The sequence below is a fragment of the Phyllostomus hastatus genome, unplaced genomic scaffold, assembly GCF_019186645.2.
Source record: "Phyllostomus hastatus isolate PE091 unplaced genomic scaffold, TTU_PhHast_1.1 phas_contig_86, whole genome shotgun sequence".
NCBI lineage: Eukaryota > Metazoa > Chordata > Mammalia > Chiroptera > Phyllostomidae > Phyllostomus > Phyllostomus hastatus.
This window is the reverse complement of record NW_025333977.1, coordinates 35,542,059-35,613,956: the sequence shown is the minus strand read 5'-3', so window position 1 is coordinate 35,613,956 and position 71,898 is coordinate 35,542,059. Positions and strand designations below refer to the sequence as shown.

Here is a 71,898-nt window from a genome sequence, read left to right as displayed (position 1 = left end):
CACTTAAACTGTGGCAGGCACTGCCCTTCATATTTTCTGTGCATTATCCCTTGTATAGTGAAATTGCCAGCATTGCCAATACCGAGGTGTATGTTGTCAGACAACTGATCATTCTCTCCATGCCTTTTCTTCATCTCGCACATGATGAGGCAGTTCCAGAGCTGCATAGCAAGTGTGGAAGAGGCACCCCCATTCGACTGCCTGTTAGAGTGCATACTAACATTTTTAAAGGAATGATGCAATTCCTAGTAAGACTTAGAATATGCATATTCTTTGATTTAACAACCTACCATCTAGGAATCCATCCCATGTGGATAATAGCAAAAGTACCCAGGGACTCGTGTCCAAGGGTGTCTGCAGCAGCATCATTTGTAAAGCACATGAGTTAAATCATCATACATGGCTATCAACAGAGAAATAGTTGAAACTTAAGTTATAGTTAGTCTATGGTCTAGAATGCATATAAATTATGAAGTTGGAAGTTTTTTCATAATATATTTTTAAATAAAAACAGACGAATATGTAAGGCATAATTTTTTCTATAAATATGTGTGTGAGTGTACATGTATATCCATATAGAGAGGGATATATTTGATTTAACTTAGGAAGATATCTTGACTGATAAATGCTAACAGACTAAATGAGGATTTAACTTTATTATGTAATTTAAAAAATCTTCATAAGGACAATTTTTACTTTTTTGTGCTTTTAGAACTTTTCAAATACAAGCAAGCTCACGTCTTCCTTCTAGAAAGGAGGATCTGGGTAAACAGGAGGCCCTCTTGTTCTCTGATTGCCTGCTGTGAGCAAGAGAAGACCTAACAGCGAACTTACCATGCCTGAAGCAATCTGGAGGGATGGATGAAGACTTAGCATGGGAAGAAAGACACAGAAAAACCACTGAGAAGGCAGGAGGTTGGGGCCACCACAGGAGCTAAAGAAGTCAGTGAAAATATTCTAATAGGTCTCTTAAGAGAAGACTAACATACTTGGTTTGAAATTATTTGAGTTGCTCTCATGTGCCCTTCCTGTGTGTGCAACCTGGCCCTCTTCAACAAAGTCTACTTCATACCCATGCCCTCACACACAAAATAATAAAATAATGACAAAGATGACTTCCATCATCTTTAAGCTCCCTTCTGACTAAAATGCTGGTATCCTGCCCTTACCTGGACCCACTTCCACCCCACCCTCATCTCTGCCAGGCTGCCAGTGCCCACCATTCATCCTCCAGATGAACCACTGCATTCCCACACCTTCCGGCTTTTCTTTGTGCTTCTCTTGGTCTGAGATGCCTCCACTTCCTCTGCCTCGTGGACCCTATACCACCATTAAGACTCTGTTCAAAAGTGTCCTTCTTAAAAACCTTGCCTGTCCTCAAAGCAGAATCAGTCACTTTCCCCTTGGAACTCCCAACACTGTGCACACCTTCTGTTACAATGGGAAGCAATGTCGCCATCCCTCTCTTCCTAAGGCCCCCAAATGTGATTGCTTATCTTTGTAGCCTCAGCCTCTCGAACAGTGCCCCACACATTGTAGATGCTCAAAACTTGTTGGTAAATAGTGAACTGGTCTTAATAAATCCAACTTCTGTCTAGCTCTGACTTCAAGGTTCTTCTTGGCACTGAAATCTTTCTCCCTATAAAGTGCACCCAGCGGTCCAAGATCTAAGGAACTTTCTGCTCTAGATGCCTTTTGCTCCACCTACAAATATGTCCCAGGATCATTCCATCAAATTGGATGTACCAGGCTTTGCTGGCCCCTGGAGGGTCCTTGACGCCTGTTCAGATTCCCAGGGGTCAGTTTCACCAGGTGGATGGGTGTCATCTAATTGGGTCTGAGACTGGGCCTACCATTAAGGTGGTGGCTTGGCTAGGGGAGGAGGTGACACTGGCAGAGGAAGAGGGATTTTGTCAGGGTAAAAGGCTGACTTTGCCCTGCGGCTGATGGCCCTCTAATAGCATAATGATCATGTGAAAGTCCTTGGCCTGGCCTTGCTGGGCACCGAGAACCGGCAGCGCCAGGCCTGGCACAGGAGAACCCCACCCAGGTTAATTGATCTGTTTCTGTCCTCCGACAGTCCCTGGAAGGGAGTCAACACATTTCCCTCTGTGCACAGATCTTCCCTGTGCCAGGCTCCCAAGAGAAAGTTCCCTGAGCTGAGCAGGTCAGGCAGGCTTTACATTGTCCAGGTCTTGTTTGTGCACCCACACCCCTTCGTGGCTTTCCTGCTTCTCTTTCCTCTCTCCAGACTTTTCTCTCATTCTCACCTCATTTCTGATTCTCTTTCTGGATGTCTGTGCCTTTCTCTTTTTCTCATTTTAACTTACCTGCCTTTCTTCTTTCCTTTTCTCCTTTCTCCTCTCCTCCTCCTTCCCTCCCTCCCTTCCTTGCTTCCTATGCTTATTTGTTCTCAGTCTTTCTTAACTTGTCTCTCATTCCTACGCCCTCTCTTCAGTCTCTTCCTTTTTGTCCTGTCCACAAGGACTTCCTCTCACTCCCCATCCCTGTGCCACCTCATTGTCACTGGCATTGGAGGAGCCTCCCCTTTGCTTTCCTGCCTGTACTGTTGGCAGTCAGATGACTCTCTGTATTATCTCCCCCTCCTTCTCCTCCAAGCCTCTGAGCAAAGAGGCCCCATAGTCTCCCACTCTATCCAAAATTGTTTCAGGTACCACCCCTGGCGCCTGATCTTTACCAGGATCCTCTCCCAAGGGCCAGGTTGACCAATGCTAATGGACAGAGAACAAGCATAGGCCCTTGGCCAACACAGAGGAGGGGTTGGCTGTGGGAGGCCCTCATGCTGAGAATGGCAACCCAAAGTTCAGGAGTTGGCTTCTTGCTCTTTTCCTCCCTTTTCTAAGCCTGGGCAGGGTCCGTCTGGGTGCTCTGGCCGCCTATGAGTGCTCATGGATGAGTGATATGAGTTTACAGCCATAAAGACATAAGGACAGAGATCTGCTCATTCTCTGGCTTTTCCTGATTTCTCATAAAAGTTGAAATGGAGGTCACTGCTACATTTATCATCACTCTGAGAGGCTTCAAGGGAACAATGTGGATACAGACGAAGTGTCTCTTTCTTCCATTCATTATTCAATTAACATAACTGAGCAGCATTTCTGGGCTTGGAAACTGGGACACAAAGATGCTTCCAGTTTTGAAGGAGACTATGACTTAATAGAAGACGTGGATCTGTACACTGGGAAATTAGAAAAGCTTGGGGTAATTGCTAAGGAAAGTATGGGTGAGATGTTAGAATATAAACAGACTAGCATATGGGACATACACAAAAGAAGACATGTGGGTCTTAAAACTTTTGTTAAAAAAAATTATATACAGAAGTCTCTCCCCTGACCTGCAGGAGATACACTCCAAAACACCCACCAAATGCCTGAAACCACAGATAGTGCTGAACCAATATATACTATGTATTTCCCTATGTATACATACCTACAATAAAGTTTAATTTATAAATTAAAGTAGGCAATTTCACAGATGGATTTTTTCTTACCATAGATCTTGGACCTCAGCACACTCTTTTTCTTTATTAAGTTGAGAACGCTCACCTTTTCACTGAAAGAAAGCACCTGACAGCTTCTCTTTGGCGTATCCAACTGACCAGCATCACTACTCTTGCACTTTGAGGCCATTAAGTAAAATAAGGGTTACTTGAACACAAGCTCTGCAATATCACAACAGTGGATCTGATAACCAAGAAGGCTACTAAGTGACAGACTTGTGGGCAGTGTGTGCACAGTGGGTACCTGGGCACCTTGAACAAAGGGATGATTCACTGTCCAAACAGGACTGGAGAAGACAGGGACTAATTTTATCATGCTACTCAGAATGGCGCATGATTTAAAACATGTGAATTGTTTATCTGAAATTTTCCATTTAATATTAATTGAAAATATTAATTTTCAAACTGAAGGTGACCACAAGTACTGAAACTATGGAAAGCAAAACTGTGAATAAGGGGGACTGCTGTATATGCAAGGTGCTCAAGAGGGCTGGTATTAATGACAGGGGGGAAGCAAAAAACTTGGGGGTGGGAGAAAGTATGAAAAAAATGAATGAAACCTTAACATAAACTAATGGTCAAAGATTTAATTTGCTTCCCACCTCCACAGAATTCTACTGATATTTTATTTATTTATTTTTAAGGTTTTATTTACTTACTTTTAGAGAGGAGGGGAAGGAGAAAGAGAAGGAAAGAAACACTGATAGGTTGCCTCTCACACATGCTCAGACCTGGGACTGAACTCACAACCCCGGCCTGTGTCTGACTGGGAAGTGAACTGGTGACCTTTCGTTTTGTGGGACAACACCCAATCAACTAAGCCACACTGATCAGGGCCACTGATATTTTTATTTAAAAATGACATATGTTCATCAATCCCTAGGCCCCATTTCCAGGTTAGACATACTAAAGGCAAAGGAAGAAAGACATGGTAAAAAGAGGATTTAGAACCAAGAAGCTGAGCCACAGCTGTCTTTAACATGCCACTTGGAGCAAATCCTTTCTTCTTTAGCCTTTAGTTACTGCAAGGTCCTGCCGACTTTAAATGCAATGCTGTTTCCAAGACTGGTGGCCACCTGGTGGGTTCCACCATAACCCTACCAACAGATACTTCTGTGTCCTCCATGTCAGTCCCATATTCCTAAAACCACAATCTTCTGGGAAAGAAAGTGTGGGGTATATGTTCACAGATTTTATAAATGAGGAATAGAAAGATATTTGAGTCCTATGCCCTACTCCACCCCCAGCCTGCCATTCACCACATCTTTCCAGGCAAGTACATGGAAAAAGACAAGTAAAAGACTTGAGTTACAGCTGAATGAATAAAAAAAATACTATATGGAATGAAGCAAGAAGATAACCTAGTTCAGCTCCCAATTTTAAGGTAGGGGAAAATGAGGCCCAGAAAGAGCAAGTGGCTTGGCCAAGTTCACGGATCAAGTTAGTGATGCGGCTAGAATTGAGAGTCCTGCCGAGCCAGCTGCCAGTGCTCTGTGTTGCACCAAACGTTTCCACATCTCCACCTCAGTTTCTCAGGTGCTTCATGGCCTGTTTCTCTCCCCATGTGGACACCTGCTGCCAGCAATAAGGTTCCATCCTTGACCAAGATGTACCATGTTCCACAGAGCACATCAAGGGCCACTTTAAAGTGAGTACTGGTGAGTTCATGAGAACTGCCACCCTTCTTCCAGGAGAGTCATTGAGACTTTCTCCAACAGGCAGGTGTCCCATTGACAAAGACCAACACTCCTTCATGGAAGTGGGCTTCTGGGGACAGGTCTGCTGACAATCTTGAGGCATAGCAAATCCTTTTCTTGCCCATGCAAAAGATGGGGTGAGGTACAATGTAGAGCTAGGACAGAAGAGATGGAGCCCCACTTGTTTGTTTGCTAAGGACACACACCTCCCAGTTTCAACAAGGACAACATGTCCAGAACCATGGTTCTCCCTCCTAATCCTTGGGAAAGAAAACTGATCCTTTAGCCATTGAATAACATGAGTGATAGCAGGAAGGGTGAGTGGAAGTCATCATTGTGGACGTTTATATAAATAATAATTTTCCAGTGGGAACTGTGAACTATCCTTGTCTCTGCTGTTTTTAAATGCTAATTGCTTCTGATTTTATTCACGTAGGTGGGGCTAATAAGAACGTTTGCTTGTAACCATTGAACTTAATGTATCTGTTTTTGGACACTTGTGATTTATTTTTGCACACATGCTCCGAACTGATGCTAATTACTTTCAAGGATCAGGGTTTCTATTCCAAGAGGGATGACGATAGAATGTCAATTTGCAGTCTCTGAGCATAATGTCCCAATTATCAATGCATTCCAGACCAGAATGGACTTGGCACCTTCTGGAAGGGATTTGGCTGCACTTTTATCAGCCAGTCCCTGGATGCAGCCTTATTAAAACTTGCTTTCTAGTAACTTGTGGGTATGCCTATACTTTCCTCTGTCTCAAAGGCCCTTTAGTGCCATATCAGAATTCCAAATACCTGCCTTTCTGGGTCCAAGTCCAATATTTCTCTCTCAGAGCCTTCTTTGATTGCTTTGGCTGGAGATAAATTTTACTTCCTATGAAAGTCCCAGAGCATTTTGCTGATTTCTTCCTCAAAGGACTTAGCACTTCCAGCATTGTGTTGGAATTATTTATTCACCTCTTATCTCCTTTCTTCATTATAAGCCTCTTAGTGACAGTACTTTATCTGAGTTATCTTTGTCCCCACTGTATGCTGAAAGTTCTCCAATGCCCTGTGTGCATGAAGTGCTTTGTACATTGATTTAACTGAGGGCTTTTATCCCTACTATTCTACTGGTTCCAAAAAGATTTTAAGTTTAAATAAATATGTGTGAAACAAAGAATTAAATACACCTATACACACAAAAAATGACTAAAGTTTATAATGAATTATAGGAAATGCATCAGGATAAGCCAACATTTAACTGCCAAACCTAGAAAAAAACAAAAGTCTGTGCTGGGGTGGGGGAGATGGTTGGGGAGTAGTGACAAAGGATTTAAAATTTGACCACTGCCAACAAAGAAACCAAAGCTGGTAGGAAATTTGCTCAACATGTTGTTAAGATGAGCACAGCGGATGAAAACTATCCCACCAGGGGAAGAAGGTCACTTACTCTGTAGATGCACGTAGTGCTGAAACCCAGTTACAGTTCAGTGTCACAGAGCCAAGGGACTTGATCTAGCGAGGGCAGGAGTTTCAAATAATTAAGTGCTTCTACAGAGGGATATGTAACCAGAGGGATATGACCACAGAGGAAAAAGAGTAAACAAGTCTATCCTAATTTGTTCACTTATTCATCCAACAAACTTCTATCGAGAAGCCTGTATGTCAAGCACTGTGTCCACACTGTGTATACAAAGGTTAAAAAGAACATACTAGTTTAACTGTTTAGACCAGGGTTCAGCAAACTACACCCAGTGGGCCAAATTGGCTCACCATCTGTTTTTGTGAATGAAGTTTTATTAGAACACAGCCATGCCCATTCATTTGTGTATTGTCTATGATTGTTTTCACTCTACAGCTTCAGAGGAGTTGAGTATTTCTGACAGACACTCGATGTACTGCACAGACAATGTCCTACAGAGTGTCGGGGAATAAGGAAAGAGAGAGGAGTTAAAGATGATGGTAAGATTTCTTTTGAGTAACTGGGTGGAATGTAGGTCTCTCTGCTGAGATGGGGAGCACATGAAGAATAACAGGTCAAGAGAAAGGAAAAACATTGGCTCAATTTTGGGCATGCTGGATATATATGAGATACTGTACGAGGAAGTTAAATAAATCAATTTGAATCCTGGGTGGGTAATCCAGTCTACAAATCCAATATTGGGAGTCATTAGAATCCAGAGAACAATTTACGCTTTTAGAGTAAATAAAATTTCTGGGGGAGAGTATGCAGAATGAGGAAAGGAAAGGGACAAAGAAAAGAATGTAAAAGCCTGATGAATGCCAACATTTCATAGAAGAACAGAGTTCAACTACTCCTTAAAAGAGACTGAGAAAGAATATCGGGAAGACAGGAAGAAACCCAGTTATAGTTCAGTGTCACAGAGCCAAGGGACTTGATCTAGCAAGGGCAGGAGTTTCAAATAATTAAGAAATGTCTACTGCAATAAAGATGGAAGCAGAGATATAGTCAGGGCAAATTTACGGTCGCTCTCATGACAGCAGCTCCAGTCGAATGATGAGAGCAGAAGCAAGACTGCAGTGAGCTGAATCATGAATGGGAGGTGAGGAAGTGGAGACCGTGCAGACCTGTGGGAAGGAATTTGGGTAGGTAGGACAGCTGCTGAGAGTCAGCGGGGGATGGCATGTTCTCTTCTTCTTTGTTTTTGTCTTTTTCTTAAATGAGGAGAGATTTGATCACACTTCAGTATTAGCTGGGAGGAAACAATAGTCTCCTTTTAATAAATCACTAAGAAAACTTGGCTTCAGCAGATGACTTCACGAGGGCTGTCTGTCCCCTTAGAAAAAGAGAATTCAGTAACCCTGTGTGTTCTCTTTTTGTAGTTAGTTTCCAAGAAGCTTAGAATCAAATTCAGTTCCCTTTAGATGTCTGGTAGTATTTACAGCCACTTCCTTCATCTGCTTTCTGTTCTGTTTTATATCTCAATATCTTATTTTTGAAGAATAATTATCATGAGCAGTTTACAAGGCACTTTCACACATGATATCTCACAACACCCATCATCCTCTGTTTGGCACAAATTTAAGGAGTGCCTGCTGTGGCCATTCACATTGCACCGTGCAGTACACACAACGATGCATGAAACAGCACAGTTGCCCCTTCTACAATCTAGTTCAGGAGACTGATATTAACTGAATTATTATAATGATAATTACAACTGTGGTAAGTGGAGCAAAAGAAAATACTGGGAGTCCTAAGAGTCTGAGGGGTCAGGAAAAGTGTCCTTGAGACTGAAGGATAAAAGAGACTCAGAGATGGCTAGGGTAACATCCAGTCGGAATGAAGTCTGCCCTGTGGAATCTCTGTAAGTAATCACTCAGCTCCTGCCTGCACACTTGCTGGGATTGGAACCAGTGTGCATTTTGGAATAGCGCTAAAAGTCAAAATAGAGCAGGATTTGGCTCATGTATCTTCTGCGCAGAGATCTATCCCTTGAGCCCACACAAATAAGCTTAATTCTCTCTAGCATGGCTTGTCACAGCTGGAAGATGGCAACACTAAGCTCCCCATTCACATACTTATAGATAGATCTGTTCTCTCACAGTTAAAAACAGGTTTTCCATTTGTTTTTGTTTCCTGATGATGTCATGTTTAAAGAGACTGCTGCTTGTTTGCAAATACCCACTCTTAGCTTCTACAGAAACACAATTCCTTGCTTTTATGTACAGAATTGTTAGCTAGATACCTGGCTATCCAGAGAGAGGGGGGAGAAAAAAACCTAACATTTCAGCTTCTCTTGTCACGATATGCAGCAGATTACAATGTTTAACAATAAGCTCTCAAAAAAGGGGAGGGGGAAAGCCCTGATTTGTAAAATGTGCTGATTTGAGTGGTGTGAATTCTCTTATGGCTAATTTCAAGCTACCAACATGATTCCCTGAACCTGCAGTTGGGAAGAAATGCACACAGTGGGATGTCACATGCCGCAGGAATGGGCTCCAGCACACCACTGGCAAGGTGGGGCCATGCAATTACATTCCCAGTGGGATGTGAGTGGAAGCAATGTGCACAACTGCTCAGTTGTGCCTTGTGTGGGCAGGAGGGCCCTTCACTTTCCCTTCTCCTTCTTCCATGTTCTGGAATACAGACACAGGGGAGAATCCACTTCATACGATGTAGATAAGACATTTTTCTAGGGGTAGAGGAGCAACAAGATAGGAGGAGACTGGTTCCCAAATATTTTAGCCTTAGTTTCTTTGTGGGTGTTGTTGTTTTTTTTAATGTAGAGAAGAAAGGAATTTCTAACTTGTTTCAGCCAACTCTAATTTGAGTCTCTGTTAGAACAACTGAAATTATATCCCAACTGATAGAATCATCCGTCACAAAATGTCAACCAGAACACAGCTCTATCACCATGCAAAATGCTGCGATTTACAAGGCACAGTATAAACAGGTGACCTACACATGCTTCCTGCTCTAGGAATCTCAGCCCAGACCAAACCTGGCATGTAATAAAATTGCTATCAGGCAAGGTAGAGGTCATGGATGCTCTAAAGCTGTGCAGATGGTCACCACACAGAGTTAAAGGAGGTGATGATGATGATGATGATGATGGTGATAATGATGATGATGGTGGTGATGGTAATAATGATGTAGAAGAAGACTGAGGCAATATTTGAACTCAACCTTCAAAAATAGCTAGAATTTTGACAAGTAGAAATGAGCAACAGAGCTTTTCCAGCAGAGGGATTATACTTTTCACTCAGATTTGAAATTCCAATCATTCTGAAAATGTGATCCTTCAGAAAATCTCTAGACTGTTATTTTCCCTTCTTTAGCAGAACCAATTAATATTGTAAAACTATGACAAAAATGTTTCAAACTTTTAACAGAATCAATTGTTTTCTGAGTTTCTGATCCACCCCCCCAATTTACAAAGAAGCCCTTGATTTGTTTATTTCAAAGCATTTTAGTGGATTAATTAAAGCATTCCTCTAAGTGCTTTCCTAAGCAGTGCTTTCTGGGCTTATTTCAAATTACTAAAGGTACATAAAGATACTAAAACTTCATTCCTTTAAAAAAATCTATACTGCAAACTTTTCATTAATACTAAGAGAACTCTTTCCCATTAGTCTTACTTAAGGAAATAAATGAAGTCTTTTTTATTTTTTAATTGCTTCACAGTACCCAGTAGAGCAGTGAGCACAAGAGAAGCTCTCAGTATATACCTATTAGTCTGAACAGGAGACACAGAATTTGAGACACTGAAGAAGGAATGTGAGGTGAGAAAGGGACTGCGTACATGGCCTGGAGATGTGAAGCACATGCCTGCATGTTCACGGTAAAGACTTAGGAATGAGCCAACAGATCCTGGCACCAAAACCCCATTCTTCTCTCCCCTTCAGTTTACAGGTCAGAAATTAGACGCCCTCAAGAAAAGTGGCCCTGACTCCTAGAACTTAGTCTAGCTTTCTAGTGTCTTTCCAAGCTAATTGATCCTTATTACCAAAAAAAAATTTAAGTTGTTACAGAAAAAAAAGATAAAAAGAATCTTATGCATTTTTGACATTCAAATTCACCCTGTGTTTCTTCCTCAGAAAATTAATGCGCAAAACTCCGTAAAGTAATAGGAGCAAAGTCATATATTGAAGTTCCAAGGCTTGAAAATGTCACTCCTTTTTGTAAAGGAAGCAAAACTTTGACGTTTGGAGGTTCTCCTAACCCATCAGACTATCCAGGTGTTATCTTTTTCGCTTACCCCTCTCTGCAGAGTTAGAAGATATAAGCCAGGCAGGCAGACTTCTATAGCTAAAGCAAAACAAAAGAACTAGAATTCCATCAAGGCTGTGAGGCTAGAGTGTCAGGCAGAGTGGGGAGATCAAGGAAACAGGATGGTGCTGTCAGGACAGTGTAGATGGAAGCCAGTCCTTGTTAGGCACTGACAGAAGACTGGGTGCGGTTCTTCATAGGAGCAGCCACGAAAGACACACTTGAACCCCTCTAACATATCATTAACAAAGTGTATTTATAAGGAAAACTTTTTATGGAGTGGGCAGCATGCTGGACTGAGAATCAGGTTCTGGTCCAAACTTAGTAACGTTTGTATAATTTGGACAGCTTATCTCCCCTCTGAGTCTCAGTTTCTACATCAAAAAAATAGGATCTCTACCATGTCTAACAACCTGTGCCTCTTTCATATGTTAAAAGAACAATATTCATGTTTCTGAGAAAATTTCAACTTTTCTGATTGAACTATATACTCTACCATTAACTACTATAGAGATTTGAGAATTATTTTCTTTTGCTTCTGTAGCTTAAGAATTGGCTAAATTATTCAGCTCACAAACCATTTAATGATTCAAGTCATATACATACCTTTCTAGAAAGGCAGAAATAATCACCTAACTTTGATACAGTTTCTGTTTTCCTGAACTCTCCCATAATTCCAGACTTTAAAGATAAGTTATCCTTAAATTTGGCACAGTTTTCTTTATTTGGAGCAAACAGTACAGACAATTGTGGCTCAAGCCACAATCACCTTAGGGTTAAACTTTTGAAATAGCCTATTAACCCTTCTCCCTTCTCCTTACCACACACACCTCCCTTCTTTGCCCACCTACCAAGTCTATTTCCACTTAGCAGCCAAAGTGATCCATTCAAAACCTCAGTCAGATCATGTGACACCTCTGTTCAAAAAAAGTTCCAGGAACTTTTAGGCTCAATCTGAGTCAGAGCCATAGTCCCATCTAGTCCTTGCAATGCCCAACAGACTCCCCTCCTTCCTCACAGACCTCAGGAACTCTGCCCCAGCCACATGGGCCTCCTGACTCTTCCCAGGATGCCCAAGCATCCTCCCACAACAAGATCTGTTCAAATGATATTCCTTCATCTGGAACACTCTTCCCCCAAATGGCAGCATCAAGCCCTCCTTCCTTCAGACCTTGGCTCAAATCTCACCCATACTGAATAGCAGCCCTCTGCCCCCATCACTCTTTAACTTCCTTCCTCTAATGTAGTCTTTTGTATGGGGTTTTGCACTGTTATATATTTTTTTATCTATGTCTTTCTTGTCTCTTTCTTCCCACTACACTATAAGCTCTCTGGATTCAGAGATTTTGTTTGTTATATTTATTCATTCTTGTAACTGTAATGTTTAGAAGTGTAGGTGGCATATAGTAGGCATTCAGTAAATATTTATTAAGTGAATATTCATAATGAACTACTTTTTTCATATGTTGATGATTTTGTTTTATTGGGCAATGTGTAATATCCCTAAAAGAACAATTCAAATTAAGAAAAATTTATTTTTTCTAAGATATAAAAGCAGTAACCACAAAAAATATCGAAAGTACCTCTGAGATCATTCCAAGAATGGGAGAGTTCAGGGTACCATGGAAAGGCAGAGTGGGCAAGCAGGCAACTGAAGAAAGTTCAGGAGATTTGAAGGCCCAGAATTCCATCCTGTCACCCATTATGGGGCCATTTCTGCCAAGTTGTGTAGCACATAACATAACCAATGTTTTTCTTATCTCCTGGGAAACTCAATTTTACAGGAGATATGTAACTATGTCCTTAATGACAATGACTATACTAACGTGAAGATCTTCCTTTAGATTGTAAGGCCATCATGTCTTAATTCTATGAGTGTTACCTTATCAGATGGCTTGGGCTCGGGCAGGCATTATTCCTGTTTAGCTGGCTGAGCCATCAGGAAATGTCAGAGGTACACACAGAGAAGGAGTACCTGGAACAGGGCCCAACACCTTTGTGGAAGATTTCAAATCTGGGCTCAACCACTCCACACTGGGTGGATTAATAAAAACCAGTTAACATCCCCAAACCACAGTCTTTTCTTCTGTAAAATATGAGTCATAAATAAGTCATGTTTCACCATCTCATGGAGTGAAATAACCATTGAGAATTTCTCAAAGTATATAGGATTGTATGTAAACTGCTCGATAAATGACTAAATAAGTGACTGGGTCCTTTGGCTGATTCCTGGAAAGAAGGTTGGGTATGTCTAGTTAAACAATCTCACCTGAGCCCTGCCTATCACCAAGATACTGAAAATTAGGAAAGGGAGAAATACACTTTTACAGTATCTAGGTTTTGGTGCTATTCTGGGGATTTGTTTCTTCATCCAACAATGCATCTACTGAGCACCTATTCTGTGTAAGGTATTGAATCTTGGATTTTGTGGGAGAAAAAACTTGCACTTAATCCAGCTCTTGTCCTTAAGGAGCTCACACAGAATAGTGAGGAAAACCACATACACCCTGAAAAACTTCTAATCTACATAGAAAGGAATTTGTCAAAAGAAAGACCTCTGGAGTAAAATCAATTCATGTGTTCTTGGGCAGTCACCTCAGTTCTCTAGGCTTCAGTGTCCTCTTCTTCAAAGTGTAATAATCACAGGGTGATTGTCAGAATTGAGATAGGATATTACTTTGTTTAGGTGCTTTGTTAACTTCTATTGCCATCCAAGAGTCATTTCTTCTTCCCCGTCTCTTTTCTTCATTTTCTCCCTCTTCCTCCTCTTTCTTTTTCTTCTTCTCTCCCCCTCCTCTTGTCTCTATCTTGATTCTTCTCCTTTTCTCTATTCTCTTTGCTTTGATAGGTGCTCCATTCTCCATTACCAAGACACTCTCAAGTAGCTGGGTCTAGTTTGATCATTAAAATAACAGCTTGGTTGGAAATCTTTTGATCCAACCTGTTTCCTTATTGTAGCACATGATTGGATAAGAGTTTTAGTGGATTTAACCCTTATCTGATTTAAAACTTCTATTTTCAATTTGTTGATACACAAAAGATGAAGAATGGGATCCAAGTGAATTATGACCTTTATTTTCTAAGAGTTTAAATATAATGAGAAGGGAGTGGAATTGTTGAGATATAAAATATAAAGTGCTCAGTATTTCAAATCAATTAGCATTCAGGAACTAAATAGACACACCCACAATTTCTCGGTTCAACTCTTTCATGTTATCTTTCTCCAGCCAAACCTTGATTCCCTGGAATTTATAATAGAATATCAAGGCTTAAAGGAACCTTAGACATCAGATTATTTGATGCCTGTCTTTTTTTCAGATGGTAAACTGAAGCCCTGAAAAGAAAGGAATCTGACCAAGGTTATACTATTGAATTAGCAACAAAAGAATCTAGTACTTAGATTTCCTTGTTCTCATTCAATTTTTTTTCCCTACCCCTTGGGCCATCCTCCAGGTCCAATGGGCTGGGTAGCTACAGGCTTTTATTTTTATACAAGCTCTTTACCTTGGTTTAAACACCCTCACTCTTCCTCCTCACCAACCCCATACAAACCTTTCTGAGTCACAACTCTGACAACCAGGTCTTCAGGACCATCAAAGCCAAACTTGGACTCATGAATAACCAGGCATCATATTCCCTGTGCTCCATCCTTAAGTACCCACAGTAAGCACCGTCTCATTTAATCTTCACAAAAATCAGTGAGGTGTCATTTTTTTTCAGTCTTACAGACTAACCAAGCCTCAACACACTGTCTTACTTACCACCAGCTTACACCTAGAAAGTAGTAGGGTCAGGATTTCCATCTGATTTAGTGCCAGACCAACTTATTGCTTCATTGCCCCTTCAGCACAGCCCTGACCTTAGAAAAGGGAACCCAGTGGTTTAACTGAATACCCAGAAGGTAATTGACTCCTACCTCTTCTACTAGGGGAGAAGGCACCGTAATCCTGGACTGTTGAACAATTCTGAATCCCTTAACCAAATACTATGCAGTGAGAACTAGGGCAAGTAACCTTACTCCCACTCAGGTAGAATAAGTAACAATGCCTCCCTAAGAAGAGTTGCGAAAATTAAGGACTAGAATAGGTAATGTTTAAGAAAACACCAGCTATAGTCTGTAAAAAACTTATATGATGATTTGGTTTCAATACAGTAAATTACTCATGCTTTTCTTAGTCCAAATGTTAATGATGATATTGTTTACATTATTTTTTTAAAGATATCTTCTTTTTTTAAAAGATTTTATTTATTTATTTTTAGAGAGGGAAGGGAGGGAGTTAGAGAGAGAGAGAGAGAAACATCAATGTGCAGTTGCTGGGGATCATGGCCTGCAACCCAGGCATGTACCCTGACTGGGAATCGAACCTGAGACACTTTGGTTCGCAGCCCTTGCTCAATCCACTGAGTTATGCCAGCCAGGGCTTGTTTACATTATTTTATTACAAACATCCTCAAATATTTTAATTAAATGGGTAATATACAGATAAATAATTAAAATATTTTTTTGGATTTTAAAATCTGGCATCTTACCAAAAAAGGGGAAATTGGCTTATAGTTTATAAACGCATATGTGTTATTGTGCCAATCCTTTCACCTAGAGGAAAAAAAACACTGCTGTCTTCTTAACAAACATTACAAAACACATGCTATGTGCCAGAGCCTGTTCAAAATGTACTCCATTCTCCAACATCTCATTTAATTGTCAGGAAGTAGGTAACTTAGTTATCTCCATTTTATAGATGAGGAAATTAAAACTCAAAGCATCTAAGTAACTGGACAGAGGTCACACAACTGCTAAGTAAAAAAGGCAAGTTTTTAGACATGTAGGTGGTATATTTGATATTACTTCACACCATTGTCAAAACAAAACTTTTAAAAACTCCCGAGTGGCCTGTAATCAAGGTATTCAGTACAATAACACATAGGTATCATGTTAAAAGCTAACTAGTGAATATGTGTGTGAGAAGGGATGGGACACAGGCAGAAATGCATAGTAAAACTTAAGCTAAAGAAATCTAGTGTAATTGACCATATATTGTAGCTCTGTACTTCCTCACATAGAAAGACGTGTAGGCTTACCAACTAATTCATTAACCAACAAATAACTGAGCACTGACTGTGTGCAAGGACAAGTGTTCAAGTCTAGAGAATATAGAACACATAGTCATGGACCTCACAAACTCCTGGATAAATTGTCACATATATGCACTTAAATTTATCGTGTGTGTGTGTGTACCACTTAAGTAAGTTACCTCTGGGGTGTGCTCAAAAACTGGTTCTTATTCTAATTGCCTTTATATGTAACTATTTAAGGAAAGGAATAAAAAAGACTAGTTTCAAAAAATATGAGAATACAATTTGGAGAACAGGTGAGTTACTTAAATTGGTCAAGACATTAGGACATAAGATACTTTTATATTTAGTAGAACTTTGAGCTCTTTGCAAAAAAAATTTTTTTTAAATCCAATGTTCTGAAAGCTAAATAAAGCAAACTGGGCTTCTGACTCCCCAAGGTCCATATTAAGAGCCCAGCTCTTTCATGGAGGACAGGTGGAAAATGAGACTGGATTTCCATTATAAATAACCCCAGAGTTCCATCAATAATAATTTCTTTTAAAGCCCTTTAAGAAACCTGGGATAAGGCCAGAGGAAAATACCCACTAGGCCTAGCCAGGAGAACAGGAGAATATATATAGCTGATTTCATTTTGCAGAGCACTTTTGCCACAAGTCCCAGCAGAAGAAAGTGGCCAGCGAGGGCAAAAGTAAGGCCTGATTCGAGGGCTCTGTCATCAAACTTTCTCTTCTCCACCACTCAGGCAGCATGGCCTTTGCTTTCCTCTTGTAATATCTTCACATCTCCCTACCCCAGAAAACAGAAGGACTTGGAATCAGAAGCTACGACATTCATATCCCAGTCCCTCCAAATAACAGCTCTTGTCACTGGCAGGTTATCTTCTATCCATGTGAGTTTATTCATCTCCCCAACGTGGCCTACTTTACAGGGCTACTCAGATGATATGATGAATGATAAAGTATACTGAGAGGCAGTCAAATTTCCTAGACCCAAAGGGAAAAATAATTTAAAATCTAAAAGGTTGAATACAGATGCCCATACTAACCCACAACTGAAAACAAAAATGAATCCAGTGAACAATGCACGTAAATCCGTAAAGATACACCTGGTCTGCCTAGAATGGAAGGCAAATTCCTTGACTAGTTCTCAAAGTCCTCCTCAAGCTATTTCCAACCTTTTTCTCCAGGACTGTCTCTATCTTCTTTATGTCTTTTGTAATCCTGATAAATTAATTACCCAGTGTCTCAAGTGCCCTAAATATGGACTTGTTTTTGAATACCTGCATTTATTTGTTGGGCTATTCCTACCTCCTACAAAGCGTTTCCTTTACATGTCTGCTTGTCCAAACCTGCTCATACTCAGCCTCCTCCAGGAAGAAAGCCTTATCTGATTTTCCTGTTTCAAGTCATCTCTACTTAATCCGAGCACCCCTAGCACTTTTATTTGTACGTCATATTTAAATAGTTCATATTCTCATGAGTGCATTGGTTCCTTGAGAAGAATGATTAAGTCTGACTCCTCTTTGTTTCATTTACCAAAGAAATAATAAAACTGATTGCTGAGATGTGTTGAGCACTTAATATATATGATCTTCTTTAATCCTCATAGCTAAGGGTACTAATGCCAATATTTTTGTCATTTCACAAATGAAGAAAACAGGGGCCCAGAGAGGATAAGAAAGTTTTCCAAGCTACACAGCTATTAAGTTGTAGAGTCAATTTGGAAACTGGAGATTTCCAGTCTAAATGCATGTTTTTTAACATCTGTACCTCCACTTACTATATGTTCTTATCATAGGAAGCACTCAATAAATACTTATTAATTCAGTGAATAAACAAATGCATGAATGAAAAAAAGTGAAAATCTTCAAATATAAATATTCCCATTTTATGCACAGAACTTAACATGTCCTTTCAAGTAGTGGGCCACTGAATGAATATTTGCTGTTAATGACTGGAATCAATGACTGGAAGAATCAGTACTAGAAAACATGTCTCAGGGATTGTTGGGTCTAGAAATCTCTCAGAGGGGAGTCATTCACTCATCCTTTCAACAGTTACTCATCATTCATTCATTTATCCCTTCAGCATTTATTAGAAGGCTTCTATGTACTGAACAGATGCTGTAGAAATAAAGAATAAACCAGACATGAGTCCTGGTCTTTGGGAGCTTACATTTTTGTAAGAGGAGAATTGACTGGTGTTCTTCAGTCTAAGAAAGAGCACACACTGATAGAGTGAAGATAACTCAAGCTCAGGGAATGGCCAGCAAAACATTCAGAGGTGATCCTTAAGGTAAGCCTGATGTTGAACATAAAGAAGCCTTCCCTTAAAGAGGAAATTAACTCAGCAAGAGTAACTGGATGACTCACCCATCAAAATAGGAAGCTCTGTCTGGTAAGGAAGATGGTGGCATTAAGTTGGCAAAAACCACAAGGATCCTGCTCAAGCACTTACCACAGTACATAGACTTCACCCTTGCTGTTCTTGGGTTACTGTCTGTGTACTGGAGCACCTGTTCACTGGCCAGGGCTCAATAGAGGCAGTGCAGTGCTGTGGTGGAAGATCCCACACTCTTGGAGTCACTGCCTCATTCTTACCAAAGCCTCCCTCACACAGAAGCTCTGCAAACCTGGGCAGACATAAAAGAGGTGAGAATAGTAATTCTTCTTTATTCATTGGTGGAGACCAAAGAGCTAGCACCTGTAAATGCATAGAACAATGCCTGGGTTATAGGAAGCACTCACTAAAGGTTAGCTATTTTTATTGTGTTTCTATTATTGACACTAACTATATATTTGAACTAAAAAATCCCTGGTGAATTTTAGAAGGAATAGAGAATGTTTATGTTTCACTTGGGTATGAAATAGAAATATATATCATACATCTTGCATCTTATAACAATTTCACTCATACAATGACAGTTCTCTCACTGGTTTGGGGGCAGATTTCTCTAAAATGCCACATAATTGTCCTCAGCAACAGAACTCTAAGTAGATCATGATGTTCCATGTTTGTGGACTTTTGCCCAAGACTTTAAGAGCAGCAATATAATGTTTCTGCTAAAATCACGTAGTCACATTTTCTTTCACTTTACCAGACCATTACACTTAAGAAAAAAAAATTCATCATCTATTACTCTAACCTAGAATGTATTTCTTTATTAAGGTAAGTACTGATTTAATCCATGTATTTCTTCTCTGTATCTTTCTTTAAAATATATTCATTAAAGAAAAAATTGTTTATGTAAGACTTTATAACCAGATGCTGGACCTACCCGTACTTGCAAAAAAAGTTATGATTTTAAATTTTGCAGATACTTTTAATCTAAACATGTTTTAATACAAACAACAGCTTGAAAAATTATGACCAATGAATAAATATTTTCAAAATGTTGTTATTTCTATTTATTTTGCTTACATATCAGATATTGAAAGTTACCTCTAGATGCAAGGGTATTTACCTTATTTTCCATAAGATGCATCAAATATGAAGAACACACCAACAAATGGGGGAGATACTTCCCAAATTGACGGGTAAGATAACTAAGTTGAATAGTCAAGGAATTTCAAAAAAATCTCAAGTTTATTCCACTTCAGCATCAGTCATATAAAATGTTTAGGACTTCATGGGCAGGACATGGAGTAAGTTTGAAATCATCTAGAGATGGTGGCTGTGGTGAAAATAGCCCAGGCTTTGGAGCCAGAAGACTGAGTTCCACATCCTGACTCTTCCATATTGGCCATGTATCTTTTCAGCCTCACTTTATTCACCTGAAAAACCATCATAATAATACTAATCCCATAGAGTCCTTGGAAAAGATTGGAGTTAATAAAAGATTTGACAATGTGAAGTGCCTGGAGCATAGTAGACTCTGAATAACTTTCAGTTCTTATGATGGGGATCATGTTGATATATTTGTATGCAGATAAAATTAAATTGTGTTCATTGTGTAATTATTTATTGTGTATTCATATTTTAAGATATGTTGGCAATCCTCACTAACAACTTCATGAGGTTGCTGCATGGGGAGGTAGGGGAAGCTGGTTCATTCCTCTAGTCCATATGACTTTCTATAGCTCCTGTTTCAAAGCACACTGGAGAAAATAGGACTCAACTCCATACTCAACATATCATCATTGATAATGAAGAGTAGAGCACTGTACTAGTAGTAGGGAGACCTATGATATAGTCCTGACTCCATCTCAAAAGGTCTCTGTGACTTCGGGTCACAGAGACCTTTTCAGGTCACAGTTGCCTCTTCTTTCTGTGCTTCAGTTTTCTAGTTTTAAGATGAGGAAAACAGATAAGAGTTCTCTGGAAATCTTTCAGTTCTGTACACAAATCCACAATTTCCTGACTTAGGCATAGGTTCAAGGAAAAGAAAACCTACAGAAATGATTAAAGTAGTGGGAGAGATGAACTGTCCATCTGGCACCTGAAAAGGAGTGATATTCACCTGATTTTCACATGTTCTCTTAAGAGCTAAAGTCAAAGTAGATCAGATCAAGTTCCTTTCCCTGTGACCGAGGAAGGATTTCCACACAAGTGTCATCATCAGCACCTAAGGTTGTCATTTGTAAATATTTCTCTAATCCTGACAATAGATGTATGCAGCATACATTTTTTTGTGTTCACTCTCCTTGTGTATGGATTGGGATTTAGTGTACAATCTGTGCCATGGACCCTATTTGCACTCATTGAGGTCACCAACCACACATAGTCCCAAATACCTTTAGTAAGTGTTATTTTTCTATAATGAATTCCTTCTTATATTTGAATCAATAAATAAGTTCAAGTTTAGATCATCCAACTTCTAAATCTGACCTAGCATGAAATGGGCTACTTTGGGAAGCACAGAGTTTCCATCCTTGGAAATTACTAAGAGGAGTTCAATGGACACTAACTTAGGAGTGTTATGTTGGAGGTTCAGGTATGGAGTTACCTCTAAAGTCCTTCTGAAGCCAACACTTTTATGATTTTTTGGTTTTGTTTTTACCAGGACAGCTCTGAAAATGTGGCTGATGGGTTTTATCTTTATATTTTAAAAAAATGAGTTGTTTACCTTTGTTGAAGAAGAGACAGGAGCCAACTCTGCACATAGGTCAATTGACTCTGTTAATAATAAAGATAACCAATATTCCAGGATTGTATCCATTAGGTCTTAGGGGATGCATTTCAATGAAATATGAATGGTAACATTCTAAAAAACAAATAGTTCAGTAGAGATAATTGACATGCCCAGACCTGGGCTTGGCAAACAGGAGAGGGCAAGATGAAGTTCCTGGTATTTGCCGCTGGTATCTGAAAATTCCCTACCTGCCTCCTTCTCTTTGGATTCTCTGAGAGTTCCTGGACTTGCCTTGATTGTACCCAGTTCTGCGCCCATGCTCAAAAGATTGTTCTTTCTTGGCATGCTGCCTGCTCCAACCCAGAAGTTAAAAGTTTGCACTTCCTTAAAATGTAGTATTTCCCAACCAAACCTGCATCAATCAACCGAATAGTATAATTACGCATGCACTGCTCAAAGCTCGACACTGGTTAATGATCGCTGGCTTTGTCCTACACCAGGCTTACTGCTCCTGATCCACCTGAGAATAGACCACTTGAAAGGAGGTGCTTGGGAAGATCTAAAGTGCCACAGGGAGAACACCGTGTCAAATTGCTTTAGTCGTATGGGAGACAGCGTTTGCAGCATCTGTCCAGATCTGGTAAGCTGGTTGAGTCTTGGTTTAACTATGGGGTGTGGAGAATGACTCAGGAGTTGAAGAATGGCATGGCAGAGGAACTACTGAAGTGGATTCCTGCCCTAACTCTCTTCTTGGGCTCTTCAGAAGGCCCTAATGTCCCGCCCCCGTGCCTCAGTTTTCTGATTCCCACTACTCACCTTGTCTTGATTCGCTGGTGAGATTAAGGAGTAATGCTGTCCAATGCTGGCAAGCATTACTGCTTGATCTGTGGATCAGGAAGGACTAGGAAACTCTACAGGACTCACCCTGGCTTCAGGTGGAACCTAAGACTGGGGAGAGAGGCCCATCCCTAGAAGGACTGTACCCGAAAGACCAGGTCCATGCTTGTTAATGTAAGGTAAGATGTCAAGGCCTGCCTCGCTCTAGTGTCTCTTTTAGAAACCACAAATGGGTGGTAACATCACTAGTTGGAGAGCACGGCTCATGTTTCTGCTCCTGTCTGCTCCTGTCTGGGATTGCTGTGACCTTCTCTGGAGAAAACTATTTGGCTCTAACATGTAGATCTCATTGACCATCCTCCATCCAAAGAACACAGCTATATCTCTCTTTCTGCCCTTTCTCCTCTTCCTTTCCTTCATTGTTTAGATTATAGTGCATGTTCAAGTGGGAGATTTAATGGTTTTGAATGTGTTGGTGAGAAAAGGGAAGTGATACTGGCCATTGGGTGAACGGTGATATTAAGGAGAAGCCCATGTTCTGTTTGCTACAGTGTGGCTGGGATTTTTTACTCCGAGAAGAGGATTAAACTACGTAGCTTTCCAGGAAAAGACTGACTTTTACTTTTTTGCTCCTTCTATTTTCTTTCACAGTGCATTGAGAAATATTATAAGTATTTAATACCTGAAGACCAATTTCATTTTGTGGAAAGGACAAATGCTACTGATAACTAATTTTAAAACTATAATTAACAAACATAATAATATTCAAATGCTTTTTACACCCAGGTCATGGATCCCCCAAACAACACAGTAGGGTCTAAGAGTTCAAGTAGAATATCATCCCAATTTTTTCATGGTGTACACCAGGGCCAGAAAGTGCCTTTCTCAGGATCATATACCAGATAGACAGAAGCATCAAAACATAGTCATTTTTCTGACTTTAACCTTAGTCTGCTTTTCAATACTTTGCTGCCTCTTCCCACACAAAAATCTTTAGATTTCAGAGTTAGGTTCATGGAGTTACTAAGGGCACTAAAAAAATGGAGTTTTAATATGGTCATATGCTTATCCTTTCTCTGTGCAGTGTCTGAGTGTCAAAGGAAAGAATTATTTTAAAAATTAATTTTAAAATATTGATATTGCTTTGAAAATTCACTGGTCCATTATTACTTGATTAATGCCAGCAAAAAAAGAAAAAAAATTCTGATATTAAAACCTCAGTCTTTTTAGTTTTTCTTGGTTCATTACTTGTCTTAGCTGAATGGCCAGCTATGTTCAAGTTTACTGGTAGGAAGTTGTTCTGGGAACAATGACAGGTTATAAGGTTTCTGTTGAAATCCAGGGAGCAACTCTAGACAGGTACCTACCTTTTATCAGGAACAGAGACAAAACATAGAGCACACGTCAACACTGCCCAAGAGGTTTGTCTAGCTGAGTTTTGACTGTTGGATCACAGCCTGGATCATAGGATGAGGGATAAAATAAGCGATGATTGTTCCTCAGAAGTGGGATCTGCAAGTGCAGGTCTTGAAAAAAACTAACCTCATTTTCTGTGCTTACCTGTGGGAAACATTTTCCAGTTCCTAGTAAATGAGGGTAAGATTAAAGGGCCCATTCTCCCCCTCTCACCTCCTCCCTCAATCCTTATCAGGTGATAAAATCAACCATAGGAAGGACATTGGAGAGGTCAGGCCTAGTGCTGAGTGCTACACCCTTGCTTCTCTCCAGGCTCTGTGAGGGTCTTAGACAAGTCATTTGACTCTGTGCATTTTGGTGTTCCTTTTTCTCAAATGAGGAGTTGGACTGTATGACCTTTAAGACTTCCAGGCCTGATATGCTCTGATTCTACCTCTAATACCAGATTCCAGTTTGAGTACGCTTAACCCAGAATGCCGAAGAGCCCCAGGCTTTGGTTTGCCTCTCTTTCACCAAGGTTGCCAGGATGACAGCAGGCAGGAGCTGCCCACCTTTCACCTAACATACCCCCCACCCCACCCACACCATTCCTTCCCTCTACCAGTGACCTGAGGCTCTAGCAAATAAAACCCACAGACACAATAGGAAAGCTCGTATGCAAAGGGCTCACACTTGAGAGAGAAGAAAAGGAAGACGCTGGGAGTGTGAGACCCAGTCAGTTCCTGAGATGGACAACCTGACACCCTAGTTGAGTGCCTCATCTACAGCATCAACAGACTGGGTATTTCTTTTTCTAAGCTCTCACCTGGATTAGATAGTACCTTCTGTTCATGATTCTCAGAATCCAGAGGATTACTATATTTTGCCGTGTGTAAGGTGCACCCATGTTTTTGGTCCAAACTTTCAAGAAAAAAAGTCTTCTATTTTAAGTTTTTAAATCAATTATTTATCTATTTATATGTAGAAACAAAACTGATTGTCGTATTCTAGGATATTATTTTGCATACAGATATCATTATGGCTTTCCAGAGTTACACTTTTAATGCATAAGCATAAATAAAATAATTAAAAATATTTATATTAATACAGAATTAGTGCTACCCACATATAATGAACATCCATATTTTTCCCTCAAAAATTTGGGCAAAAAAGTGTACATTTTACACAGTGACATCAAGTGATTATCTATCTACCCAGTACTCCTGTTCTAACCCCTTCTCCCTGGTCTCTTCCCCATAATGAGCTTGATAATTATAAGTGCTTCCAATACATTATCTTAAGGGCTTTTATTTTTTTAGAGAAGAAAGGTGTTAGGTAAAGTAAGAAATGAACAATAAATATGAACAATTAAATAATTTCTAATTTGAATACCCATTTAACGTACAAAATTAGAAATCTAGTAAACAAAAGTAAAAACAAAACCTGTCATTATTTCAAAAATATCTACTGTGAACATTTTGGTGAGTTTCCTAACAGTGTGTTTTTATATGTATATATGCATATTTACTATTATTCTTTTCTTTTTTTGTTAGTATTTTAAGGGGCTTTTTGGACTCATCACTACACACCTTTAGTCTCTTATCAGTTGTGTATGTCTAATTCCTATTATCCCATATCACCTTTCCTAGTGATTTGGAAACCCTAGAGAGGTTTTTTTCCTAGTTGAATCCTGGTTGATACAGAGAGCGTGTTGCTGAAACTCCTAAGGACATGTCAGGTCTGGATTTTGGTGTTGGATTTCCCATCTGGACATATTCCAGAAAAGACTTTGGAAGCATTGGACAGTATGTTCCAAAACGGCTCCATGGTTTTAAAAAAGGCAGCCACTGACAATTACATTTTAACATTTATAGAACATCTGCTGTACATGTCAGACATTGTGCTAAGTGATGTTACATATATTTTATTACTTAATCCTAATTCCCTGGGGGTAAGTGTATCATTGTCGCCATAATAAAGATGAGGAAAATTTGGATTTATAGAAGTTACATGGCCCAAAGTGGCATAGCTAATAAGTGGTGGGGTCATGATTCAAACCCAGGCAGTTTGGTTTCAGAGTCCACACTCCGAACTCAAAGTTGTCACTTGCTAGCACACCAGGCTGGAGAGGCCTCACTTATTGGTAGGAGGGCAGGTTCTTCGGTTGGTTGTTTGTTCTGTAGGAACAAACAACGCTGTGAGACGAGTCCTGCTGAAAGAGGCCGCAGCGGGTGCTGGGATGAGCATTGGCCAAGGAATCCAACAGACGTGGGCTCCTGTCCTTTTGTTCCAGCGTGATAGCCACGTGCCCCAAGAGGTGTCACCTTCCTGTCTGAGCACTATGTTCTCATCTATGGGAGGGAAATGGTAGTGTCTGTCTCACAGGTTGTGGGGAGGATTAAGAGTAACATGTAGATGTACCTGGCATGTTTCCAGGCAATATAGCAAGTGGTAATAGAGTTTAGTTGAATTTGAACCTGAGTAGAAAATTTCAAGTTGGAACCTGGTTTTGAGTCTTGAATTGAACACTTGGCGTGTGATTTTAAACAAGATACTAGAGCCTTTCTAGGCCCAAGTTCCTCATCTTTCTAGGAGGTGGTTAGACTAGTTGATCTACAAACCTGTCTCAGATTCTGGGCCTTCAGCTGATCTTAAGAGGAAGGAATGTGCCAGATGATAACTTCTTTCAACTCAGTCTGAAACAAGGCCAAAATTCTCAGGATGCAGCATGTTTTTCCTTGCCCCCCCTGTCCTGTGGAGGTTCTTGACTAGATGCAAGTACTAGTCAATGTCTGAAGTGTCTGAGGTGTGATGAAAATCACAAATATTTCTTAGAAGAAAGGGGTAAGGCCTTTGACTGATAGGACACTGTTGCTTTTATTAGCTCTTCTAGGAAAGAAGGGGGTCACAGCTTCATAGGTTTCCCAGTGATGAAAGAAAATAGCTCCTTAACTTGCTAAACGACTCCAGTTGGGAAATCACAAAGCCAGGTGATTGCTTGGATCCCTCATACTCACTCCCTTTGTGATTCAAAGGGAAGACAACCAGCTGAGTTTTAACTGAAGTGTTCCTAGATGCTAGACCCTCTGGGGAGTGGAGAAGGGACTTGATCCCCACTCTAAAGGTGCCTCTAGTCTGTCTCCATCAAGGAAACATAAACCCAGAGTTGAAGGGGATTGACCAATTTTGTTAGGATTTTGCAGAATGGATTATCAAGGTTTCCTCCTCTCTCCTCGGCCGCTCCTCATTCGTGTGGCTAGGGCCTCCTTCTCTCCGAAGCTCAAACTGGGAGAGGTCTGAGGCTCCGTCATTGGACCATGTCTCATTCTATGCTCACTTCCATGGGGATTTTATTCAGTTTCACAGTTGTAATCAAATCTGAACACTGACAACTCTTAATTTCTCTCTTCAGCTTAAATTTCTCTCTGGAACGCCAGACTCAGACATCTAGCTGCCTGCTCGGCCGTGGCCCTCTGTCCGCCTACTGTCTTTACCCCTACTGTCTTTACCCGAACAGCAGGACCACATTAGCATCCCCAATGCACCCTCAACTCCTTCAGATCTGCTCCACCTGCAGCCTCTCCTTTTTGGTAAATAACAATTCCATTTGTTGCAGTTGTTCAGGCCTGAGAACTTGGAGCCATGTTTGAGTCCTGTTTCTCCACAACCCACGTCGAAACTACCAGGCCCTGCCTTAAAAATACATACAGAAATTGAACACTCCTTACCATTTCTGAGTGTAAGCTACCACTCTCTCTCCAGAATTATTATACTAGCTTCCTAAATAATCTCTATGCTTCCACTTCATCCATCTCAAGAGAGAGGTCAGAGAATTCTATGAAAACAAATTATAGATACTGTCCAAACCCTCAATGGCTCTCCATCGCATCCAGAGTAACAGAAAGTTCTTCTGTTCTGTTATATACACCAATGTGGTGTATACCGTGCATTCCCATTTCTTCTCTGTTTTCTCCCACTGCTCTGCGCTCCTTCACTCTATCCACAGGTGGCAAACACAAGGCCTGAGAGTTGAATTTAGCCCTCCACCTCGTTTTATCCAGCCAGGCTCCTTGTTTCTACCTGGCAGTAGAGCCAACCTCCTTGCTCCTAGTTAAGAAGTAGTTACATTTATACAGTCCTAAAGTTACATTCGGCCCTTTGAAGGCAACCGAGAGGCTGATGTGGCCCCTGGTAAAAATGAGTTTGACACCCCACAGAGTCTACTCTAACTATACCAGCTCACTGGCTGTTCCTAAAACATGCCAGGCACAATCTGGCTCAGGGTTTTGGTGCTTATAATTCTGTCTGCCTGGTTCTCTGACCCAGGAAATCCAAATGTTTCTCTCCTTCACCTCTTCTCAGCCTATAATGTAACTTGCTCAGTGATGTCTTCCCTAGCATCCTGTGCCCCTTCACAGATGCCCTATCCCTGCTTTTTTCCCTTCTTAGAATTTATTATTTTAAAAATTACTGTACCCATTTACTTCCCAGTGTATTATCTGCTTCTCCCTGCTGGAAGGAAATTCCAAAGGGCAGGCGGTAAAGCACCATGCTTGGCATTCAGTAAATGTCAGTTGAAGAAATTTGGGGGAGGGAGTAGACAGGAGCCCGTTGGAGCTATGCTCTGAACCAGAGGATCTGAGTGACCAGAGGCAGAGAAAGCAGCTCTCAGAAGAGAGGACCACTGGGCCAAGGCTGGGTGGCCAGAGGGGATGGGGAGGGCCAGAACAAGTGACTCATCCTCCGTCAGCTTTTGCCTTCCTGTTTTATATCTTCCAGAATACCTATTGTCTGTCTTTTAGTATGTAGCAAAAATCCCACGGCTGCTTGGATAATAGAAAGCTCATGGGTGGAGTTCAAAGTCAAAGACCTGAATCTAGCAGTATGTACCTGGACTTAGCCACTTAACCTCTCTAACCCTCCACTTGCTCATCTGTCAGAGAATGCTAACAACACTGGCTTGTGTGCTCATGGGATGTGGTGGAGATCAAATGAGTAGTGGATGGGAAAGTGCCTCACATTCCAAAAGCTGGACGATTGTAGTGGGGATTAGTTAAGTGTATGAGAGTGTCGCTGAAGTAATTACTCAGACTCACATATGGGTTACCTACCTCAGTGGCAAAGAAAGCAGAAGACAGCACTCCAAATTGATGACTAATTCAGAAACCCTTCATCAGGGCTTTAGAACACGGGAGGGATACAGGAGGGATCAGAAGGTGCACTTCCTGAGGACGTGGCTGGTGTCCAAACAAGGTGCTATTTAGTCCCCATGCCACAGGTTCTGAAGGTTACTTCTCCTCTCATCCTTACATTTATTAGTTGGTTATTATTACCTCTTTTTTTAGAGATTAGAAAACTGAGGCTCAGAGAGATTAAGTAACTTTCCCAGAGCCACACAGGTATTTGGTGACACAATCAGAAGAAACCAGCTGTGTCTTAAGGGTCTGTGTTTTTTCCATAGGCTACCTTTTCAATGACCACTGACAGTGCTGCCTGAGTTGCCTGAATTTGGGCAAGTGAATAATACACGAGTCTAACATCAGGGACCAAGGCAGATAACAGACTTTGAGCTATGAAATGTTGATTCTAAAAGTGAAAAGAAAGGTCCCTGTGCCACCTATGAACCCCAACCCTTTCTAGACCACTGCCTTGTGCTGGAAATGGTTTGTCATGGCCGTACACAATAAAAATTTAGAAGAAACCAGAATTTTGAGCTAAATGTTTCATAAGAGCATGAAAATAACAGAGCTGGAATCAATGCCCACTGGTCCCTTTAAGCATCAGAAAAAATGTTTAAAAGCAGTGGTATAAGAAATGACATGCCTTTTGGATTATTAGCAATCCCAGTCTACATTTTAATAGGTAACACTTATATAGCAACTCGTTACCTGTTGTCTGCCACGGAACAGGTTTAATCAATGTTCCCAGAATATATGCAGGTGTCTGCATGTGTGAGCGCAACATGTAGGGTAATGGGTTTGGTGTTTGGGTTTAACAATGGATGTAAATTCATTTGGATAAAGGACGGATGTTCAGATGGATGGATACTAGGCCCATAGTTTGGAGAAATGAAAAAAAAAAAAAAAACCCTATAACAGGAGGCCGACAGAATACTCGCTTTAAAAATGTAGGCCCAAGAAAGTTTACTGAGCACCTACCAAGTGCTGGTGGAAGGAAATGGGAGACATATCTCTTTGCATTGGCCTCCCCTAACCATAATAAACACTTACAGACAATTTTAAGTAAATGATTCTTGTAGGTAAGAACAACTCGAGTTCAGGGACAAAGGACACCTTTGGTGTAAAGTACCAACTGCACAATGTTGGGGGGGGGAAGAGGTCTGGGTGCACCAAGCCATGTTAGACTGCAAAGTTCAGCTGCACAAAAGGCAGGTTACACAGAGATTCATAAATAAACTAAAAAAAAATTAAAATCAAAACAACGCCCCCTCCCACCCCCAGCTACCACTGCTATGGAAACCCTGAATACTGGGTTTTTGCTAGGAAGCAGAAAACTTGGTGAGATGATGACTAGGTCAGGAGCTTGGCCTTTCGGTTGAGCTCAACCAGGGTTTGACTTCCCCCATCTGCTTCTTAGTTCTTTGATCTCAGGGAAACTATTTCCATCCAGAACCTCTGGCTCTTAATGTAAGAAATGAAGAGGGCTGCCTGTCTCCTGTGAATAAAAAATAAGTGAAAAAGGTGAAGGTGGTTAAACAGACAGTGATGGGAAGAGATTAGATTTAGGGTGGTGAGCACACAGGAGGGTATACAGATGTCATATTATAAAGTTGTACACATGAAATTCATATAATGTTATCGACCAGTGTCCACTGGTCTTTATAAGCACCAGAAAAAAAATTTAAACAGAGGTATAAGGAATAACGTGACTTTTTGGATGTTAGCAATCATTGTGACTGAACATGCATGACAAATTTAATTAAAAAATGAAATGAAAATAAGATTGGGTCATAAGGGGCTCAGCAGAGCAGCCCCTTATGTTCTCACAGCATTCTCAGTCTTTCATGCCTCCCCAAACCCTGAAATGCTCCCCGAAACTCTAACCCCCTCTGTGTCGGCACCCTTGGGCAGGGCACTTACTGCCTCCTCTCTTCTCAGCCACCACATTAAGGTGTTGGGCCAGGTGATCTCTATGGTTTTGTCACATGAGCCTAACTGGCTAGTCCTAGTTTTTATCAGATGGTTGGAATAGCTGGACATTACATCAAACAGTCTATTTCTACATTTTATGTCAACTAGCCATTTACTGTGTCTTACTACATTTAATCCTCAGAAGAATACCTGTGAGGTAACAGTTGTCCTCCCCCTGAGCAAACCAAGGCAAAGGCAGAAAGAGGAACCATCCTAGACCTCTGGTTTGGCATTCAACTTGCAGGGGAGACTCTTTTGAAAGGCTTGACAGCAGCATTTTAACAAAAAGAAAAGATAAGATAAAAAGAAGAAACAAGACCCTTCATTATACTCTTGGCCTTGAAAATCAAATGGAAAACTTCCCCATTTTCACTCCATCCATTCTCCCTCTTCTTGCACTAAAGGTTTTAGTCATCTTATCTCTCTTTTTTGTTGTTTCTTTTGAATATCGCCATTCTGGACTGAGGTCATGACTCTTCTAAGAGCCCTAATCAAATCTGGAAGGCAACAGGACTGAACAGAGTCTTCTGTACCTGGTGCCCGAACTGAACGTGCACAAACAAAGCTGATTCTCCAACAAAGCTGCTGCCCCTGCTGTCAGAGGCCATGGGGTTGGCTGTGAATTTTTACCAGCCCTTGCCTGATGGTCTTTCTTTGGCATTTGACATAATTGTCACTGGATCTATGGTATAGCCAGTCTCTTTCTCTTGAAAGAGAGAAACTATACTCTTTCACTGAATTATGTTTCCCCTAAATGGCCTAGAACTATGCCTATACAGCAGGCAATCACTGAGCTGGAGATGATACCACCAACCAGTGCAGTCTCAGACTCATCAAATATTTCAGCAATTGCACCAAATTGTTGGGCACCCTTAAAAGTTTGGTCAGACCTATTCCCAGCATTTCTCTCTTAGATTCACAGAGCCCAGTTTTGGCAAAACCTTAATAATGCAATTAAATTTTTGGAAACTGAAGCCAGGTTTCATATTTAAATGTTGACTTCAACCACACAGGAAAGGTTGGCCAAATGCGGGAATGACTGGAGGACTTTGGCAAAGAGATTAATTGGGATTTTCCATTCTCAGAGATGCTGCATGAGCTAATGCACAGGTAATACTCCATCTTCAGGGGTTCCCAGGGACCAAAGAGTGGGAAAAGCATGAAACTGAACACCAACAAGCCTCATAGGAAATCACTAGTGTTCTCAAAAAAAAAAAAAAAGTTAAGTAGTGGCAAAACTGAACTGTTTCTTTTTTTGAAATGTAACACCCCCTACCTCTCTGGGTATCGTGGGGATGCAATTAGAACATATGAAAAGCCCAGCACAGGCCCTTGTTCAGAGCAGAGAGCAATAAATGCATGTAGTTGTTAATACTACAACATGGGAAACGGCACCTATCTAAAGTTAAACAGCCAGGTTTTGAACTTCACTTTGCAGCTAAGTAGCCCAGCTTAAGCTTTCCCAACCTGTGTTCTACTTCCCTAGTCTTTCTAACTGAAATAATAATTGTGGCATACTTCACAGAATCACCATGAGAAGCATACTAAAGAATGTCTGAGGAAGTTCTTTGCAACCTAGACAGCTTTCTAGACAAAATAAAGCCATATTAGGTGTATACCTAACTTGTGTCATTGTTTCAGCTCCTGCTTCTGTCTGAAATACCTGCCTTCCCCACACCCCTCTCCTAAACCTCCTGTCAAAGTTCTTCCCTCCACTCATTGTGCAGTAGAACACAATGGCTAAGAGCACAGACCTAAGCAGTCAGGGTTCAACTCCCAACTGCTTTTTTGTTAGCTGTTTGATCTTAGATAAGTTACTTAACCTTTCTGTGCCTCAGCTTCCTGTCTGAAAGCGAGGATAACAACACCACCCATTTTATAGGGTTCTTGTAAGGATTAAATAAATTGACAGTGTAAAGTGCTTAGAACAAACAGTATATACTAAGTACCATATATATGTTAGCTCTTATTATTTCAAGGCTATGCTTATTATTTTGATGTCTGTTTCAAGGGTATGTTCCTTATTTTACATTATTTTATTATTATGTTCAAACTCCACACCTCCAAGAAACTTCTGTAGATCTCTTAGTTTGAAACAGATATGTTTCCCTATGCAACCATATTGGCTGTATCTCAGTGATAGCCTGGGTCATGGCCTGTGTGCTTGTTGATCTCTCCTGCACTGGCCTGAGAGGCCTGAGTGACAGAACCCTCCTCTTTTACCTCTGTACACATGGTAGATGCACACTGAATACATGTTGAATTAGATGCAAGGTATGCAGCTATATACCCACGAACAAGCCTAAATATACTGGACAAGAGCTAATAACAACCTTTGTATGATAACTGTCCTTTAAAGACTGAACACAGTTGTAACTTTGAGCACCACACCTGACACACAGTATGTGCTCAGGAAATGTATTTACTTGGAAGGATGGAAAAACAACTAAAGATACCTAAAGTCCAATGAAAGTTTCAGTCTATTGGGCCCCTCTCATCCAAAACATATATTAGATGATTAATTTACTTACATTAGGTGCCAAGGCTGGATTAAGGCATCAAGGAGAAGAAAAGTAGCTCCTGATCTCAGGCACTCACATTCAAGAGGAGAGGCAGTCCAGCTACTAAGGAACTACAGAGGGCCATAGGTGCTAAGCTGTGTAGGATGGAGCTGCACAAGGATGTCCATTCAGCAGCTCAGTCGCCACTCTAAGGCTAGTACCTCCTCAATATCAAATTGCCCAGGTGATTTTATTTGGGATGAATGACTATGCTTTTTTTTTCCATAAGTAAAAGACAAGGGAGAAGGTTCCAAGTTGACTAAAGGAAGAGATAAGCAAGTTCATTTTGAGGGTGTGGCGGTTTACACACAGCAGGTGAGAATATAAAAGAAGGCAGATGACACCATGAGCCACATCTGTAGAATTATATCTCATGCAGAAGATTTCAGTCTCAAAACATTGCGAAACAAAAAGAAAAGCGCTGGTACAGAAGAGAGGTTTGTCTCCCACCAACACTACTTCTACCATTGGCTTTGCTTCTTTAGCTTTCAGTTTTTCTTATCTATAGAGATATTAGTCTGGACCAGAGTGTTTCTAAGGGTCATTTCACCTCTATTGGTTTTTTATTCTATTTGTTAACATCTAGTCTGACATGAAAACCAATCCTTTTTCTTAGCTTCAAAAACTACCTGTAGTTTGAGGAATCTCAAATTTCTGTCTCTAAATTGGACATCTGAGTTTAGGTCTTGAACATCCATCTGCCTACATCTATCTCAGAGACATCTCAAACACACCAAGCTCAAAACTGAGTTCTTGATTGCCAGCAATTACCCCCTGCAAGATTTTCTTCTACAGTGTTCCTAACTGAGTAAATGCAAACACATACATCTAGTTGCTCAAACTATGGTATTCGTTGTTTTATTAATTTTTTTATTTTATTAGAGAGGGGAAGGAAGGGAGAAAGAGAGGGAGAGAAACATCAATGTGAGAGAGAAACATCGATTGGTTGCCTCTCCTATGCACCCCAACTGGGACTAAACCCGTAACGCATGCATGTGCCCTGACTGGGAATTGAACTCATGATCTTTTGGTTTGCAAAATGATGCCCAACCAACTGAGCCACAACAGCTAGGGTGAACCATGGCATTCTTAATGCCCATTTCTCCTTTACAACCCCCCTCCTGCTTAATCCAATCTTTCTTTCAATCTTGTCAATACCATCTTCAAATATGTTTCAAATCTTCCTACACCTTATTACCTATACGGCCACCTCCCTAGTCCAAGCTACTTTCATCCCTCACCAGGACTCCTACAACAGCATCTTAAACAAACTACTCTTGACTCTTTCTATTTCATCTTCCATACAATAGCTGGGGGGATTTTGTTAAGATATAAATTAGATCATGTCATCATCCTGCCTAAAAACCTTAAATGACTTCTCCATACACTTAAAGTCTAAATTTTTTATCATGGTCTACTAAGGTCTACATTCTTTCATGGTCTGCAAAGGTCTGAATTCATGCATGATCTAGCTCCTGATTCTGCCCTTAGGTCTATCTTCTGCTACTCTCTCTGCTTGTGCCACAGTGGCTTCTCTCAGGTCCCTGAACATGTTGATGGTTGACCCTGTTAAGGTTGTGTGACCTTTGTTCTCTCTGCCTGGTGTACTTTCCCCATTACTCTTGCCATTGTCAACCCATCCTCCTTTTTCAGATCTCAGATGACAGTTTATGTAAATAGAGAGGCCTGTACACTGGGTAAACCGTGCTCTGACCTCAGTTCATAGCTCCTTACTCATTTTCTATGTGTCAGCTATGATAACTTATAGAAAATACTCATCTGTGTGTTTACTTGTGTAATACTTATCTCCTCAGCTAGAATATAAGCTCTTCTAGGAACAAACCCATAATTATTCTATGTATATAGAAAGTTTAGTACAGCACTTAGCTTATAGTAGATGTTCAATTCACAACTTTTGTAGCTACATATTGGTAAGAACTGAGAATATCAACAAATGTTTATTCTATTTTAAAAAAAATAACACCCAACCAAATGGGTGATAAAATTGGAAAGTATAGTTGAATATGTTGCTTCTTCAATGTTTTCAATTTCTAACCCCCAGAATCTTCATTTTCTTACTGAACCTTCAGGTTTCAGAGTTGAGAAGGAAAATATCTTAGTATAATGTTCCTTTGCTTTGCTCCCCCAGATACATTTAGCTTTGTGCAAGAACATGGCTTCCACAGGTATGATTGGGTGAGAGGTGTTGGGAATAGATGAGGTCGAAAGGAAGAAAAAGGAACCGGATGGGAGAGGTGGCTGCCCTAGTGCAGCCTGGACATCATCCCAGTTCACCCACACTGGAGGTTTTATAATGTCACATATACCCAGGATTCTCTTCTTCCCACCTCTAGGAATCCCAAAATAAATGAGCTGATGATCATGGGCTTGGTGTTGCTGGCAAAGCTGGCAAGCATGGGTAGGTGGGCTCCCAGTTCTAGGAGGCCTCTCTGGCCACCGCCACCCACTGTCCCTAAGTCCTTTGGAGACTGTTGACTACTTTCCTGCTGAGTCTCCTTTGTATTTTGTTCTACTTAGGCACCTATTGTTGCAGATTACAGGAGGTAGGGTATATATAGGCTTTTAAGTTTTTTTTTAAATTTCTAACAGAGGTCTGTTACTTTATCTCCCTGGTTCCCTTACCAGAGTGAAGCCCTTACTCCTTCTTTCCAGTGTCCATGGCCGTATTTTCTTTCCCCCTCCCTATCAAGGCCAGCTTGCTCCCAACCCTTTTCCATATACATGTCAGCATTAGGGGATCCACTTGGCATTTGTGGCAGAGGCAGGAGGGATAGATTTGGGGACTCTCTTAGCAAGACCAAGTTGGCCCAGGGCTCCCTGTCATTCAGGCCTTTGGGAGAAAGTTATCCTATTTCCTTAGTTTAGTAACTCACCCATTAACTCAATTGCTTTAAAAGAGTATAGAAGTCTACCTTGTTGATCCTAGAAAATAGCCCTGGTAAATTGGGACATTGTAACTTTTGCTAAGTACCAAGTTAGCTCAAAACAAAGGGATTTTTTTTTCTTCATTTGGGTGCAGGGGAAGGGTGTGGAGGGGCTAAGGTAGAAAGAGGAGAAAGAGGAAGAGGTATCAAAAAGGAGGATCTAATACTGGATTTCAGTTCTCACTACTGGGAAATGGTTCATTTCCAATTCTGCATTTCAAGAACAAAAAGACTTTCTGATGATCTTTTTCATTTTCTTTGGATCAGTATGAATCCTTGGCAGTAATTTATGTCCTCCTGTACTTAAAGGGTTAAAATATTTTGAGAAGTGAAATAACCATATTTAAGGATGGTTACAAAGTCAAGACAGGGCATTTCAAATCCATTGTTCCCTACATATAATCTGAGTCACAGAATCTGTAATCTGTTCTGAAAAAACCTGATGGCTTTACTTAACTAATCGTTTGCTCATTAGTTTGTCCATGCATTCAACATTCAATGACCATTTTGAACTGCACATTATAATTTTCAAAGTATTTTCCCCTCCATTGTACTTGATTCTTATGAGAATCCTGTGATATAGTCCCTTAACAGAAATTATCATTTTGGAGAACAAGAAACTGAAAACCACAGAAGTTAGTCAGTTGTAGAACTTAAACTGGAACACAGATCATCAGATTTTACATCAAATTCTCTTTCAGTTCTACCTACTTTAATCAACATTTTCTAAGTGAGTACCGTGAGTTGGATAGAAGTTTAAGAAAACAAAAGTTAGGTACTGTTGTCTTTGAGGAGCTTCCAGCCTGCCAAAGACAGGCAGTGAGCAGGGCAGAGTGCAGGTAAGTACAGGGGGCCTTCCCTGGAGAGTGCTAAGAGACTGGTATAGAAAACTGTGGCAGGAGACGAGACTGGAAAAAAGCTTGAGGGACTAAAGTGCTTGATTTATTGGTTCACTGTCACCACTATCAAGTCTTCTCAATATGCCTTCCAGAATTATGGTCTTTATTAAGGTCATTATTAATCATTTTTTATCCCATTTTCTTTTGAGCATTTTGCTGGCATTTCAGTGCCAGTGCCTCTGAAGGGTAAGGTTGTTCATAGCAACCTGATGTTTAGACGCCAAAAGCTGCTGGACAATTGTAGATTGCTGAATCTTGTCTGGTAATTATTTGCATATGCCACCATATCTAACTCATCCTGCCTGACTATGGAAAGGAAATGGCTACAACTCCTGGCACATAGATTCAACCCTGAAACAGGCTGGGTCTTGGTGGCTAGGGTCCCGTGGAAATTGGTCTGGTCTCAGGGCTGGCATCTGGAGATGTCACCTGTCAGTTGGAATGGACTTGGGATTAGTTGGATAGGCATCAGGATCTATGAGGCATCCAGTTCCTGCTAGGGTTGGTGATGTGTTCTAGAGTCCAGGCTGTGGGCTGTGGAATAGCATGATTCTGGGTGATCAGTCTGTTTGTGGTACAACCTGTTAGGTACAGAAGATATAAAAAATATCAGGGGCTAGGAAAAGCTCTGGCCTGCAGGCTGAGCCACCTTGGGGATGGTGGTGGTGGAGATAGCTGAAGCTCTGCCTGTGTTCATGCCAGGCTCTGGTGGCTCTCCCTGTATTGCATATTGAGAATTGCTGGATGGTACATTGAGATAGCTGGGTTACATCCTCTTCTAATTATTACTGGATGAAAAACTCAGAGGCTGAACTTGCTCAGAGAGGAAATCAGTGCCTTACACTGATGTTGGAGTGGGATGTAGGACACAGCCAGAGAGAAGCCACAGAATTTTACTAGGCTCAGCATCAGGACATTGGGGGTCCAGTCCTACCTCAGTACTCTTGTATCACCTCAAACAAGTTTCAGCACTGTTTCTCGGCCCTTTGTTTCCTCAGTAGACTGTGTGCCCCCAGGGTCAGGGTCCCATATTCTAATTATGTTTGTTTCCCCAATATCTAGCACAGTGTTTATTCCACCAAAAAAAAAAAAAAAGAAAAAAGAAAGAAAAAAGAAATCCCTGCCAATGAACCATGTGTTGTTTGAATGAGTGAATGAAGGAATAGAGTGAGCTGCGCATGAAGAACTAGCTAGTAGTTTAAGGAAGGAGAAGCTTATCAGAACCATGGTCCTTACCCTTACCCCCTAGGTTTTGATGTCTACCCCCATGCCTTTTTCAAGAAACAGTGATTCAAATAATAGAATACCCCTCAAAGTTCCTAACAGCCTCATGAGTCTCTGAAGAAAAACAAACATTGATAGAGTTTATTTTTGCACTGTTGTCCTTAGCATTCATTAGTCAAACATTACTAATGTTTTAAGAATCAAAAGCAAATCTTCTACAGCCCCAGAAGGATTCCAAAGAAGATCTATCTACCAGGAGAGCTCCTGGGTGGCTTCACAGAGACAGTGAAGTAACCAGGAAACCCTTTGACATTTACAAATGCAATGAAACACCAACAAACAAGATAATCATGCTTAGATGAAGGGGCGGAAACAGATCAAAGATTTACAGGATCTGTTTAATTTCATTATGGTCCACGAGCTCAGAAAGGAGTAGAGACAAGTATTTCCCAGAGTGAAAGGTCTTCTCCAAGAGCGAGTGGGCAGTTCTCGCTTTTGCTATATGCCCTAGAGATGTGGGTGGCTTCAACTTTAGATCAAACATTCAAAAGTCTAAATTACAGGACTAATTGTTTACATTTAATTACTTCACTTAGGGGTTTGCAATGTATTGAGAGTGAGCTTGTGAGATAGATATCAAACTAATATGTAAACTTTATACAATTTGGAAGATAATGAAAATAATATATGAAATTTTTTATTGTTATTCTATTACAGTTTTCCCAATTTCCCCCCCTTTGCCCTCCTCTGCCCAGCGCATGTCCTGCTCCCACAGTCCATCCCCACACTGTTGTCCATGTCCGTGGGTCATTCACACATGTTCTTTAACTAGTCCCTTCCCCTTCTTTCCACCATTATCCCCTCGCCTCTCCCCTCTGGTCACTGTCAATCTGCCCCATGTTTCTGTGTCTGCAGTTCTATTTTGTTCAGTAGTTTATTTTTTTCATTAGATTTTTCTTATAGGTGAGATCGATGGTATTTTTCTTTCACTGACTGGATTATTTCACTTAGCATAATATTCTCCAGTTCCATACACGCTGTTGCAAAAGGTAGGAGTTCCTTCTTTCTTTCTGCTATGTAGTTTTCCATTGTGTAAATGTACCACAGTTTTTTGATCCACTCATTTACTGATGAAAACATGGGTTTTTTTCAGCACTTGGTTATTGTAAGGGGTGCTGCTGTGAACAAAAGGGTGCTTAAGCTCTTTTGAACTGGTGATTCGGGATTCTTAGGGTATCTGTCCTAATTCCTTAGGAAATCCCATGCTGTTTTCCAGTGGCTGCACCAGTCTGAATCTCACCAACAGTTCACTAGGGTTCCCTTTTCTCCATATCCTTACCAGCACTTATTGTTTGTTGATTTATTTATGATGGCTATTCTGACTGTTGTGAGGTGATATCTCATTGTGGTTTGGATTTGCATCTCTCTGATGGCTAGTGATGCTGAACATCCTTTCATATGTCTCTGGTCCCTCTGCATGTCTTCCCTGGAGGAGTGTCTATTCAAGTCCTTTGCCCATTTTTAAAATTGGATTGTTTGTCTTTCTGGTGTTGAGTCTGATGAGTTCTCTATATTTTTGGGGAATCAAACCCCTGTCCAATGTATATCATTGGCAAACCTGTTCTATGTGGTTGGTGCCCTTTTCACTTCGATGATGGTTTCTTTAGCTGGGCAGAAGCTTTTTAATTTGATGTAATCCCATTTGTTTCTTTTTTTTCTTTTATTTCCCTTGCCCTGGGAGATATATTGGCAAAAATATTGCCACATGGGATATCTGAAATTTTACTGCCTATGTTTTCCTCTAGGACTTTTATGGTGTCCCAACTTATGAAAGAATAAAGAAGAAAAAAATCATCAATAATCCTGCTACCCTAAAATAGCCATTTTAAGTATTTTTTGTTAAGTATGTACTATTTTGTATGGACAGCCAATCTCATTTCTACGAAAGGTACTGTTAAATAGTTATGAACTCACTACAAACATATAATTAATATATATTCATATAATGTGTCCTATTTCTTTTCACTTTACCTGTTTCCATAAGTATTGTACAGTTCTAATAGTTAAAAATAGTTGTACTATAATATACTTAATCATTCTCCATCCAATACCTTCTCCCCAACCCAATCATGATGGGACATGTAGGGTGTTCAAACTTTCTGTTGTTAGATATAATGCTTGAATACATATGCTTACTCAGAGATGTTTTCCCCTGTATTTCAAACTGTACCTTGAAGATACATTCCTAGAAGTAAAATTACTGGGTCAAAGAGCATGACTATATTTATGAGTTTGAGATATATGACCAAATAGATCACTTGGTCATGTTAACCTAAAAGCTGTATAACATGATTTAGTCTCACTGCATTTCATCAAGAATTATTTACATGCCAGCCTCCACAGTAAACATAAGTGTTGATTCAAAGATCTTATAACCAGTTGGCAGAGAAGCTGATAGAAGTGGGAAAAGGTGAAGGTAAAGAAGGAACAGACACTTAAAACTCAAGTGCAGCATTGGAACTAGACACCACTGATAACTGGCAATGGGTTAGAAATTCATGAGATACTTCTAAAGTAATATACCGTGTATCAATGTAATAGCAGTCCTGTTTACCAATGAATACTACAGCAAAATAAATGATTCAGGGTGGAGTAGTTGATAGGAATCAACTCCATCACTAATTTGCTGGGTGATCTTTGCAAACCATTTTCCTCTCTTGACCTTCCCAGTTTACATTATGGGGTCATATCCCGGTAACAAAGACCAGTTCATGGAGTTTCAGCCTCCAGTCAGCTGTTCTTTAGATACCCAGGGTTACAACTCTGCTATTCAACTATGATGAGATGCCCAGTTCTATTGCAGTTATACAATAAAAGAGCAGATATTCCAGGAAGCTGCTGAGGCTCCCCCAACCTCAGTGATGAATCCCCAAGTTCTCTGTGCCCCATACGGACTGATGGAAAGATTTTCAAGGCTTTGGTCCATGAGGGTTTCCTCAAAGAAGTGTGGAATAAGTGGATTGATGAGGTGGCTTGAGTCATCTACCATCATGACAACATTTGGCCTTTGGTGCCTTCCTAGGTTTTTCCTGGTAGTTCTTTATACAGAAATTAGCTAAATTGCTTTTAATTTAGTAAACTAAAAGAAAAAAATGCAGGTTTCTCATTTCTCTGACTAAATTTTGGGAGCATGATTGAGTGGGAAGCAAGACCTCTCAAATTTGCAGAGTCCTGGCATATAATGTGTGTGTAAACACACAAACACACACACTATGGTGCATTTGTATCAAGTAACAAAACAATACTGACACAATATTATTAACTGGAGTCTATCAGGTTTGCTTGGTTTACCTTACATCTTTCTCTCTTCCACACTCTCATCTGGGTTACTATCTTACATTAAGTTGTCATATCTCCTTAGGCTACTCTTGGCTCTGGCAGTTTTTCACTTTCCTTGTTTTTGATGACCTTGCTGCTTTTGAGGAGTACTGGTTATGTACTTTGTAGGATGCCCCTCCGTGATTTGATGATTTCCTCACAAATAGACTGGGGTATAAGAAAAAGACCACATAGGTAAACAGCTCTTTTCATCGCCTCATCTCAAAGGTACATACAGTCAACATGGTTCATCATTAGTGATGCTGACCTTGGTAACCTGCTTGATGCTTGTCAGTTTGACTACATAAAATTACTCCCTCCTTCCCTCTCTCCCTCTCTCCCTACATTGTACTCTTTGAGAAAAAGGTCACTCTGCGCAGCTCACACTGAGGGAGCAGGGAGTTATACCCCCTTTCCTTGAGGGCAGCGTGTCTACATAAATTATTTGGACTTCTTCTGCCAGGGAGATTTGTCTCTTTTCTTCTATTTATTAATATATTCAATAATTTATTTATATCAGTGTGGATTCATGGATATTTATTTTATATTTTGGGTTGTAATCCAATATTACTCTATTTTATTGCTCAAAATTTTCCAGATTTGGCCATCAGGATCTCTTTAGGTGGCTCCAGAGTCTTTTTGAAATATCCCTCATCAATACAGCTTTTGTTTGTTTGTTTGTTTGACCAATTCCGTACTTTATGGTGTTACAAGATGTTCCATTCTAATTTTGTGTATTTCCTGCTCTGGTCCTAGAACTAGAATTAGCCATTTGTCTGAAAAGCCTTGCTTTTGGGAGAATGGTGTCAGAAACCGCGATCTACATAGGTGTGCTCATCGCTACTGCAGCCTCATTGCTTTTAGGTCAAATAATATTTCAAATTTAAAATTCTTAACAGTGACATGCCCACAGCTGCAATACAATTGCATCATCATTAAACATATTAACCATGTTAAATCACAATAGTTTAGGAGCCTGTGGGGGCTTCCATCCTGGGTCCTACACTGGGGCCCACATCCCAAACATGTGTATGATGGTCTTCTCCTTTCCATCCTGCCTAGGCTCTGCTAAGATGGGTGGAAAACCTCAGGGGAGATCAGGCCAAAAGTCTAAATGTGAGGCCTCTGTGAATGTAAGGCCACAGAAAATGGCTGTGTTGCAGGGCTGCCCACCCCATATCCTCTCTCCATGATAAGCCATGGAGCAACCAGAACCCAAGTTCTGGATCTGGCTCTGTCAGTGATTCAGTGTGTCTGGCAAATGCATTCTGTCTGGGCCTCAATTTCTAATTACATAAAATCAGTAATGTAGGATGAGATCATTGCTAAGGACCCTCCCAGTTCTAGCACATTATAATGCTTAAGAGTTTTCCATTGAGAGAATGTAACTGGCTCCACCTCTCCTTGTCCATGGACATCAGTGTTCCAGAAGGCCTAAGCCAGTGGAGGATGGTGGGGGCTGTGGGCAGGTCACTGCTGAGTTCTGTTAAAGGCCTTATTTTATCTAGACAGCCAGGTCTGACAAATTTCAGACGTTTCTTTTCTTTTTTGAACTGATTGATTTGAGAGAGAAAAAGAGAGACAGAGAGAGGGAAACTTTGATTTGTTTTTCCATTTACTTATGCATTCATTGGTTGCTTCTTGTAGGAGCCCTGACTGGGGATCAAACTCACAACCTTTGGTAACACTCTAATCAACTGAGCTACCTGGCCAGGGCCTACACCTTTCTTTTTAAAATATGAAGAGCAAAACAATTATAGGAAACATTAATTTGATGGAAAGTATCTCTTTCATTGCCTTCGAGTTTGTTCTGGTAGATCAAGGCTTTGCTTTTTTTGTTTTTGTTTTTGTTTTTAAGGGCAAACTCCTCATCTGTTATTCCTCTGACTTTAAATAATTGTCTTTAATGCAATGATGGCTGGGCTACCTCTATGTTTCTTACCAGAAATCTCTCTCTAGGTTTTTTTTTCTTCTTTCCTTCCTTCTTTCTTTGTATGTGTGAATGTTATGACATATTTTTCACATCTACACAGGGCTCAGTGGCTCAAAGACTGCCCACTTTACAAGTGTTTTCTCCTTTCTATCATTGACTGGGACAGTTTCCAAAAACAAACAGAATATAAAAAAGAATTCTAGTGCAGAAAAGATATTTGGGAATTGTCACATCGGATTCTGCATTGTGGAGAGCAAAGGTACAAGGTCTTAGAAACTGCCTCCTCCAACCCCTAACATTTAAAATCTTCAATTGGCTTTTGGACCCACTCGGCGTAATCCCAGACTTTGGTCTACAATTGGTTAAAAATTGATAGAGGGGAGGATTCTGGGACTGCTTCTTTGCTTAGAAGTATACATTTTAACCCCTTCCCCCACCCCAGGTACACAAACACATGCAGCTTCTTTCCGTCTCGCCCTCCCCACCTTGAAGTTATGTAAGTAAGTATTTAGATAGGAAGGTATAGAATTTTGAACAGACATCATGCATATCATCTGGGTTACGCCTTCACATAGTTGAGGAAACTGAGTCCTGACAAGTGGTTTTGCCCCAGGTCTCATGAGGACTTCCAGGCAGAACTGTAATTAGAAACCAAGGTTTTTTTTGGCAAACTATCCAGCCCCCCCCCCACCTCACACTATGCCCCTGTGGAGTTACACGTTTGTGTGTGTGTCTCTATGTATACATATGCTACATAGACACTGACATGTAGGAAGCATGCACCAAACATCTGTAGTCTGACCTCAGGGAACAGTTTAATGACTCGAATTTCAGGCAGCTGAAAGGTTTCTACGGGGTGGAGGCTGAAATAAACAAGAAAAGCCACTGTGGAGATGTGAATGGAAAAGTACCAAGCACTCCCTCCCTCTGCACATTCTTCAGCTCTCCAGCTCTCCCTGCCATCAAGCCTGCTTCAGATAGGCTTCTGCATGGTCAGGTGTACAGAGGGCGTTGTGGAGAAAAAAGAAAAAAAAATGCAGGCACAACACGCAAATCAAGTTTTTCCACTTCTAGCCTCAGGTAGTAAAGACAGCTAAGTACAGTGCGGGGCAGAAGGATGGGCCTGCCACCTTGAGTTTACAAACACTGAAGTGCTTTCCTGCCCTCATCCCCTCATAGTCCAGCTGCTGCTCTCCTTCATGCTAAGGTTTCGTAGGAAGTGAAAACCCTGCTATTCAAAACAGTGATCGAATGCAATAAACAAACCATTACACGCCCCCAACCCCAATTACTTCTCTATTTTAAGCTCCCAATATTTATTTCCATTTTATGCAAGTAGGAAGAGTGTGGCAAATCGGTGTTTTTGGGGAAAACTCTGGGCTGGGCTGAAAAGAAAAAAGAAGTAAAATCTTAGAATAATACAGGCTGAAGGCAGGCAGCATATGGATCAAAATTAAACGTTGACTCTTCAGAAGGTAGTGGCTGGAAATCATCTTCCATTTTTTTACTGTCTCAAAACTTCCTTCTCAATTTCTCTAAAACATCCCAAGAAAACTCCTTTATTTCTCCAAGGATAATATACTGAGCTTGTTTACAATTGCTCTAAACAAAGGATGTGAAATAAAATGAATAGGTAACATTTTACATGTCAGGCAGATAACATCTCCCACACTTAATGAAAAATAGTGGCGCTTCCTGCGGCACAGGTGACAAGCATAACCAAACCCAAATGACCATCAAAACTCAGTCCTCATCATGACTTGGGGTTTGTCCTGGGAACCATTTTTCAGTTTACAGAGCTCAAAGCAGCCTTGCTTTTCTCGATTCTGCCAGAAAACAAGATACCATTAGGTAGTCGGATCGCCCTGATCCTCTGAAAGGACACGGGACCATCAAACCAGGAAGACTCACTTTTTGTTGTGGTACTAGAGTCATGCAAGTGAGGGCCATCCTGTCTTCCCAATAGAAGGAAACCTGGGGGAGTTGTGTCATTGATGGGCAAGGTTCCTTCCAGCTCAAAAACCTCTAATTCTGAGGTGTGATAGTTTAGAGATCTATGAGGTGGCAGAAGTTCCTGACAGGGGACACCCATTTCCTGTTTGGAGCCCCCTCAGGAGGTGGACCAGACAGTGGTTATTCCAACACTAGCTTCCTTTTCAGCTATGACTTAATTGTGAGGGAGGTTTTGTGTGTAAAACTGGATGCAAAATCTGTTCCTTTCCTTAAATAGATGTAATATTAGGGTCAGGATATTTTATTTTGTAACAAAACCCGTGTTTACCCAGCAGCTGCAATTAGGGACCTATTACTACGCTCAGTCCACCAAGCAAAGGAATGGTCCGATCCCCAATTCTGAGTATTAATAGCCAGTAGAATCATTAAAGCATGGGACTGGTTGATACACAGTCCCTCTACAGGAATCACACTTAAGACCCCAGATGTGGATCTCTCGTTACAGCTTTTTCAGGATACCTTGAAAGAATCTGAATATATTCAAGTCAATCCTTTCTTTAATCCTATAATGTAACACTGCTGTAGTGAGGAAGACTCACATAGTGATGCCAACTGGCCGCTAATGGGGAGAAATCAAAATGAGAGAAGGAAGAACATGCTGAAAGCAATTGGTATAAATTTAATGAAGTTATTTTCCTAGGAATTGAAGAGATTGGCAGGTGGGTGCACAAATTTCTGCACATTCAGTAGAGAGAAGGGGAGCTACATAAAAGTAAGTTTCCACCTTTGGAATACTTTCAGTAATTTTTTTTCTTGCAGTGGTCTCCTGTTTTGATCAGTTTGTTTCAATGTCAATAGTTTGATTTTGGGGGGGGAGTAGAAATGTGGGACTCTGGAACTTGATCTCACAAATAATGTACTGAGAAGGTTTGAGAGAACTGGTGGTGAGGTTAATTATCTATAAATCAGGCCTCGTGGTTTTTCCCTCCAAGCTCTTCCTGCAGAGAATAAGGACTGAGGTTCAAGAAGGGTGAATTCCTTCCCAGCCCCCACTCTGGTTAGTTCTCCTGCCAGAGGGAGCAGGTTTCCCTTTGCTCTGCAGCGCCCCCATGGGGCTAAGATCGGAGTGGCAAAGAGAACGCAGGAGGGACAGACTGTGTGTGTTTAAGGTGGGGTTGGGGGAGGGACCAGTGAGGCTGGATGACAACTTTGACAAGAAAAGTGTTCAAAAATCATAAAATCTCATTGTCCCATCAATAGCAGGGCAGAGCCATAACATTCACATTCCAAACCACACAGATAAAACCAAGAAACCCCTAAGTTCATATTGCTCATAAAAGAAAATAATATTACAAATATAAACACACAAAGAAAATCTCTTCAGTAAAATTGGGGTGTCATTTTAAATCCAGTGGGATTCATTTAAAACTCTTTGAAAATGAGGGCAAGGGAGACAATAAAGAAGCAGATAAGCCTCTGGTAGAATGAATCTGCACTAAACAATATCATGTGTCTTTGGGGGTAAAATGTTCATTTCAACAACAGCGAGAGGATTAGGCCTAGGTATATTTTTCAAAAATCCTTCACAAGACAGGCTTTTCTGCAGAAGATGCGGTAATCCATCTGTAAATTAAGTATTAAAATATTCATATTTCACAGAGACAGACATGCATATTTCCTAAGCTCCAGACCTTCTGCAAAATAACTAACCCCTTTGGACTTCTCCAGATTCTAAAACTCTGAACACAGCCTTTTTAAAAGGGGGCAGCCATCAACCACAGCATTGATACCAACAGATATGAATTTCTTATGGACTTGTTTTGGGAAACAGATTCCAAATATCCCAGGAAATAGCCAGCAATCTTTCCTAGCTCTGCTTACTTCTCCATCATAAACCCAAATTTGGGGGATGAAGAGGTAGATTATTATGGGAAATAGCTTTATTGGAAATTACCGCGTGCAGAAATTTTGTAGAACCTTTAAGAACTCAACTGTAATTTAATGAGTCACCTGAAGGATTCTCATAGCCAAGGCTCAGCGCAGCCTGATCTTTGAATTTTCCTTCTGGCCCAAACATTTTGGGTTAATTCTTGAGGAATCTGAAATATTATTTCCCCCTCACACCCCTTTTTTTTTTAAAGAGAGAGACATAAAAGAAATAAAGAGTCTCCCTCATTCAGGGATGAGTAGGAGGGGAAAAAACCCCAACCAACATTTAAATAGGGAAACTGGCAGTTCTGAATAAACAAACCAAGGCCGACAGTGAAATGCTTCTGCACTGCATTTGCCTTTAAAAAAGAAAGGAAGAAAGAAAGAAAGATTTCCCCTTTCTCCTCCTCCTCCCATCTCAGCTAGAAAGCTGAGGGCTGTGCTGCGTGCAGCGCGTTGTGGTTGTAGCACAGTCTGTTCTAAATACACGCAGTATCTGTGATTCTGGCACAGCAGGCCTTTAGAATTCCCTCAGGCTAATGTCTTAAATAAAACAGACAGAAGAGATTTTTGACAATGACCTTGAACCAAGACAGGAGTTGCGGGGTGGTGAGGATCAAGACTTTAAGAAAAAGCAAAACACAAACAGGTATTTGGCTCAAAGGATTTTGTGAAATACAGGAGTACACATACCCAAATACACACACGTTTCTTGCAGCAAGTCTACATTAACAGAAAGAGTAAACCCACCACTTGCTGTCCTGGAAAGAAACGAACCCAAACAAAACAAATCCTTTGACCATGTCTCTTAAGTGCAGCTTCCTCTCAGTAGAAGTCCAAAGGGAAAAACAAAATTGCACCAAAAAAAAAAAAAACAAAAAAAAAGTGGGGGCTGGGATGGTTACATACAACCAAAAATTTCGGCTTCTTTAGATAATAGCAACAATATTAAAATACCACATCTTCCTTAAAAAGCTTGAGATGAGGGGAAGATACACACAACAAAATCCAACGGATGCAAGATCCTTCGATTTACGTAATACCACAAACTTGCAAAAGAAAAATCAGAAGCAAAAATCCGAAAATCATCAAAATACAACAGCCCAGAACCCCAAGCCATCACATCAACAAAGAAAAACTGTCCCAAATAAAAATAAAGCAAATGAACCCACCGAAAACTGCTTGGCAAATATTTTTCTCATGGTGCCTAATATTCTAGCTGGAAAGATCTGTGGTGTTTTTTCTCTTACTCGCTTCTAAACCTACTATATATAACAGACTTTTTCCAATGGTTCGAATCTCTCGCTCCCTTTTGTGTAATTTAGCTCGAGGAGCTGAGTTTATGGGTAAGAGAGGAGAAATTAGCCCCAGACCCCGGGAAAGCAAAGCGCACTCCCCTTCTTATGTCACCGAATAGCAAATTAGTTCTCAGAATTCCAGAGGCCGAGCTTTGCTACAGCGAAGACGCCGACGTCACAGAGGGGGAGCCCACGTGATGGTGGCGGAGCAGGCCGTACCATCGTCCCGAGTCTCTGGAGGGAAGACCACTGTCTGCACCTTAGATCCTTGAACCGGAACCTCCAAATTCGAGACGCTCAGCCCATTAGAGCCTCTAAAAATGCGTGATAATGGAAAAATATTATGTCTTTGAGGGCTTTTTGCGGGTCAAGGAAGGCAAAAGTCCCGAAGAACTGACACCAGGTCCTCCCCTTCTATGTAGCAGTGGTAAAGTCCGAAGCTCAAATTCCGAGAATTGAGCTCTGTTGATTCTTAGAACTGGGGTTCTTAGAAGTGGTGATGCAAGAAGTTTCTAGGAAAGGCCGGACACCAGGTGATTATTGCTGTTGCTGCCGCCGCTGCTGCTGCTGCCGCCGCCGCCGCTGTTGCCGCTGGTGCCGCTGCCGCCGCCGCTGCTCATGATCATTATTTTACCTTTTAATTCTTTTTTCTGCTCTTGCCAAATGCTTTGGCTCCAAGTTTCCTCTGTGTATCTATTGATATAAATGTATATATTTATTTATTCTAGTTGTCAGGTGTTAAAATAAATGCCGAAGATTAGTCCCACGTCTCTCCCACTCTAAGATAGAGATTTTTTTTAATGTATTTATTGTTTTATTCTTGTCTTTGAGTGAATCGGCCGGTTTGGGAAGGCTTTTGCCACCCTCCCTTGTGTTGTTTTGGTTTTGGAAAAGGAGGTGGAGGAGAGGAAGGAGGGGAGTTAGGGGGCGGCCGGAGCAGAGAGGACGAGACAGTGTTTGGGGGGTGATTCGGGCAAGTCTGGGGACTGTCTGGCCTTAGACCGCGGAGAGGACGCGCGCTCGCGCTCGCGCTTTCTGCTGCCTGCTTGCGTACGGCTTGTGATCTCGCTGGATTCGTGCGGCTGTGTTTTTTCCTCTTTTCTAGCTTGCAAACTGCCTTTCTCGCTAACCTCGCTCCTGCCTCCGCTTCCCTCCCTCCCTCCACCTTTCCCTCGCCTGTTCTTCCATCCCCTCTCCCGTCCTTCTTAGTAACTCCCGGAGGCGAGGAGGGAGGCTGCCTGCTCGCTCGCCCCGCTGGCTCTCTTCCACCGGCCTCGGTCCTCTAGATTCACTACCTCCGAGCCGAGATTTGAAAGGAAAAATGCGAGCGTAGCCTTCGTGTTTTTTTTTTTAATTTTCGGTTTTTTATCCCCCTAAAACCTAGATGAAGTATAGTTTCTACTCTTTCCTTTTAGAGCCGTGATCTTCCTAACGAGATGCGAGTGTTTTGGTGTCCCATTCCCCAGTGTTTTGGAGGAGGTTTAGCTTGCCTGGGGGCGGGGATGTTGAATACTTTGAAAATTATTCTTTCTTGGTTGCAGTTAAGGGAGTTCGGAACACCCTCGCGCTCTCTCTCCCCATCCTAAAGAAGGAAGCTGATGGCGGGACGGGGTTCGGGGGAGTGGGTGGGAAAGGGGGTGCGCGTTTGCACCTGCGGTGCTATTTGGCGTGTGGGGACTCCGAGAACCTTCACAGGACAGTCCAGCCGAGCAGGAAGGTGGCGGGATTTCTTGGCGGTCGCGATGTTTGTATTTTGGGCGCTGCGTGACTCGGTGTTAGCTCCCAGTGGTTCCTAAATTTTATTTTATTTTTACCATGGTGCAAGCTTTGTAAATGACAACTGTGGGCCCGAGAGTAGCCGACCTCAGGCTTTAAATTCCCGAGGTCCTTGCGCTGGGCGAGGGGAAAAACAAAACAGCCCCAGCCCGCGTTCCTACGTGCAAGACCCGGGAGGGAAGAAGGGCACTTTGTGGTCCTGGCTGGGAGACGGGGCGCGGGAGGAGGGGGCGCGGGAGCGAAAGGGAGATCTTTGTAAGTGATTTTGCAAAAACGGATTGCGAGGTTGGTTGGATTTGCAACCTGTGGCTCTCCTTGAGGGAGTAGGAAAGGGAGAAGGCGGCGGCGGCGGCAGCGGCGGCGGCCAGGGCGGGAGCGGGTAGGGAGTTGGAGCCTCCGAAGTCGGCTGCTCCCGGGGCCAGCTGTAGCGAGGGGCCACCCCGCTGCCGGCTGCAGTGACCGTGGTAAATGTCTTGAGAACTGTGGATTGTGTTGCCTGTATGATGCTGTGTTATTGGAACTCTGGCGAAAAATGGAACTAGTGTTGCAATCATGAGTTTTAAAGGTCCCCCATGGAAAACAAGAACACAGCAGATTTTTAAAAGAATGAAAAAAGACCCCTTTTAATGTTGTATCCCTTCTCACAATAATTAAGACTTGGTGACGGGGGTCCCGACAGCTGAGCAGGGGCAATGACCCTAAACAGGGTGCTGAAAGTCCAGAGCGTTACTGGGTCCCTCGCTGTCTCGGATAGCTGGTCATCGCTTCCACTCCCCCAAAACTGATTTAATCTCATGGAGTTTTTTTCCAGTCTGTTATAGTTTCCAGGAAAAAAATCTTGTAATGCTGTTTTGGGTGTGTTGTTGTTGTTGTTGTTGTTGTTTTAAGTAAAGTTAATGTCAGTAGATGCATTTCTTTTTTTACTGTCTGAAAGAAAAAAGTGGGGCAGGAGAGAGGGAACCAGGGAAAGGGCTGTTTAGAAATACAGTTTGTGGCTCTGAGCGATGCCACTGGCTTCCTCTACAGAGACTGCCAGTTTCCCTTTTTCTCTGCAAGGTGTGTGTGTGGTTTTAATAAATAACTTTAAAAAATAAGGGGGGGGCAAGATTTATCAGGAGACAGGTATCTGTTTTGCTCACTATTTACTACCAAGAGTGTCTGGCACTGGAACAGAACCTCGTAAATCTGCAGCCCAAGTTGAAGTTCATCTGGCCCTAGTCCACACGCTATTCCTGGAGGTAGCAAACATGAGCTCAAAGGAATGAGGTGAAATCACATTCTCGCTTTAAAATATATACTTTTTTGTTTTTAAGGAGAAAAGATATTTGTCTCTGGGGGAGGAGGAAATGGAAAGAGAGCACCAGGAGATGGGTATTCCCTCGCTAAAATGACTGCAGTTGAGTCTTCAGGCCAAAATAGAAACTTGTAGATGGGAAATATTTTCCCCTCCTCCCATTTATTAAAAAATTCCAATAACCTATTATTTGAAAGACTTTCTAATACTGCAGGCTCAAGCATTGGCTGATTTTTAAGGGTCTGTTGATAGTGAGGATAGTGAGGATAGAAATTGTGAAAACTAGGCAGGCAACTTGAAGGAGAAGGCAGCCAGAGGAAGTGGGAATTTTCCCATTGGCCTTTTCCTCTGTGCTCAGTTTGGAAGGGTTTTACCCATGCTTTCTTGAAAAGACCTTCCAATTCATTCTTGGTTTGGTGGACAGGGGTGGGAGCCTAAACTCTTAACCTGTCGTTTGCTGAGCCTTGAAGAGTTCCAGTTATTGGTTGAGTAAATGGTAGCCATGACTAGATGTCAAAATCCTTCCTTCCCTCTCTCCCCTACCCGGTAGCCACACTCACAACCCATTTTGTTGTGAAAAACTTAAGATTTACCGGAGGTGGTGTGGCAGCGCCACCCGTTGGTGGGTGAAACTCTATGTGCACAAGTCAAATATTTGAAAAATACTGTGAAATGACCTTAGGAGGATTTTTCCCCCTTTAGGAATGGGAGGTAAAAGTAACTTTTTTAAAAAGGGACTTTGCAGTTGGTCTCTCAAGTGGGAAAGGAAAAGGTTGCTTTTCAGCTAGGATGGTGTCATATAATAGGCAAAGTAGTTGAAGTAAAGAGTGTGTCTGTGTGTGTGACAGCCCCAGGGAGGGAAGGGTTGTCTAATTGGCTTTAAGTAAGAGAGTTCTCCAGGAGGAGGCAGCCCCCTTCCCTTTTGGACTTGACTTCTCAGGGCATCTGAGTTTTGCTCCCTGTCTGACATTGAGATAAAAAGGAACGTTCTAGTGTAAAAATCCATAGTGACTGGAAGCCCTGCACTTTTACTAGCGGTGGTGGTGGTGTATGGGGGGAGGGGTGGATTCCGGAGTGAGGTTAGGCTATTGTGCGGGGTGGTGGTTGTCTGGTCTGTAGCTGGGTTCCGATCCAATGACAGTAAAAGTGGTGTGGCGCATGCCGGTTTCCTGCACTGCGCAACAAGTGGGAACGCTGCCGCAGTGATCCGAGCGAGGGTGGTGTGTTGTGGCAAAGCCTTCCTATTTCTCCTCGCCCCACTGGAAGCCAGGAACTGCTTCTTCCAACCCCCACTCCCCGTCCAAGATCAGCGACCCCACCAAAAGACCAAACTCGCCCCCTTTTTCCCCACTCCCAGATTTTCTCGGAGCGCTGTAAGCCTGGGTGGGACCCTGCCCTTGGCTTCAAGGGACCGCTTTCCTTATGAAGATCAGGAATCTATTCTGGACTTTCTTTGCTGGCCAACCAGTGTTTGACAGAAAGCTCTGCTAAATGCTGTCGACTGTCGAGTGCCATTCTGCTTTTTGAATAGAAGTGCACTCTTAATCCTTTTCAATACATTCAGCCTTTCCAGCTGGAAAAATCAATGTATAATTCAGGAACTCAGTTCCAGATAGTGTTGTGCTTGCTAGAGGCGTGAGCATCGCGAAGAACAGAATCACATCTAGTAAATTAAATGTTTCCCAGCTTTGCCTATGAAGGCAACCCCTCCCCCCAACAGACAAAAAAAGTGTGTGTGTGGGGGGGGGGGGTTAGTTGGGGATAGTCCTGTGTGGAAGGTTGCGGCTGCGCGGTGATTTTCGGACGGATTGAGTCTGCCACCTAGTGATAGGTCTTGGCTGAGATCCCCGCTTTGGGCGGTGGGTCCACTGTGTCATCTCTGGGCCAGGTATCCCCACCAGGTGCTAGGTAGGACTGACATGGAGGATACCCTCCAATGAGGATGGCATCCGACCTCCAAAGTTACAGTAAAATGGATGAAAATCAGAAAACCTCCGGAAGCAACCGGCTCACGGTTACTTAGTGATGGGCATCTACCTCCAAGAAGAAAATTGTAAAATAATACGTTTTGATCACACTATTTCCTTTTTGCTGTGGCCTTTTCAGGGTCAGAGGGGTGGGGTGGGGGGGGTGGGCTGGGGGGGGGGGGGAAGAGTAGGTAGTGGAGTGATGCCTTGTGGGTTCTAAGACTTACATCTCTTTACAGTTGAGGAAACAGGCCTGATGAAGAGGCCTGTTAATGGTGAGATAGTGACTTAGCCTGGGCCAGATTTTAAGCTTCTGAATTTCCAGGTCAGTGACTGAAAGTCAAAGGCAAGTTTATCTCAGCCCCTTTGAGGTTATCAAAGAGAAGGAACAGCAGTCAGAGAGACCTTGATTTTAACCTCTAGGTCACTGTATTTTGAAATGCTTCTCTAAGTATGGCCTAAGATTTTCAATAACTAACATGAAAAGCCTACGGTTGCGCTGACAGGTGGAGATGGGGTCTCAGATTTTAGGGTGCCTATGTTGGGGAGTAATTAAGGCCCAGTCTTTAATGCAGAGATGCACCTTGCTGCACCAGAGGCTCTCATTAGTTTCCTAAAATCCCTCTCTATCCCCTTCTTTCCAAACTTTGCCAAATGGCTCGAAAAGAAATCAGTTTTTGTGGGTGGGTCGTATTGATTGGCAGAGTGTAATCCTCATAGAATTTGTGCCACAGCGGTTTCATAGCTAACTTTTCTTTTTGGGAGCTAAAAACTGAAGATAACAAATGTGAGTCCGTGTCCTGGCGGCCCGTAGTGACGGCCGGCATGCACACCCGCAGGACATGCTGTCGGCTCCGTCGCCCCGACGCGCCACAGTCGAGTTTAGCCTCTCCTACTGTGGGAGCTGTTGGAGGCCGCTTCGGAGAAACGCTCCTCTGTTCGGTTGGAAACGAATCTGGGGACGTGTTTGAAGAGCGGTCAAATTTGACTCATCGCTTTCCAAGGACAGTTAGTGCCTTCCATCTTCATTAACGTGAATAAAAAGACCTTGGCTGACTTCTGTCCAGATCAGGTTTTTAAAGGCATTGTTTGCTTGGGAAGATCATGCCGCTCCCCTCCCCCACCAGCCTTTTTGCAAAGGCTGAGCGGGTCCAGCCAGGATGGCCGAGATATCTTTGCTTAGGACGTGGTTTGCTGGCACTGTCTGCCTGACCCTTTCTGGAAGGCTGTCGCAAGCTGGGAGCATGGGGAGTGTCTCTTCTACAGCTCCTCTTCAGATCTTGCTGATAAAACACATCCCTCTGTTTTATTGCATTTCCTAGAAGCTTGCAGGCTTGCAAGAGCGCTGTTGTCAGGAAACGTGATAGAAATGAAAGTCAGGACATAATGTCCCTGAACACCTCAGTCACCTAAAACGTTTGCCGAGGCCACCACGTTATCGAATTCACTTTCATCTGCTGTCGACTCCCCACCCTCCCGCTCCCCAGAGAAGAGAGCCCCCCCCACAGAACAGAAACAACTCCGCAGTTTGACCTCACCCCCTACCGCGGGACCACTGCGGCCTGACCGGAGCAATTTCTTAGCTGTGATGCTGCGGGAGAAAGGGAGCGCTCCTCCGGCATGAACCCTGATTCGGGTTTCACTGCAGCAGCTCCAGCCTTATTAAAATTCCTCGTCCTTGTCCCTAAACAGTGCTTTGCACTTCCACATTGTTCTTTGAATTTCTCGAGTTATTGGAGTTATTAGATTACCAATAATCCAACGGCCGGATGGGATTGGGCGGGGGTTGGGGGAGGGACAGGGTGGAAGAAGGAGTTCTCCAAATCCCGAGACTGTCGAAACTGGGTCAATGGGAAGGAAGGAGGGGCGGGGCGACAATGGGGTTGTTGGTTTCAGGCCTTGGTGCGAGGCCTCCCTCTAGTGTTAAGTAGCGGTAAAACGTGATTAGGTTTGGGCTCCGGGAACCACTGGACGCCTAATTTCCAATAAGTGCATTTTCTTAATTTTAACTTCCCTTCCTGAATTCTCACTCCATACCATATTAAATTTCGGCCTTCGCTTTCACCATTATTCCACCGGGCGAAGGGATGAGAAAGCCTCAAAGTAGGATTTTATGAGACTGAAGAGGCCCAATCTTTATGAACGGACCTTGAAACCGCCTCCTTCGCTGATGGGTTGCGTGGCTCAGTGAGTCGCCAACACCAGTTTTAAGAGCCATCTTTGGCCTTAAAAGCTGCGTCTTTCTCATCCCTAGTTCCCCAGCCTCCGCCCCCCAAAGCGCTTTTTGGAGGCCGCTATTACGAGATGGCGCCCAGGGGTTATAATTCCAAGCAAGGCCACGGGAAGGGGAGACAATTTAAGCACGTCCGTTAGCGCTGTCCTGGCGTCTGCTGAATCCCCGTTTCTACGGGGTTTCGGAGAAATCAAATTCGGAAATCCCTAAACCTGGCAGGTCCTGTTCTAAAGACTTTAGAGGAAACCCAGAGGAGCTAGGTTCCCCTACTTGCCAACGTAGGCGGAAAGGGCTTTCGGTTTAGTTTTTGTCCACATCGGCCGAGGTATGCTGGACGGGAGTCCCTGAGTCCTGGGGACTCCACCTTTTAGACCTTGAAGCCTCACCAGACCACGCTTTTAGAAAGGGAGTTGGGGGCCAAGAGAAAAGAAAAAAAAAAAATGACGCCCCAGGCAAATAAACGACGGAATTGGGCGAATGAGTCTCGGACTAGACCCGAAATCCTGTGTTCTAGACTTGCTCTGCTACTTAACTTGTCTGACTGGGATTTAGGGGAAAGTGTGCTTTATTCCCCGCGATCCTCCCGGGGCGCCCCCTCCCTTTCCGGTGAATCCCCGGTGGCCCGCGCGGCGCAGGCAGCGATCCTGGCGGCCGTCGGGGGGCCGGCAGCTTCCTGGAAAGTTACTTCTTGTTGGAGCCAGCGATAGGCAGAGTGTTCTGTGAAATCCGCTGAGCTGAGATCGACTACGTTCCGGGAATGAGAGGGCTGTGCCATTCCCCTTACTGCCCCCTGCCTTGACTGAATAACAGGAAAAAAAGGCACACACAATGTTAGTTACCGAGGTGCATGAAAAGTTTTATCTGAATGCAGCCAAATTAAGGGCTGCCACGGTAGTACCACGGGGCCTCCGCCGAGCCTGCGGGGGCTTGGAGGCGGATGGGCAGCAGTGGTGGCACAACGCCCCCGGGTGGGCAGTCCCTGGCAGACAGGTATGGTATAGTGCGTATGGTATAGTGGGGGTGAGCGAATCCGTGCCGGCTTGCTCTCGCTCCCCCGCTCGGGTTTGTGCCGGCGTGTGAGCGAGAGAAGGGGGCTGCCTGGTGTCGGGCGGAATGGAGGACTGAGGAAAAGGATGGGGTCTTTCTATTGGCTCGCTTTCTCTCCAAACCTAGCTTCTGGCCTCTCATCTCCTCTTTTTTTCTGCCATTTTTTCTGTCTTTTTTCTTTCTCTTCTCTTCTTTTTTCTTTTCTCTTTCTTTTCCTCCCTCCCTCCCTCCCTTCCTCCCTTCCTTCCTTTCCTCTGTCTTTTTCAGGGGGAGAACCCTTTTTTTTTTCTTCTCCAGACCCTTTAAAAGGATCTGCCATTTTCCTCAAGTGCCTGAGTTTAAAGCAACAAAGTAGTGAAAGTGTTTGGGTCGTGGGGGAGGGGAAAGGGGGGGGGAAGACAACCTTCAACTTTGTGGTTATCTAACTCTCACCTTGGTGGTTATTTAACTCCCTTGATAGTTACTGTGGCTAGGGTGGGGGTGGGCTCAGGGGAGTCCAGGTCTGGGCCCTTAGTTTGTGAGTTTCTCCTGAACAGCTCAGCTCTCTTGGTTGTTGTATTTTTTTTTTATTTTTATTTTTTTTGTGTGGAATGAGTCCTGTGTGTGGTATCCAGAGGATGTCTGAAGCTAGCAGACAGGCTTGTCCAGGGCTGGCTGGTGATTAGTTCTGAGATGTTGGACAAGGCTTATCCCTTGGAGCCTCAGTGTCCTTCCAGTAAATCAGAGCTGTTATGAGGATCACGTACAATAATGGTCTGGAAAGAGCTGAGTGGTCTGTAAATAAACCGAGTGCTAGTGGTGCCTCCACACCCGCAGCATCTAGAAGGAAGCCTGTTGCCCACACCCGCCATAACCCACATATTCACTAATTGTGGGTCTCCTGAGACAGAGCTGTGTAGGAAGGAGTGGACTTAACAATGACATGGGCCTTAGTGTATGTGCATTTGTTTTTGGCCAACCCAGGCAGAGGTTTAGGGTGAAAAGTGCGCAGCCTAGATAGACCATGGCTGATATTAGACCCAGGGGAACTGTTTTGTTTGTTTCAGTCCAAATCTGTAGTGAGTCATTGCCAAGTGTCAAGGTGAAATGGCAAATCTGGGCTTCCTGTGGTTCCAAAAGTGTGTGACTGGAAATCCACAGGCAAGCTGGTGGTTGAAGCTGGCTAAAAGACGGCCTTAGGTATTCCAGAAGTGTTTAAGGATCTTTTCCGTTAGGGACGAGGAGAGGGTTTATAAATAAACCTCACATGTGCCCTCAGCATTCTTTTTCAAAGAGACAATCATTGAATTTTGGTTAGAACCAAGTTAGTGTGTCTCTCTTTGCCCATTTTGAGTTAGGATGGGGAGAGGAGGAAACAGGTTCTTTTTGTCTTTTTCTGTCCTCTCCCTTCCCCCATTTTCTAACCCCCATCCCCACTCACTCACATACACACCTAACCTTGAAGCCGATGAGATTGAGTGACTGACACTTGGGACCACAGAGAAATGTCAGAGTTTTTGGTTACAGACTCAAGGAAACCTCTCCTTTTAGAGTACTCATTTGGTAAGACTCAGCAGCCTGGAATGGGGGCAAAGTGTTTGTGTGGGGGAAGGAACTTAAAAATGAGATTCACCCACATCAGGGTGCTGTCTTGCATGTTTTACAGCACGTAGGCTGATTTGGAAAGGGATCAGGAACTTGAGCCAGAAGATCTAGGACTGGGCTACTTATCATCTATGTGGCCTAACAGGACCTCCCTGGCCTGGGGCCCCTTTACCTGGAAAATATCTCGTAAGGCCTAGGATTTTTTAAAAAGGGGTGGGGTGGGGGAGAGGGCTCAAGTATTGTTTTATTCTGTAGCCCATACACAGTCGTAAATGAGAATCTCCTAACGGAACCTTAAATTATTTTGTTTTAGAGAAGCCAATCCGAATAAGGTGCGTGTTTCATGAATGCCCCCTGAGCAGTTCTCAGCTAAACAACACAATTTAAGTCTTTCACCACCAGGGGGAAGCACAGTCTTGGGAGACTGTGACACTGTACCTGGTCTTCCACCCAGGAGGGACGGTAAAGAAAACTTGTAGGCAGAAGGCAAAGGTCTTAAGAAAAGCATAAATATGCCATCTCAGGTTGTGTTCCGTAGTGCATCTTAAGTGTTTCAGACAGCCAGGAAGTACTGCCTGGCTCTTTGTTCTGGGTAAGCCACTTGAACCCGAATCTCAGTTTTGTCACCATTGAAATTGGCATAAAGATGTTGACCTTGACGGCCTTGTGGAATCATTTCTAGGACTCGAAAGATAATGTTTTAGCAGGTTTTGAAAAGCTTAGAAAGGTTTTAGGCCCCTGAAGGATCGTCCTCCATATTGAAGTTTTTCTTTAAATTTTTTCTTTCCCATAAATTCAATGGCTTTAGGGTGGCGTACACTTTTTCCATTGAGAAAGGAAGCATATGTGTATACATATATGTAACATATCCCCGTTACTCAGGGTACAAACATTGTTGTGTGGCTTCGGATGCCTGTTCTCTTAAGAGCAGAGCTGGAAACCGCTTGCTAGCTTATGGTAAAACCGCACCAGGTGGCAGGCTGCAGCTATCAAAGCAAAACTAAACACGTGTGTCCTAAAATAAGACTGTAGTGGACAATCTTACAATCATTAAATCAGTTCCTATTCGCTTTTTTTCTCTTCCCTGCAGGTTATAAGCAAAATTTGGGACTGTGAATCGAGGCATTGGGTAAGTAATTGAATTATATGCTTTCAAATTGTGTGAAAAAACTATTTCTCTTAAATTTTCCAATGCATATGTTTCTGTGAACTTTGCCACTTTTTGTTAGATAAGGGAAAGGATAACCAATTCCCTCTGCATCACTCCCAGCCCTCCTCCTCTACTCCTGCATTAGACTGTCTTAACACTGTTGTGAGATTATTCATTCCCATACTTATTTCTTAGCTCAAATTAATTTAGCCACCTACTGTGCACCAGCAATGTGCTAGGTGCTTGAGGTACATTGAGATAATTCTAAAATCTAATAGAGGAGACACGAGATACTGATGAGAATAGCTACACTTTTTGAGAATCTAGACTATAGATTAGGCATATATCTCTAATTTTTACAACCATGTAGTTGTTACTGCTCTCACTTCAGGAAACCGAAGCCCAGAAGCACTGAGCAGTCTGCTCTATCTAAGTCACCCGGCACGAAAAGGCAAAGCTAGTGTGCTGGCCTTCGGAGCCTGGATTCACTCACTGCTTCTCAGTGCTGGTACAGCACTTGGTATATGGGGAAAAACACTCAACAATATTCATTCCCTCCCCCTTTTCCATAAAGGGCTTTCTCTTCTGACTTGTTGGATAAAAATCATTCTCCTCATTTTATAGATGTGAACAATAGTGCCCAGAAAGGGCACTATTTAATTGTTTAAAGACCAAACACAAGGGACCTCAGTGTGCATTCCAGATGCTACTGGCCTGAACAAGCTGTTTTAAGGTCCTGGTGAGCAGAAAACAGGTTCCAGAGAACTGACAGGATTTTGACCTTTTTTCGCAGGTGAAGACAAAATGGCCTCACCAGCTGACAGCTGTATCCAGTTCACCCGTCATGCCAGTGATGTTCTTCTCAACCTTAATCGCCTCCGAAGCCGCGATATCTTGACTGACGTTGTCATAGTGGTGAGCCGTGAGCAGTTTAGAGCCCATAAGACAGTCCTCATGGCCTGCAGGTGAGGGTCTAGAAGGGCAAGGTAGATGAATACAAGTAGAGTGATGGTGCTGGCGGTGCTGGCAGTGAGCAAAAAGGAACATGTGGGCCTTTTGCTGTGTTTGGGATCATGTCGTGTTTGTGTCCAGATCTCCAGCTCATGGCCCAGCAGAGTAGCTCCCAGAAACAGAATGAATGCACACACCTTTAGAGAAGAAAGAGTTTCTGTTCTGTGGGAACAGAGGGAGAAGAAATCAGATAACTGTCTCAAGAAAGGATGTGTTTGGGGCAAACATGGAGAATAACTTAAGTTCACATAGTGAAAACATGAAAAGTGAAAGAGATTCTTAAAAATATATTAAGCAAATTAATTTGAAATCTTTTGTTATTTTACTGCATAACAGTCTTTATTTTATACTGTGGCTATATTCCCATGGGTAGGTTAGTGAAAGTGAGCCAGCTACTTCTTCATATTTGTCAAGGATTTCATATGTTCAGAGCAATTTTATATTCCATTATCTCCCTGGATCTTTGTAGTGGCCTGTGTTATGGATGGCATGATTGCCTTGGTTTTGTGGATGATAAAACAAGGACACTCACAGTGAACTGATATAGAGTCAAGCATCTCCATTGCTGGTGGAGAACTTATTCGACCTCCAAAACAAGCACCTGTTTGTTTAATAGTGTAGAGAATAGGTTTATGGAGATAAAACAATAATAGTTACTGGTAACTGTGTGCTTACTATGTGCCAGGCATCATTCTATATACCCTTTACGTGTTTGTTCTTGCCACAACCCTGGAAGGTAGACGCTATTGTTCCTGCTTTGTAGATAAGGGAATCAAGGTGCGAAGTTGTTAAACATCTTACCCAAAGTTGCATTGCTTCTTTCTGGTTGAAGCGAGTAGAATTGAAGTGGCCCCCTACCATGCTGGCTCCTAACTGCCAGGCTCCGGCAGACAACACGGTATCTGGGGGTGTGGCTTCAAGCTGCCCTTGGGTCTTCTGGGAATATTGACTTTGTGACCGCCTGTGGGCTTTCAGACAAAAATTAGTAGAATGTAGATGTAGACATCATTTTATTTATCTGTCACCATTACCCGACTTCATTATTTTTTTTAAATATAGCGTGAGTTTTAGAATAAAAATAAAATGATAGATCAAGGGAAAAGCATATCCCAAAGATATAGACAAAAATAGTTATTGCAAATGAGTGTTAAATTTAACTCTGGTCATCTGCACAGTTAACGCTAAAAAGAAAACAGGCTCTAGGACTTTCAGAAAATCACTTAACCTCTCTGATCTTAGTTCCTCCATTTGTAAAGGGGAGGATGATAGTACCCACCTGGCAAGTTTGTGAGGAACACAAGACAGTGTTTGAAAAGTACATCATGACTCATTGGCACTTAGTAAGCACTCCATACACGGCACTATTATTAACTGCCACCGAAGTTTTGGAGCTAGGGCCTAGAAGGGGCACTGCATGTGATGCTGACTATAACTGGTGACAGAGTCTACACATCTGCTATAGTGAGACATTTGCTTGTTTTACAGCGGCTTGTTCTACAGCATCTTCACAGACCAATTGAAATGCAACCTTAGTGTGATCAATCTCGATCCTGAGATCAACCCCGAGGGGTTCTGCATCCTCCTAGACTTCATGTACACATCTCGGCTCAATCTGCGGGAGGGCAACATCATGTCTGTGATGGCCACAGCTATGTACCTGCAGATGGAGCATGTCGTGGACACTTGCCGGAAGTTTATCAAGGCCAGGTGAGCTGCCACCAGATGGAAGCCTTGGAGATGAAAGGGATCAGAAAGGATCAGAAGCCCTTAATAATGCATACATTTAGAAAAAAATAATCCTCTATAATGCGCCACAACCTATATTCCCAGTGTTTTCACACACTCCTGCCCTTGTGAACTCTTGTGCTCTGGCCAACTTGCCTCCTTACTGCTGTCCAGATATGTCTGGTGCATCCTCACCTCTTGGCTTTCTCCTGTTCACTTGATAGGCTGTTTTCTCCTACCTGTCCTGCAAGGCCACGCTCGGATGTCAGCTTCTCTGTATGTGTTCATATGCTTATCACTCAGCTTTTTCTTCAGTTCCTCCTCTGTGTTCCAAAGCCTTTTGCCTGTCCTTTAGAATTCCCTGCTATTTTAGCTAACTCCTTATCCAAGGGCTGGGAAGACATGACAATTACTTAAAGGTGAGGCATTTGAGAGCCAAAGAAGCAAGGAGAACCATTTGGTTCATTACGCTGGGGTAATTGCAACCCTTCTTAAACAGAAGGGTTTCCAGCCTCTCTTCAAACCCCTCCAGGAGCCAGGAACTCAGTGCTCCCAGAGACATGTGGTCTACCTTGGACAGTCAGAAAGTGCTTTATGACGAGTCGAAGTGGTTCCCTTAACCTTTACCAGCTGGTTCTAGCTCTGTTAACTGTGATCATGGTTGAGCTGGCCTATTTTTCACCCACATAGTGTCTCTTCAAGTATATGCTGGTGGCAAGATTCTCACTGCCATCGCATGTGAGTACTTTCTCTAGATCAGGCCCTGTGCTTGGAGTTGGTTAAGTAACTTGCTCCAGGTCACATAGCTGTTAAGTGGCTCAGCTGGGATCCCAAACCAGCTCTGGCTGCTTCAGAGTCAGGGCTTCCCGCACAAGCAATGCTGCCTGTTCTCCAAAGCACACTTCCCCACGACTTGAGTCCTTTCCTCGACAGGGCACTGGTTTCTCTATGACCCTCTGCACACGTAGCACCAGAGTTGTATTTCTTCCCACCCTGAGCTTTAGTCTCCCTGTGTATAAAATGGAGGCAGTAATACCTGCCTTCCCTTCTTTGTAGGATTTTCCATGGGCGACAAGAGATAAGAGCTACAAAAACTTTATGTTGTGTAATAATCTGAGGAATTGCAGATTCACCTACCTATGTACATTATGTGACTTAAATATACAAGATGGTGTGTAAACAGGCATACACTTGTATGGGTAACTCTTCTCTTCTCGGGGCCTTATTTCCCCAACTCTGGGCTAGATTGCAAGCATCAATGCCTTGTAATTGCACATATTTCCCTACTGCCTGCAGAGCCACATCTCCCATGTCTAGCTGACCCAAGCACAACTGTGGTCACATAGGCCAGTGTCATTAGGAAGACCGTCTGATTAATAGTTCTCATCTGGAGGCCATTGTCTTCTGTTTTTCTCCTGCAGTGAAGCAGAGATGGTTCCTGCCATCAAGCCTCCCCGTGAAGAGTTCCCAAACAGCCGAATGCTGATGCCCCAAGACATCATGGGCTATCGGGGTCGGGAGGTGGTGGAGAACAACCTGCCACTGAGGAACCCCCCTGGGTGTGAGAGCAGAGCCTTTGCCCCCAGCCTGTACAGCAGCCTTTCCACACCGCCAGCCTCTTATCCCGTGTACAACCACATCCCCGTCAGCAGCTTCCTCTTCTCCGATGAGGAACTTCGGGATGCCCGGATGCCTGTGGCCAACCCCTTCCCCAAGGAGCGGGCCCTCCCCTGCGATAGTGCCAGACCAATCCCAGGGGAGTACAGCCGGCTGGCCATGGAGATATCCCCCAGTGTGTGCCACAGCAACATCTACTCACCGAAGGAGGTGGCCCCGGAAGAGACACGGAGCGACATGCACTACAGTGTGGCTGAGGGCCCCAAGCCGGCAGCCCCCTCGGCTCGGAATGCTCCATACTTCCCCTGTGACAAGGCTGGCAAGGAGGAAGAGAGACCTTCCTCAGAGGATGAGATTGCCCTGCATTTCGAGCCCCCCAATGCACCCCTAAACCGGAAGGGTCTGGTTAGTCCACAGAGCCCCCAGAAGTCTGACTGCCAGCCCAACTCGCCCACGGAGTCCTGTAGCAGCAAGAATGCCTGCATCCTTCAGACCTCTGGCTCCCCTCCAGCCAAGAGCCCCACTGACCCCAAAGCCTGCAACTGGAAGAAATACAAGTTTATTGTGCTCAATAGCCTCAACCAGAATGCCAAACCAGAGGGGCCTGAGCAGGCTGAGCTGGGCCGCCTTTCGCCTCGAACCTACACAGCCCCACCGGCCTGCCAGCCACCCATGGAGCCTGAGAACCTTGACCTCCAGTCCCCAACTAAGCTTAGCGCCAGTGGGGAGGACTCTACCATCTCACAGGCCAGCCGACTCAATAACATTGTCAACAGGTGATTTCACAGGCAGCCCAGGCCTGGGCTCAGGGGGTCACCCAGCAGGGTTCCAGGGTCACTTCTTCTGGTGGGTGTGGGGGCTATGTTATTGTCTTGCCTGAGATGCTTCCACGAGAGGTGTGGAATAAGTGCCTGTTAAATTAACCTAAGTAAAGAAGGATATTAAGCATCTGTATATTTTTTCATAGCAAGTGAAAGAATTCCCTTCTGTGCTAGAAGGGCATTCCCTGTGGTCTTGGTGTGGCAGGGGATGTTCATTCTGGCTTTGGACTGAGGGAGGCTGCAGGCTGCAGTACTGAGGGAAAGAAACTTAGTCTGGGGATGGGGACTAGGGGAGGGCTCTACTCTGCTCCAGTTCCAGCTGCTGAGGCCCTTTCCTTCCACCCACAGGTCCCTGACAGGCTCCCCCCGGAGCAGCAGCAGCGAGAGCCACTCGCCACTCTACCTGCATCCCCCCAAGTGCACGTCCTGCGGCTCTCAGTCCCCACAGCACTCGGAGATGTGCCTCCACACTGCTGGCCCCACATTCCCCGAGGAGATGGGAGAGACCCAGTCTGAGTACTCAGACTCCAGCTGTGGTGAGCCCCTTCCCATCCCCCCCACCCCCGCATCGTCCCCTGGCCAGGGAGAAGGCTGGCCCCTGCCTCTACTTGGCAGAGTTTGTCTTCCGTTTTATTTATGCTGTTGTCCCTGATTGGGAGAAACTCGTGATTGGAAGTTCATTGGCACCAGCTGATCTCCCCACGCTTGACCTCTTAGGAAACTAGGCTGGCCAAATCAGGAGATGGGGTGTTAAGAGTTAATCTGGGGTGACAGAGAATGACCAAACAGACTTTTCAGCATCATTCCAGAAAAGGTAGCTTGTGGGCTGGCTGTAACTCCCAGAGATTCTCAGCCCCTCCAGACCTAAACTTCTGGTGCAGGATCTGTGCACATGTTAGTGCCCCTGAGGGGCTGTCCGCCCCGTGAGGGGGAGCATGTGCACTGATAGATTCCTGCATTTCCCACAAGTCCTAGTGATTCTCTGGAACAGAGTGGGTATTCAGTAAATGTTAGCTGAATTACATGAGTTAACCTAAATTATTCAATTGAAATTTCTGGATAGGCTGTGTTTGACATCCCCAGTTTTTACCAGATGAAAAGGCTATGTTTTCTTGCATCTCCAGCTGCAGTAATACAGCCCAGTAATATCGAATTAGGGCTGAGCCAGTACAATGTGTCATTTTCAAATTGTTACAACAACAGGAAAAAGTGACACTGAGAAGTTTGGCACGGGGTCGAGGTCGTGGACCTGTAGCTGAGAGAACAGGGACTGTCCCCGCCTGCCCTCCAGGGCCATATGCCTTTGGCCTGCACTCCACTGCCTACTCTCTGGGCCTCTGTTTCCACTTCCACCGTCATCTTTGTGCTCCCGATCTCGCAGAAGTGTTCGGGAGACATGAAATGCAGATCGGTGCAAGGGTAACCGTGTTTGTCATTAATCTTCCCAATGACTTCAAAGTATCATTGCATTTGATTAATATCTTACATTCCTGTGATGCTTTGTGTCTTATCATGTGCTCCTATGAAGTAGGTGGAACAGGGGTTCATTATCCTGATTTTGGAGATAGAGATGCAGACAGAGGCTCAGGGACTTGAAAGGTCTCACTAAGGGCATATGGATGCAAATAAGAGTATGAACTGCTAGGAAGAGTAGTCCTCAGTGCTCTCCAGCAAAGGAAGAGCCCTGCTGAGCTTTCCTCCAGCTGGTCTTGGCCATATGGGTACCTGCTGGTTTGAGCTTCCCTTCTGTACCTTAATATTCAGATCTGTCTCCTTTCTCCCTTGTGACTGAGACTGTAAATGCTAAAGAAAACAAAATTCCCACAGGTTCAGAGCTCCCATGTATGTTGGGTGGGCAGGGGCACGGGGTGTGGGGTAGATACAGAGGTGAGGGGGCCTTGGAGCCCTCCCTCCCTCATGCTGACGTTGCTGTCCCCTCCCCACCTCTGACAGAGAATGGGGCCTTCTTCTGCAATGAGTGTGACTGCCGCTTCTCTGAGGAGGCCTCCCTCAAGAGGCACACGCTGCAGACCCACAGTGACAAACCCTACAAGTGTGACCGCTGCCAGGCCTCCTTCCGCTACAAGGGCAACCTTGCCAGCCACAAGACCGTCCATACGGGTATGGTCCTGCCCCACCCCACCCTGAGCTCGCCAAGGTCACTGGGGTCAGGAAAGGGAGAGGATTCCAGAAAAAGCAGCCTGGGGGCTTGGTACCTGGTGGGGTGAAGCAGAGAACAGGTTCTGTCACGTCTTTGCTTAGTGACTCATCCATTCCCTGTATTCTCTCTCTTTCCTGAGTTGCTCTGTCCTGCTTCTCTACTCTTGCTGGAGTCGGAAGTGTTAATCCCATTGTCAAGGGGGAGAAGCTAAGGCGGAGAGACACAAAGTAGAGCTGGCCTTTGTAAAGCCACAAAGGAAAAAACTGAAGGCCTCTTGATTCCCTCTCAGGGTGTATTCCTTATCAACTCACATTCCTTTACCAGGGAGCTTCTAATAACCTGATTGTTTTCCAGAGTTGACTCTCTTTTGGTATTTTAAATGGCTCCTTTATCCCAGAAACTTTCCATGAAGGAAGGCACAGCCCTTCTGTTGGTTTCCTCTGTCTGAGCATCTACTCCAACTCAGGCCCCGCCTCTCTGCAAATGGAATCCAGCTGTAGTTGCCACAAGCGGAAAAGTATGTTTGTTCTCAAAGAGAGAAACTAGAGCAGCCCGATTGTATCTCCCTGCTCAGTGGGTTGACTACCTGCTCAGTGGGTTGACTACTGAATGAGTCTTATCCAAGCAAAGAGCTAGGAGAGCCTTCCCAGATCATCTAAATTTGTCCCTCAGGTTCCAGAGAGGGAAACTGAGGCCCAGAGAAGGAGAGTGACTTTTCCAAGTCCTACTGTTAGATAATCCTAATGACAAAGCTGGTCCAAGGCTTCCTGGAACCTTGCTCTCCTCCCACCCCACACCCAGCATTGTCTCTACTTTGCTTCTTGACTTTGACCAAGGGATGCTGGTGTGTGTGTAGGGGGCAATGGGCAGGCCAGGATGCAGGTGTCCAAGTCCTCTATTTGACATCTTCCAAGGGACAGAAAGTTGAAAGGCAGCTTGCTTTGAAATCCAGGGTCCAGGGACTATGGTGACCTCTACTGAATGTAGCTACCCTTTTTCGCTTTCTCTCGGTAACAGGTGAGAAACCCTATCGTTGTAACATCTGCGGGGCCCAGTTCAACCGGCCAGCGAACCTAAAAACCCACACTCGAATTCACTCTGGAGAGAAGCCCTACAAATGCGAAACCTGTGGAGCCAGATTTGTACAGGTGAGCAGGGGGCATGGGGAAAGGACCCCTCAACCTCTGTGTGCGGCTGCTGAGGGGTGTACAGCTCACCCTGACAGAGCCTCTCATGCTTTGCTCTTCTCTCCAGGTGGCCCACCTCCGTGCCCATGTGCTCATCCACACTGGCGAGAAGCCCTATCCGTGTGAAATCTGTGGCACCCGTTTCCGGCACCTTCAGACTCTAAAGAGCCACCTGCGAATCCACACGGGAGAGAAACCCTACCATGTAAGGGAGCCTTTGTGGCTACTGGCTGACCTGGGAGGAACAGGGAGGCGGAGGGGTGGGGCTGCAGAAGTTTGTGCTCCAGTCTCAAGCAAACAGCAGGATGATCACTGAACTGATGATCATAGACCTGGATTTGGGCCTGATTTCCAAAGACAATCTGCTTGACCTTGGCCCACGTCTCAGTTTGCTCATCTCTAAAGTTGGGGTATTGGGCTGGGTGATCTGGGCCTTAGGGAAGAGGTCTGGACTATGGATATAGAGATGGTAGAGTTATTCATATATTCCACAAATGTTTATTGGGTGCTTACAACACTCCTCGGTGCTGGGCTTGATGTCTATTTAAGAGGAACTAAGGAGTTCCAGAAGGAGCAGCCAAAGGAGTAGGAGGAGAACCTGGAGAAGGTGGTGACATAAAATAAAGCAGAGAAAAGGCCATTTCAAGGGGAGCAGATGGCCAGCAGCCAGATGCCAGGGTTGCTCATCAGAATCGAGGTGTTCCAGAGCACCAAGAACCAACTGATGAATAGTTAGCCCATACCACAAATGTTAACAGCAAAGTGTGGTTCTTTTCATTGGCTTGTTTATCAGTCCTTGAGTAATTATCTTATTTGCTGTATGTTCTTGGGCAGCATTGATCATCCTCTCAGTACCTTAATTTCCTCAGCTGTAAAAGGAGCCCACACCAGGACCTGCCCCACAGAGCTGTCGTATTAAGTTAATGAATTTGCTAAAGTGTGCGGAGTGGTACTTGGCATATAGTAAGAGGATGATAAACATTTGCTATTACAATGATTCACTAGAAGTTTAAATGCACACGATGTCCAGGTTAACTGTGACCTGCAGAGCGTATTGATTCAGTCCCTCGGAAAGGGACGGCCAGGACCCAGAGAGAGAGATGACCTGCTCAGGACACGCTGCAGAGGACGGCGTGGGTGGGCCCCGTTTCTCCTAAGACCAGGGTTCTTCCTGCTCACTTCCCCACCCATTCCATTTTTTATTTCTCTAAATTTATTTCTGTTTTTACTTTAAAACATATTCTCTCTATGAACATATTTTATTACACTTTCATTTGAGAATAGTTTTAAATTTTTAGAACAGTTGCAAAGTCGGGTGCAGAGTCCCCATGTGGGCCCAGTTTCCCTGTTGTTGGCATTTCATGTTGGTAACATACAGTTGTCACAACTAGTGGCCACATCCTGATACGTTGTTATAAACAAGTCCATGCTTTATTTGGATTTTCTTAACTTTTTGCCTCAATTGTCCTTTTTCTATTCCAAAATTGTATCCTGGTTACCCCAATTCATTCATTTCATTTAGTCATTCATTTCACTTTTAAGTAACTTTTCCACTAAAACTGTGACCATCCATCCATTCATTCAATCAAAGCAAGAAATAGCTCTACTTGCTGATTGATGCCTTAGCTTACCTAAAGTGTACACACTTACAAAGAAATAGAACAGCACTTTTGAAGGTGTATCTTAGACTCAATAATTTTCATGAATTCAGACTTCTTGCAGTCTATTTGTCCAGATATGTTTGGATTTAATGCATAATTGCTGAAGAGGTATATTCTACTAGATACTAGGAAGATTATAAAGTTTAATAAAAAGTGGTCACTGCCCTCAAAGCATTTCCTGCAAGATAAGGCATGGCTAGAAATCTTACAGAGGTTCAAAGGAAAAAGATTCTTTTCATTCTAGAGAGATTCATGGAAGCCTTAATAATGAGGAGAGTTTACATCTGAACTGCATTTTTGAATGAGACTTGAACTTGTGGAGTTAATTAAGTCAGGGAAACACAACTCACGCAGGAGAAAAATATGAGCAACATTTTGGAAAGCAGGGAAGGGACATTTTCACAATACTTACTGGTCCCTTAACAGAAGCCGGGATCCAGATGGGTTCTTAACCCTGCTGTGGAAAAGGAAGAGCTGCCCAGTCTCTCTCAGGGAAAAGCTCCTTCTCTGGGTCTGACATGTTTCTCGGGTTGATGACAGCTAACAGTTTGCCTCTGGTTTTCCTTCAGTGCGAGAAGTGTAACCTGCATTTCCGTCACAAAAGCCAGCTGCGTCTTCACTTGCGCCAGAAACACGGAGCTATCACCAACACCAAGGTGCAATACCGCGTGTCCGCCACCGACCTGCCCCCGGAGCTCCCCAAAGCCTGCTGAAGCATGGCGTGTTGACGCTTTCCATCCGAGCCCCTTCTCAGACAGAACCTGCCCAAAGGAAACTGTAACACTTTACAATGTTCATCCCATGATGTAGTGCCTCTTTCATCCAGTAGTGCAAACCGTAGCTGGGCGCGGGGGGTGGGGGGAGGGGCGTGGGGACCGGGAGCTTAGGCAGCTCCCCTTCCCCCACTGCCGTCAAACATTAAGAAAATAATATTGCTTCTTCTCCTATGTGTAAGGCGAACCATGTCAGCAAAAAGCAGTCATTTTGTATATCAAAGTGGGGGAGTATGCAAAAGTTCTGACTTGACTTAGTCTGCAAAATGAGGAATGTGTACGTTTTTGTGGGAACAGATGTTTCTTTTGTATGTAAATGTGCTTTCTTTTGAAAGAAGAAACTTAGGTATGTTATCAAACAGAGGGCTTTAATTTTTTTAACCAAAGCTGAAGGAATATATGGCAGAGTTGTAAATATATAAATATATATATAAAATAAATATATATAAACCTAAAAAAGATATATTAAAAATATAAAATTGTGTTAAAGGCTCGATTTTGTATCTGCAGGCAGACACGGATCTGAGAATCTTTATTGAGAAAGAGCACTTAAGAGAATATTTTAAGTATTGCATCTGTATAAGTAAGAAAATATTTTGTCTAAAATGCCTCTGTGTATTTGTATTTTTTTGCAAGTGAAGGTTTACAATTTACAAAGTGTGTATTTAAAAAAGAACAAAAAAAGCTGCAGAAGGAAAAATGTGTAGTTTTGTTCTAGTTTCCGGTTTGTACATACTTATACAGCGTGTCCTACGGTGCCTTTTTCATGGAAGTTTTCCACGATGGACGAGCGTGCCATCCCTTTCTGAAGTGTAGGCAGACACAGGGACTTCGAGTTGTCACTAACTAAGCTCTCGAGAAAAATTTGTCTCATCCATCACATTCTGCGTCATGCTTGTGTTGTAACTACTCCGGAGACAGGGTTTGGCTGTGTCTAAACTGCATTAATGTGTTGTAAAATATAGCTGTACAAATACAAGAATAAAATATTGAAAAGTCAAGTCAGCTTGTTCAGGGGCTTTCCTTGTGTTGGAATTGGACTTGAATGGGTCTGGTTTCCTCTGCTCTTAACCGAGTGCAAGTGCCTGTGGAGGGCAGCGGCTGCTGGCTGGGGCGGCCTTGGAAAGGCGGAGGCTGGGGCTTGCTCCTGGGAACTGGGTAGGGACCTGTGTTTGGCTCTTAGCACCAAGATGAACCACAGACCCCAGACCCTGCTCCTGAGGCGTTTTGGTGGGGATTTTGGATGGATCTCTCTCCCCTAGTTCCTTCCTCTTCCTGTCCCCCTACCCCAGGCCTGCACTCAGAGC

The 71,898-nt window shown here is 43.0% G+C and overlaps 1 protein-coding gene across 4 annotated transcripts; it reads left to right on the top strand.

The window, feature by feature from the left end:
• The first annotated feature begins 48,990 nt into the window (after nucleotides 1-48,990).
• BCL6 (BCL6 transcription repressor) lies at nucleotides 48,991-71,592 on the top strand. Of its 4 annotated transcripts, none has more exons than XM_045850820.1 (10): nucleotides 48,991-49,117; nucleotides 59,576-59,614; nucleotides 60,429-60,600; nucleotides 62,132-62,353; nucleotides 63,793-64,764; nucleotides 65,158-65,345; nucleotides 66,763-66,930; nucleotides 67,988-68,118; nucleotides 68,225-68,362; nucleotides 70,388-71,592. In XM_045850820.1, the coding sequence occupies exons 3-10, from the start codon at nucleotides 60,440-60,442 to the stop codon at nucleotides 70,529-70,531; spliced, it is 2,124 nt and encodes a 707-aa protein (XP_045706776.1). In that variant the 5' UTR covers nucleotides 48,991-49,117; nucleotides 59,576-59,614; nucleotides 60,429-60,439; the 3' UTR covers nucleotides 70,532-71,592. The 4 variants fall into 4 exon arrangements, with proteins under 4 accessions (XP_045706776.1, XP_045706779.1, XP_045706780.1 ...); XM_045850823.1 differs by lacking the exon at nucleotides 48,991-49,117 and adding an exon at nucleotides 49,167-50,824; XM_045850824.1 differs by lacking the exon at nucleotides 48,991-49,117 and adding an exon at nucleotides 55,431-56,844.
• The last annotated feature ends 306 nt before the right edge of the window (nucleotides 71,593-71,898 follow it).

Excerpts from the sequence above, each read along its gene's own strand:
- BCL6 (XM_045850820.1), top strand. The coding sequence starts at position 60,440 with ATGGCCTCACCAGCTGACAGCTGTATCCAGTTCACCCGTCATGCCAGT. Across the intron at positions 65,346-66,762 it reads GTACTCAGACTCCAGCTGTG|AGAATGGGGCCTTCTTCTGC; the intron begins GTGAGCCCCTTC and ends CACCTCTGACAG. Across the intron at positions 68,119-68,224 it reads GTGGAGCCAGATTTGTACAG|GTGGCCCACCTCCGTGCCCA; the intron begins GTGAGCAGGGGG and ends TCTTCTCTCCAG.